Genomic DNA, 72,089 nt, shown 5'->3' with positions numbered 1-72,089 from the left:
GGAGATTAAGGAAAGAACTAAGAAACTGGGGGACAAGGACCTTTTCCCTTTTCTTTCACGTAACTCCTTAAAGAGAAAAGAGTTTAGCCTCGGCTTTTTCCCTGGGATTTAATGCAACTATTAAAGATTACTGGAAGCGGTTTAAGCTCTAGTCGGCTAAGTTGAGGTTCCCGGGTAATTAGATAGTTAGAAAAACCCCTCATTTTTCTCTTCCAAGCCTGTCAGTTTCAAGATCCCGGAAGATAGACAAGAATTCTTCAGGTAAGAATGCTTAGTTTCAAGCTATTGATGCTAAAATCTTTATAGTCGAGTTTAGTTAGCTCTGGAAACCAGTCTATCGTCTTTAGAAGATCCTTAGAAAGATCCGGGGAATCTATCCCAATAGCCTTTATCCCCATACAACAGAAGATACAGAGGAAATCTGATAAGCGCCAACAATGCTGGAATTTGCAAAGCTAGAGGTCCTTCTAGAATCCTTGCAAAACGCTCACAGAGAAAGCTAACTTAACGGATTGATTCCAACCAAGAGCTGGTTAGAAGATGAATGACTCTTAGATCGAACTTGGAATCTATGATGGTCACTCTTAGATACCAAGACAATTCACTCCAGAATTAGCTTGATCAAAACTAATTCAATGAATCAGTTTAAACATCAAACCTAAAGCAAGATTTGAAAAAGAATAACACCAAAAGGGTATTAAGAAAACACAAAGGTTTTTTTCTGTATTCAACCAAAATCCCTCAAACATGAATATTACATGCCTTTAAATAGGCCAGAAGATAACCCTAACAAAATAAAGTTCAGCCACCAACCACTAATAAATGCTAATAAATGCTATTAAATACAAATTGAAGAATATAAGGCAATTCATATAAACTATTAATAAATGCTATTAAATATAAAATGAAGCAAATAAGGCATTAATAATTTTCTTAATTGGTAATTCAACTACCAAAGGCAAGTCTTCTAATTACTTTCCAATATCAGCCACTCCATTATCTTCTTGATTTGATATGCTAATGCTATAAAGATTTTTGGGCTCAAAAGTCTTTGTTTCAACCGGTACACTAGCTAGCTTTTGAAGATGCAATGTATAGGCCTCTTGAATCTTCTTAACCTTGCTTCTTGTAATCGGTCCTTCGGGTACATGCACGTGATCAGTTGTTGGATTCATATCATCCCCCCTTTCTTTAAAAGGATTTGTCCTCAAATCAAATTCTTCGTTCTTTCCGGACAAGAACTGAATATTGTTTTTTTTTCCCACTTTTTTTTTTCTCACCTTTACCTTAGTTTCTTCTCTCCACTGTTGTTCTTCAGATTCTTTTCTTTTTTTCTCTAATTTCAATTAGTCACAATGTACTTCATATGGAGACAATGGAAGTAAAGTAAATTTCTTCCCACACAAAGTAAAAGTATACTTGTTCATCAAACCATCAAATGTTACCTTTCTATCATATTGCCAAGGTCGGCCGAATAAGATGTGCCCCGCATGCATTGGTACGACATCACAAAGAACTTCATCTTTATATCTTCCAGGAGTAAAAGAAATAAGAGCTTGGGAGTTCACCTTAATTTCTTCTTTGTTTGTTAACCAATGAAGTTTGTATGGTTTTGGATGGGGATGGACAGAAAGTTGAAGTCTTTTTACAAGGAAGCTGCTTACCACATTTGTGTAACTTCCACTATCAATCACCAAGCTGCATGGGTTTCCTTTGACCAAACATCTTGTGTGGAACAAGTTTTCCCTTTGATCTTCAAATTTCTCTTCCTTGATTTGAACATTGAGTACCCTTCTTGTGATCAAAGATATGGAATTACCTTCTTCAACATACTCATCATCATATGCTGCGATTTCTTCACAAGCTGTGAGTCATAATCCTCACATTCATCATCTGAATCAAGTATACAATTCCTTATCACCATAACTTTTTTATTAACACACTCTTTGCTCATGTGTCCAAACCCTTTGCACTTCCAACATTGAATAGAACTAGACTTCTCCTTTACCATCTTTGAAGCTTCATTCTTTTTACCAATGGAACTCTCAGCCTCCACTCTTTTAGCAGCCACAAACTTTTCTTTTGATGACATTGATTCATTTCTATTCACAAAACTATCCTTGTTCCAAGTTTTAGAATTTGAAAAGGTGTTAGTTCGTGCTGTGTACCTTTTTTAATGCTCTTTTTCTTCCTTCAATTGGTCTTCAATTTTGAGAGCATAATGATACATGTCTTCCAGATATGGTGGTGGATTTCTGTCAACAAGATGAGCAATTTCTCGATTCAAACCTCCAAGGAATCTAGACATGGTATCTTCTTCTTCTTCTCTAACATTTGCTCTTTCCATCATAGTCTCCATCTCTTGATAATATTCCGCCACACTTTTTGTTCCTTGCCTCAAACCTTACAATTTAGTTTTCAAATTTCTTTCATAATGTTTTGGAACATACCTTTTTCTCATGGCTTCTTTAAGTTCTTCCCATGTCTCTATTGGATCCTCCTCTTTTCTTCTTCTCTTGGATTTGAGATGTTGGTACCAATCACTAGCATGATTGGTAAATTCGGCAATAGCAAGTCTCATCTTCTTATTTTCACTATAGGTGTTGCAATCAAACACATGCTCTATCTTTCTTTCCCACTGCAAATATGCCTCAGAATCTGCCGTTCCACAAAATGGTGGGATTTTGAGTTTAACTCCCCCATCTCTATCTTCATGTACTCTTTCCATTCTTCTAGGTTGCATAATAGTTGCATGGTTATTTCTTCCTCTCCATCTTCCATCAACTTGTCTTTCTTGTACTACTATACCTTCATCTTCTTGTAATGTTCGTTCTTGTCTTTGTTGTTGCGCTCTTCTTTCTTGTCTACCTACCATCATCATTTCCATCATACCTTGAATTGCTTGAAGAATGGTTGTATTAAGATCTCGTACTGGTGGTACTGCTTCTCCATTATGTGACATTTTGTTATCAAGGGACCTCACCACACTTCTCACAAAAATTTCACTCAGGGACACTCGTGTTTAACACTCAAAGGTAGGCTTTTGGTACTAGGTCAAGAATGTAAAGGCTGGCTTTTTTTTTTTTTTTTTTTTTTTGGTGCAATCTTGATTTAAGCTTGATTATAACCAATTAACGATCAATTCTAACAAGCTAAGACTAGTATCTCAAGGATCAAGAGCTTGAAAATAAATGATAAGAACTGAATATATTTTTTTTTTCTCTCAGAACTGATTTTTTTTTTCTACTGATTTTTTTTTCTTTTTTTTTTTTTCGATAATCTGAGAGAGAAAAAAAATTGATACAAAAAAAAAATAACAATAAAAATATTTCACCTCTAGAGCGGCCAAAGAACGTCGACCAAATGCTCTGATACCAAATGATAAGAACTGAATATATATATATTTTTTTTTCTTTTTTTCGAGAATCTGAGAGAGAGAAAAAATTGATACAAAAAAAATAACAATAAAAATATTTCACCTCTAGAGCGGCCAAAGAACGTCGACCAAATGCTCTGATACCAAATGATAAGCGCCAACAATGCTGGAATTTGCAAAGCTAGAGGTCCTTCTAGAATCCTTGCAAAACGCTCACAGAGAAAGCTAACTTAACGGATTGATTCCAACCAAGAGCTGGTTAGAAGATGAATGACTCTTAGATCGAACTTGGAATCTATGATGGTCACTCTTAGATACCAAGACAATTCACTCCAGAATTAGCTTGATCAAAACTAATTCAATGAATCGGTTTAAACATCAAACCTAAAGCAAGATTTGAAAAAGAATAACACCAAAAGGGTATTAAGAAAACAAAAAGGTTTTTTCTGTATTCAACCAAAATCCCTCAAACATGAATATTACATGCCTTTAAATAGGCCAGAAGATAACCCTAACAAAATAAAGTTCAGCCACCAACCACTAATAAATGCTAATAAATGCTATTAAATACAAATTGAAGAATATAAGACAATTCATATAAACTATTAATAAATGCTATTAAATATAAAATGAAGCAAATAAGGCATTAATAATTTTCTTAATTGGTAATTCAACTACCAAAGGCAAGTCTTCTAATTACTTTCCAATATCAGCCACTCCATTATCTTCTTGATTTGATATGCTAATGCTATAAAGATTTTTGGGCTCAAAAGTCTTTGTTTCAACCGGTACACTAGCTAGCTTTTGAAGATGCAATGTATAGGCCTCTTGAATCTTCTTAACCTTGCTTCTTGTAATCGGTCCTTCGGGTACATGCACGTGATCAGTTGTTGGATTCATATCAAAATCAAGTGAGGAAGTAGCGGTTGAATGCCCCTTGGCAAGCAGTTATCTAATTCCCGTAGGAAGAAGAAAGTCAGACTGTAGAATTGCATGTGTAATTCATGTTCATGTTACGGGCGTGCACGAGAAAAGCATGGGTAAGCGAACAAAAGCGAAACCATTACAGGACCTGAAAAGGTTTTTGTTTACTTCTTTTTTCTTTTCTATCCGGACGAAATCGATCGTTAAATGGTACCGACCGTATGCCAGCCTCAATCCATCAATGGTAGTTCGCCAGGCCCGATCTAACTATTTAAAGAAAGGGGAGTTAGCATCAGAAATCCATATTTCCATGGTCGTTTACGCTGCTTTAAAGCTCTGCTACTCTATAGTCAATAGAAGAGGCACTACCTTCCAATGCCGCAGCGGCGTTCTTCCTTACCTGACACCAGGCCAGTCAATCTTCTTTCTTTCTCTGAGATAGTGATTCAAATTTCTTCCTTATTGAACCTACTTGTAGGTGGGTGGGCTATCGCTTAGCAAACGAAATAGGAATTACCACAGCCACAAGCCCTCATAAGCACCCAATACACTAGTAATAAGGCATAGAGGTCTAGACTAGCAAATTCGCTGCGCTCCTAACGTTGCACTCCTAACCCGCAGGCTAGCTGCTAAACAAAAACTTGCAATAGCAAGAGCAAGTCTTCACTCTCTCTTCTTCCTCTCTTCGGCTCACTTCACCCACATCCTCGTCTCTATCCAAGCAAGAGCTACAGAGCAACTCTTCACTATTTCACTCTATTTATTACTTCTCCGGAAAATTAGGAAGATAGACAAAATGAGCTCAAACCACCTTCACTAGGCCTTGGGTGACATGCAGGCGATATTGGTCTATTTAATATAGGGAACAAGATCATTCATATCGTAGGGAATCAAACTATTAACCTTACCGGGATGGGTTCTCGCTTTCGGGCAAGAAAGTCTTACCGGGTCCAACCCTTATCCCCAGGAATAAGAAAGATCGCGTATTCCACTTCTCGTCCCCTAGCAAACAACAAACAAAAGGCTTCTTCAGGGGACTTCCTGACCAGCGTGTTATTGACCGAGGGACCTCTCCTACTGGTAAGAGTGCGACGAGGCCGTCCTTTAAGTTCAGTTTAAGAATGAACGCACGCGTATATGGCTGATTGAGCTGGAAGCACTAGAAGAGCAAGGCTTTTTTTCCACGCTCGCCCATGATCTTTCTCCCTTATCAAAAGAGGGTCGACTGGATATACATGTTTTGTTTTTGTCAAAGACATAGAAGATTGCCCAGAGAAATCCGTTACTATATAGAAATAATAGAAATAGAAGAGACGAGAGCCTTAACCACCAACGGTAGTGAAAAAGAGGTGCTCGGTGGTAGATTGAAAAAAGAAAAAGAACGGGTGCAAGCGGGGCAGGTGAACTGCCAGTGATCCTGGTGAACCCATTCGAGGATGTCCTTCTCTACATTGACCGGTTTGATATAAAAGAATTGCGATCAAAGCAAGTGCGGGGCATTGTCCCGTCATAGACCCAAAAGTGACGAAGTTTAGTTTAAAGGCATTAAAGCAGATTCTGCAGAGATACTTCCTCAAAGAGCGGAAAGAGTTGGATAATCAACGAAATACCAGAAATGCTACTGCTCAAAGAGATCCGCCAAGTTGAGTTCGTACTTTATAAGCATATGGTTGGCAGCCTACCCCAGAATAAGGAGATCCTAGCCCATGATTTAGAGAAGGGTTCGCAGCAACTACAAAACTTCTGACAGACGACCCTGTTTTATATAGAAGAAGAATAGCGATCAAAGCGGGACATGCGGGAGAGGAAGGAAGGAGTGGTCTTGAACCATACGCGTTTACTTACTGCTTGATGATTTTCCCTCTCGGGAGGAATGAGTGAATGGCTGGACAGAGATCAAGGAAGTGAAAAAACAACCTCATCTGGCTACGACTATTTTGATTTGGACGAGACGCCTACTTCACACGCTTTCCTGTTCTCCACGGGAATGCCAGAACCAGAGCTTGACTTATCATGCGTATGCGCGCCGGGGGAAGAAACTTTCCTAGATCGTAGTTGCAGACTCATGGCCAAAAGCCTGACCGCTATGCCGAACTCGAAGACGGAATAAAGCCCTTTTTCCCACAGAAATAGAGAATTGCGCAGGAGAGCCGAACTGGTTTCCGCAGACATAGTGGAAGGCCGTTCCTATTACAGCGCCGTCCAGCCTAATGCCAAAAGCTTCCTTTGGTTCTGAAGGACCAACGAATGGTGCAAAAGAGCTATCGAAGACTCTCTCCTCTACTTAATTTCAGGCTATAAGTCTACTGACTAATACCAGTGGTTAACCAACGATGAGCAGGCAAAAGGGGAGTAGGTTTCTGAGTTCAAGGTATTCTGAGGTTTAACCAATCAATAGAGAGATAGAATAAGACTTGGAAATGCTCTTGACAAGGGTAGGAAGCGACCTGGAAAGGTTAAGGGTAGTACGGCCGGCGGGTGCGATACGTTGGGTTTGTTTGTGTACGAATCAAGAAGTGTGATATATAATGATCTTGTCCTGAGATGAATGCTCTTGATCTTGATAGGCTTTGTGACTAGCACCACTGGAGTATTAGGCGGGTTGGAAGTGGAGTACGGCAGCTTGGCCCAATACTTGACTCAATGGGGGTATCAGGCTCGAGAAAAGTAGGTAATGCTATATTATGCTTGATACCTGGGATCTTCGGGAATGACTAAAGCCCGAACCAAGAATGCCCTCTTATGAAAGAAAGACCAGCACCAGCACGACCCAAGGCCCTAAGCTTTTGCAGGGGTAAACGGGGGTTTGGAAGATGGTGTTTGGAAGCAATGGTTCGAAAGGTCCGGAAGCGGGCAAGATCGAGCTATTTCGTTGGATCGAACCTCGGTATAAGCAATGGAAAAAAGAAAGGCTGACGATATCCCCTTCTATGGACTAGAATAATGTCTATTTATATGGACCGACTAACGACCACTTAAAGGCTAACTCTTTTGCTGATAATCTTTCTAATGGGCTCCTTACATGTACATGTGAGGAGTGCAACGCTTCATGTTCGAACACTGGCAAAAGGTAGGTCTGATTCTCTATGCTCTTTCTCTCTATCTCGGGCACACAAACTAAAGTCAAGTAGAGTAGGGCGGAAGGTATTTTGATAATTTTGACAACCTTTTCTTCACATCTTCATTGAAGTATATTGTATGATTGATGTCTCTCAGTTCATATCAGGGATGCAGATCGTAGATGTGCTGATGAACCCATTGATACATACAAAGATACCAAACGGGAATTGCTAGAGAAAGAGGAATAGGGATTGAACCGGGAATGACTTGAGATACCGAACCCAATGCTTTCAGCGTTAGCGTGCGTAGGGGCTCTGTAATGGATAGCGCGTATGCCGGCATGTGCTCCACCAGCGGGCGGATATTCACTGGTTCACTGGGAAAGGTGTAAACAAAAGATGCAGAACCAGATCGTCACTGGGGAGAGAGAAGAGACTGGCTAGGCTTGACTAGAATAGTTTGACACATACATAGGATACTTTTTTCCATACCATAGGTGGGTGCCCCGGTCATACATAAAGCGGAGGTAGTTGGCAAGCAGAGGTGTTGGGTATAACTAGCCCAAGGAAGGGGGGCTTTACAAAAGAAGTGATGCGATACAGGTAGCGAAATGGATTACATCTCCAACCCTAGGAAGTAGGGAAGCTCCTACAAAGTAGAATGCCTTAGACGAAGACGACTTACGCTTTTGGATTACGCTTGAGTCGGATGAAGAGAGAGGGGGGGAGCCCGGAGCAGCCTATGACCCCCCTTTTGGGGCAGTCCAGTCATGTACATTCTTTCCAGAAGTGAATTCGATAAAGTCCTGTCTTACTTCTTGTTTCGGGAGATCCTCTGTCCAGTATTGTTCCATAGGGAGAGGGAACAGATCAACCTGTTTTATTAAAGAATTGATCCTCAATCCTAGTGAGCAGTTGACAAAAGAACTAAAGCCATCCATCCCAAAGCTATCCTACTATTGAGTCTACCACGCGAGAGCGCGAAAGGGTGCCACAAAAGCTATCTATTGCAGCCTCTGAGAAAGGGGTCACGCCCGACCTAGACACACAAGTCTGACGAATCAAAATACTACTAATACTAACCAACGGGAGATCCCGACTAAGTCTTAGTCGAAAAACTGAACAAATCTGCCTTTTGCTATCCTTTTTTACCCTAGTAAGGTCTTATTATCGCTTAGCGCTTGTGCGTCGGTAGAGCCTAACGAAGAGTCGTTTAAAGACCTTTTCAAAAACTACTTTCTATTTGTAGAGGGCGGGTATCATGCTCAATAGAACCATACTCAATAGGAGAAGAAAGAGGAACTATAGATCGAGAAAGTCACATTAGCTACACTAGACCGGACACACCTTTTTTTGTTAACCTATTTTGACCAGATCGGTCACCTCTTCGCCCTACGGGTCTCAGGGCTTCGCCCCTCTCCCTCTCGGTCTCACGGCTTCGCCCCTTTACAGTTCAATCCGGTTAGTTAGGTAATATTGTCAAAGAAGAAGAATCAGATATTCTATTCCTTTACAGGAGAGAGAGTAAATCAAAGAAAGAAGGGAGACGAAAGCAAGACAACAAGACAAGATTCATTCTCCGGATCCTGTAAAGACCATTTCTGATTTTTTCTATCCTCCCCCATATTTTTGGGGATAAAAGAGAGTCAAGGTAATTCAGAAGTCAAGACTATCGAAGAAGAAATGAGAGTTCACTGTCATAAATCCTCAAGATTCCTTCAAACACTCTTTCACTCGGTCTCGCTCTTTCACCCCTCAGCCCCCTATCACAACAAGGCAGAGCTAACCCAACTACTGTTCTCTAAAAGGCCTGCCTATTCTATTTCTATTATAGTAAAGCTTGGAGAACAAACATAGTACTAGGGCTTACTAGATGAACATGATTGGTGAAGGGGTGCCTAAGCGCCTTAGGTAGCTGCTATCTATCGTATCTTTTCTAATAAGTTAAGTTAGGTAGGTGGTTGAGTCGAAGCGTAGAAGGAGACTAAGTCATCGGTCGTGCCGGGATTGATTTCCTACTTCCAGCTGAATGAGGCTTTTTTACGTCAACCCTGCCTGCTGGAAGTGCCTCGGAGATTGCCTGGTCTTTCGTTCGCTATTCGAATTCTGGACCAGTAGAAATGTACGAAAGGTGGTCTTTCTTTTTCTTGTCCTTTTCTTTCTAGTAGCTAGTAGCTTCGTCGTTGGTCTCTCCTCTTCCCGGTTCCCGGCCGGCTGTGACTCGTATGTCCAGACAACAACTATCTATTCCTAACGAACCCATAGATTCTTCTACCAGATCCTCTAGATTGTATTCCAATTTTCTGGCCTCGAGCAACTTGACTAATAAGGGAAAAGCCCAATTTCTGTATCCAAAACGCATGACCCCGATCGATCCGACCTCTTATTTCAAAAGCCAAGGATCACGGTGTGAACAAGAGGAAGACAGGTCATTGGAAGAGAGCAGAGGTACGAGAGGAAAGGAAGACTCTTACCATCGATTCCATTGTTCTTTGTCACGGAGGTCCAAACAGGCTAGAAAGAAAATCAGATGACGATGATGGTCTGCCTAACTTTCATTCAGGGATTCCAATAAACGTGTTACCAGACCTTCCTTATCGGCGGAGATTGGGTCCGGCCAGTCCCTAGGTCTCCTTGCCTCGTTTGGAACTGTCGAGGGCTTGGGAACCAAAGTTCGAGCTCTCCGTGAGCTCATTCGTAAAGAAGATCCATCCCTCCCTAGTGAAACTCAATGTCAAAACTGGGAATATCTAAAAGTGAAAAGAATCACTCAGGTTGTTTGGAAGTTAGGGCTAAGTCAGGAGGGCTGGCACTCTTGTGGGAGAAGGAGGTGTTTTCGGATGGGATGGCAAGAAACTAGCTTACCGTCGGGAAGGGAAGGAGCAGAAGAATAAAAGTCGATCGACCACTGACTTGAATCCATCTCCAAAGCGGAAAAGGAATTGGATGTATAGACAGGTGATGAATCAGCCACCTGAACTTTGCCTTTGGAAGTCTCCTTTTCACGGCTTATCACGAGAACGACCACGTTATCATCCATGCGCGAGCGACTGCGCTCTCGAGAACCACCTCGCCTGTTGCCGTCCACAGCCTCCCTCGGTCTTTCTTTCCAGCGGCCGACGACAATGCAATGAGTCGACTTCTTATCTGGCTAATCCCAGGAAAATGCCCCCCACACATCTTGTTACTCTGCCACCCACAGCGGAATCCAGTTTTTTATCCGCCTTCCATTATCCCGCCTTTCCCCGCTTGAGACTTTCTTTTTAGCCCAGTCATGAACCACCCCGGTTGGAGCCATGATCTATCCAGCAGTGCTACATATCCTCCTTGTTCTTTTTCTAAGATTGGCCTAAAGAAAAGAACCGCACTTTCTTTTCCGGCTAAGATAAGAAGCCTGACGGTTGTACGCCAGCCATACGTAGCTTGAACTGTGATGGCCACAATGCTTAGATAGAAAAAGGCCGATTCCTAACTAAGACGCCCTTGTTTGAATATTGAAACCATATCCACCGTAGATTATGCATTTACTACATTCACTCCCTTCCTTAAATTGAAAGAGGAATTGCAACCTCCCGAATAATCAGAGTTCAAGAACCCGATCGGGAATTCTTAATAGTATGAAAGGGGCGAAGCGGCTGAAGATAAGGAATATAATGAAATGCAGACCAGAATAGAGGTTGCTTAGGCCCCGGCCCGGCAGAGGCCGCTCAAGAGCTAACTCTGATAAGCTACCTTAATTAAGAATTAAGAAACTGACTTTCAGTGACTATGGGAAGGAGAAGCATTCCTAAGAGATTTATAGAGAATTGAGAATAGTTACCGTTGGGTCTACTACTAATACTAAGAATGGATCCTTCTTCAGCCATACCCATACCAATACAATAATACAATAGGTCATACTATCTAGCATAGGCAGACCAAAGATTAGACATCGCAGTCTAAGCGTGCTTGCTTTGCGCACCGGCACAGCAGAATAGGAATCCGCTGGCTCAGATGAGTGGCTCAAGGATCACTTCCTTGAGAAGGTATTCTTTATTGTAACTAAGAAATGAGAATTGTTGACCGATCTCTCAGCTTCAAAAAGAGGAGGAAACTGACAATTTCACACTTAGAGATTGAGCTCGTCAGTGATCTTTTCCATGGTGTCTAGAGAAAGCTATCACATTCGTACCCAAGGCAACGAAGTTGGCAGGCATTACTGTGATCTTGAATCACTTGCTAGGAGTTAGTCGGTACGACTCACTACTATTAGTGGGGTGGAGTCGAAGCTATGGCACCAGAAAGTGAAAAATCTGCCTTCCCGAACCACTCGTGTAGTCTTCTTCCTGCCTCCCAGTTAAGGACCTATCTCGCTTTCGCTTTCCAAGTCTCATTTGGATGAGGCGCCGTCGCGCAACTCTCATTTAACATTCTTTCTTCTCTATCTGCCTAGATAACCTCTTTTTCCCTACAAGGCACTCCCCAGCGAGCTCGAACGTCAATAGCGAGACTGATTACCAATACCGAGGAACAGCTACCCCAGCAGAACCTGCGGTTTCTCTACGGAAGCTTCGACTATTTACATATTCTAGTATGATCAAATATATCAAAGATACGATTGGAAGTGAATTGATAGGACAAATTTGATTGTGTCAACAGGTTTCTAACCCTATTCCTCCGAGGAAAATGGGGCCCTTTTCTTTTTGTTTAGCCGACCTACCCGCCTTGGAAGCTTTCGATTCTTTCCGGCTAGTCGGTCTATCAGTTAGTGGTAGTGGGGGAAGTCGTAGCAGTGGCCATTTCCCTTAGTCTGTCAAGCCAGTCCTATATCTGCAAACAAAAGAGTTACGTAAGCATAACGTGACGTGGTCGATTCGTTCTAAGTCTTCGATTTGGCCCGAAGTGATTCATCCATCCTCCTTGACGGTAGTACCGTAGGCTTTCCCACCTCTATCTTATTAAACTAGCTATCGTTCTACCATTGTTCGAGAGTATGGTAATCCTTTGACTAACTCTAACTCCAGCTCTTACTTAACTCCTACGTTCGTTGTATACTTGATAAAGATAAAGATCAGTATAAAGTATGGAATGTTCTCTTCCTTGGTCCCCTTATCTATCCCTCCCTGTAAACTTATCTAAAACGCTTTTCTTTCGGTCCATCTCACCTGCCCTTGACTCTCCTTTACCGGTAAGGTTAGGTCAGCTTTGGCTGGCTATCTCGTCAAACTAGCTGTTCGCCCTGTCAATCCTCCTGGCCCCAAATCACTCAATTTTCTCCCATGAACTAGTTGTGTCAATGGATGAGTTCGATCTCAAACTTGAGATACCTGTGGTGTAATCCGAAAACTGATTCAACCGTGGCGTGGTTTTTAATGGAGTGGAAGTTACCAAATTCTGAGGGAGGAGTCGGTATCAATTTATGTCTAATCCACATATAGTTCCTCTAACCATCCATATTTTCTAAACGAACGTCAACCAATCCGAATTGATCTTGTAAGAGACCGGCGACAGAGCGAATCCCTTTCTTTTTCAAATGATTCATACCATACCGGCAAGTGTACCCATTCCCAATTTCAGTCCAATCAAATGATCTGCAGCTGCCAATACAATATATCCGGCGGTAAGAAAAATGTATTGTTTTATATAAGGTATATCAAGATTTAGTCTCTGGTTCTGATTTCGTCGACCAATCCTTGTTGAAAGAATTTCTTTTGTAATTCCTTACTTAAGGATGAAGAAAATACCGGATCTCCGCTGATCCCATTCCATTTGTTTGTTCTCCTTATTCGAGTGAGTCAGGAAAGACCAAACAATTTCCGGGTAGCAAACATTCTCGAGAATTTCTCTTAGATTCGAACCCATAGCTGATGATAGAACTAGAATAGATATTTTCTGTTTCCTACTCCCCCGAGCCGAGCCCATATCCTTGCTTTTGATCACTCTCTCATTCTATCCTCCCCAATCAGATATTATGGTGTGGTGGGTATAGACTGAAATTCCGTTATGGTCCAATTCTGCCCGGCAATAGATACCGGCGTGGCTTTGCAATATGTGACTGATCCCGATTCTGTATAGTCTGACTATAGAAGTTCCCAGGGAATGAATGAATTAGAGGGTAACATGTGTACTTATGGGTGCGAAGCGTGTCGTTCGTAATGCAAAGAAAGAGACCACTACTTCGCTTCTTTCTTGGACTGCCGGCGCGAACACAGTGGTCTCTGACCAGGACCAGGAACCCATTCGAATTTGGATCTTGATATGTCGGTGCTTTTTAACCGTAGGCATCTTGCCAGGAAGTTGGTGGGCTCATCATGAATTAGGTCGGGGTGGCTGGTGGTTTCGGGATCCCGTTGAAAATGCTTCTTTTATGCCTCGGGTATTAGCCACAACTCGTATTCATTCAGTCATTTTACCCATTCTTCATTCTTGGACCTCGTTTCTGAATATTGTGACTTTTCCATGCTGTGTCTCAGGAACCTTTTCAATACGGTCCGGATTGCTAGCTCCCGTTCATAGTTTTGCTACAGATGATACACGAGGAAGATTTTTATGGTGGTTCTTCCTTCTAATGACCGGCATATCAATGATTCTTTTCTACCAGATGAAGCAGCAGGCATCGGTACGTAGAACCTATAAAAAAGAGATGGTTGTGGCCCGAAGTACTCTTGTGCACCTACGGCACTCGGCTCGCGCGCAACCCCGCCCCCTTATGTTATGGAAGAATTGAACGGATTGCAGGGAAGGTTATTTAGAGCCAGCAATTGGCTGCCGGATTTCGTCCCGCAACTAGAAGAAGATCGCTTCGGGGGTCAGAGTGGCGTGGCTGAATGTAGATCAGTCCGTCCGCGTTTGATCAGTCTGTCTATTCTTTTTTTCTTCGGAAGATGGTCAAGGTAGCTAAGCCACTGCACTAGATGCGCATGTAGTCGTAGTAGTCGGCTCAGAATGCCTCTGTACTAAAAGACTACTTCGGAGGGGTCTTTGCTCTGCCAGACGAGTATACCATTGATTCTTTTGTTTTCTCGGTTTCGAATAGTATATGAGCGGAGCGAGAGCGACTAGAGTTTACTTCAGGAATAGAGGTTTTTGATGTAGTTGCGCACGTTTTTGCTTTTTTCATCGAGATTGGGTCGGTATTCAGCCTCAGTACAAGATCGAAAAGAATGAATAGCATTACAAGTGAGATGTCCAAGATAAAAGGAAGGGAAGAATCGACGAGCTTTTTAAGCCCCAACAGAATCCATGGAATGAATCTATCTAAATCCATGAAAAGATCTATTCTATCTGTATAGATAGGGGACAGAGAGCTTGACTTTAAGATAGCTCGGCAACTCCTCTTTCCGAAGAAGAGTGAGACCCCTTTCCCTTACTTATTCAGGCCTTTAGGTGAGCTTGCGAATAAGTAAGTAAGCACAACTCAACTCTTCTCCGGGTGACGGGATCGCCCAGGCGGGGTTGCTCTGACTCGGCCCTGAGCAGCGCAACACTCCAGTAACTGAGACTTTTGTAGGTTCATGAGCAAAGAAAGCGTACCTTGTTTGATAAGCTCCCTTGGCGTTTCACTTCTGATGTTCTGCCTTGATGAGTGGGAGAGGTAGCCGAATTAGGATCTAATGGCACGGACACAACGCAGGAAATTTACGAAAGAAAGAAGGAGGAAAACAAACTCTTTCAGTTGCTCTCTACACGATGACTGGCCTTTTGGGTGTTACCTTATCATATATATTTGCCGTAGAGGTTCATTTTCCTCACTCAGAGTAAACGAGAAAGAGAGGAGGGCACATAATTTCCGATTACAAGCCAAGCGAGAAAGAACATCGTCATCTAATCTAATTGCTCCTGAACTCGTCCTTGAGCCTGAGGCCCCCCTTGTGATAGATGGGAAAAAAGAAAGAAGGTTTACGTTTCATTCAACCAACTATCTTTTTGAAATAGTGAACAGTGCTCATTCTATAGATACTGGAAAAGCCAAAGAGAATGAAATTGAATCTTAGTCAATTGAAATTGAAGAACCACATCCCGACCCAGCCACAAATCTCGAACTTTTTGGCTTCGACCTGCCCGCATCGTATTCCGCAGAGACTTTGCGCTTAAAGGCTAATATCATTCTGGAGTCGTATTTGGATTCCCTTACTCGTGAGCGATACACCTGGTTAGACGTAACACAAAGTCTTGCTCGGTCAGCTCCGGGGATATAGAGTAACTCGAGATGAAAGCAGTATGCTGCTCGACCAGTTGCCATAATTCGGGCAGTGAAAACGGTATTCAAGCCTTGGAGCTCTTAATGTCATCAGTGGCAGGATAGGAGAGGGGTGAATTGCTTCGAGAAAGAGAAAGATAGGAAAGATGCCAAGTCAAGCCATGTACTACTATCGGCCATACAATGACGGCATTGTGGATCTCATTCGTATTCCAGTTTTTTGGACTTAGATGTGTTTCATTCCTTAGGGAGTGAGAGGGCTAAGGCGAAAGGGTTGGTTGCCCCTTACGCGCTTTTGTTAGGAGGAGTTCAGTGTAGTCGGATGGAAGGGAAGCGCATATCGGAAAGGAATCGGGCATCTATGGAAAGAATCAACCTTCTGCCTTGTCTAGTAAGCTGCCATTATATTGAATGAAGAAGAAAATCGACAAATAGGGAATCAATCACTTGGGGTATGAATAAGATCAGCAGGAAAAACAATGCATAGGGCTTCGGCAGTCTTGCAGAAAAAAGAACTTTTGTCTTCTTCAGTTAGTACAAATTAGGTCGATATCGACAATCTAGTTTCCCAGGAAGGAGGCCTAGAAAAGGTCAGCGGAGAAATCACAAAATACCTGCTTTTGACGCTACGGCCGACCCGAGATGCTACTCACGAGCTGGTCAGGGACAGGTTCCGGTCACTCTTCCGATGCCATGCCATTGTGGTGGCACGGGAACCACTGAATGGGGGCGGTTTGAATCTCATCGCTGGCGTGTGGAATACAAGTGTATCCAAGCACAGTGCAACCAAGAGGGTCCAAGATTGCTTCGTCGAATGGGCTGGCCTTTTATTAGCAGTAGAATGTTGGGTTAGCTCTGCCTTGTTGTGATAGGGGGGTGAGAGGAATTGATGAAGAAATGTCTTAGTTGGGGATCCGGTCAGTCAAAAAAGAGGATAACAAAAAAAGGTGTATCTGGTCTGGTGTAGCTAATGTGACTTTCTTGATCTATAGTTACTCGTCTTTCTCTCTCTTGAGCAATGCTCCGGCTTCCCTCACTCAAAAGATCCGCCATTGTGACACAGGTGTATCGAGGAGGTAGGCTGTAGATTGAATATAGAAGGAAGGGCTCGTATTTGACAGATTTCGAGCAACCCCCAACCTTTGAGAAGGCCACTCCTCTCTCTTCCGGCTTGTTGTGACCTGACCACTTTCATGCTTCGAATGAGAAGTAGAAGTTGCGCTTTCGATCTTGTTCTCAGCTCCGGGTCTGGTTAGGCGAGGCTCTTGACTTTACAGGGTGGTTCCCGGTTCAGGAATTTGTGGTTGGCTGACTTTTCTTTCTTTGGTTACAGTTCATGCCCACTCGTAATGAACCCCCGCCTGCCCCGACGTGGAGTCGCAACCCCTCCTGTAGAAACCTCCTTCAACTGATTCAAGTGATTCAGTCAGTAGGAAAGATGCCTCTCCTACAGGCCGAAACATTGATTTTGTCTCGATGCGGTTCTCCCCAAAAGAGTGAGCGCTCACCCTTATTATGGGACGCACCCCCCTTTTTCTTATTAGTCAGATAGGTCAATCTCACATTTTGGAAATCTCTCATAAGGGGAAGTGGTAGTATAGGTTTTTTTGAAGATCTCTCCCTTCTCCATTATTCTAATCATTGAATTAGGTAGGACCTGTGAATTTCCCCTCGGTTGTTGATGTAGTTGGATCTTCTATTTTGCCGGAATTCGTTGATGAGTAGCGTTCTTCTTTCTTACTTCCGTCTGTGATTTCGTGGAGAGAAGGAAAAAGAGCAATGGATGGGATTGGATTCAATCCACCTGGCCATTTCTGCCCATTCAATTCTAGGCAAAGATGTCTCAAATAAATAAGGGCGAAACCTGTCAGCCCGCTCAGAGTTTGCAGGCAGAACCATTATTGCCTGATGAAGCTAGTTGGTTTTTAGTGTTCGGTGGCGTTCGGCACAGGGGAGAACATTCGAGCTGTGGAATGAACACGAAAGGGAACGAGGACTAAAGTGCTCTCTGAACGTGAAAGTGGTTTTCCTGCTGGGAAAGTCTTCCTCTGGAGCAGCCGCGACACGAAGTTCCCTTACCCTTCCACTTTACCTTTCTTCCCCTGTTTCTGCAAGCGGACACTTTTCTGCTGTCCTTAATAGAACCGATCTGATTCTCTGAACAATCGAAGCGACAAAGGAGAGGCCCAGAATCGAATCTGAAACTTCCAGCAGAGGGAGAAATTGTCGCCGGTCGAGAGAGAAGTCTCGTCAGCCGCTATGGTCTGGGCTCTCACTCAGCAAGTAAGCAGCAAGATTCTCTCTTGGCAAAAGAAAGCGAAAGACCTCCTCACTCAGTTCATATCTTTAAGCAAAGAAGAAAGATTGGGGGAAAAAGATTCACAGAATTAGGGTAGGGTTCCTAATCCAATCCTAAATTGCATCAAAGTGAAAAAGTCTTTGCCGCATCAATGAGAGAGAGACAAATTTCCCAATAACCGCGTTTGCCGTTAAAAGTCAAGAACCGGTGTGAAGAAAAAGATTACCGGAGCTTGTAGTTGGTTGCTCTTAGCTGGTCGGGTTGCCGGCCCCACCAAGAGGATCCGCCCAGACGTAGAGTCCCCGCTCCTGATCACAAAGGGAATTTGGACAGGAATTTGAGAGAAGAAAGAGCTCTTGCCTCGGAATATTCGTAAAGAGGCCAGGCGGGGCACCGAAATGGGGGCGTAGAGTCGATTCCCCCGTGAAAGTGGAACATCCGGAATTGCCAAATCTCTCTTGCTTGATCGACCCCTTTCCTTTCAAGAGGATTCATCCAAGACTAAGGATCTCGTCGAACCGGCTTCTATTTCGCCAAATAATGAAAAATTACTTTTCAAATGACTGAGTTTTTGACAAGGGAATGGCTGTCCCCTTGGTCCTTCCCGAACTGTCCTAGCTATTTTTCTTCTTAGGGCTCCTTCGATCAAAAGTCTCTCGTCTTTTTCATTCCCATTTACATTAAGAATTCATACTATGATTCGCATTTCGAACAGGCATGAATATAGCGTCTATAGCGTCTATAGGATAACTTGCGTCTTGCAAATTCTTTGGCGTTTGTATACGCGCGATTCCTCTCGATCTTTCATTCAATACACAAATGAATTGGCTGCGTTAGGTTAGCTATATGTTGTGTATGTATTATCAACCGATTTCCACAGAAGGTGGTAAGATGATGTCTGGAGCAGTTACGCATCTATCCAGCCAGAGCCAGGACCCTTGACACAAATAGCCGCATCACGAGTTCCATACGGATAGATTACTTCTCAATCAATACAATTTCTTGTAAATTCATTCGTCTTTCATGTACGGATTCTTGAATACCAACTATGGTAGAGTCTGAATGTGGGATTTTTTCTGATTTGGATACCCTACCCTCTATTTCTCCAAGCAAAGCTTTTCGCATCGCAATGCCCATAGTATCCGCTTGCCCCTTCCTTAATAAGTGGAGACAGAATAAAGCCTCCATAATCAAGACGCTTACTGTCTGCTCTTGATTCAACACACTTCCACTTTAGTGTCCGAGTCGATACTCCTCTGATTTTCTCTCGAACCATAGTAATCCTTTTTGATCAAATCATTGAATTATTTCTTTTTCTTTCAACTTCTCTTCAATGAGGGAGGGGTTACGTTACATCCCGTATGAAACTAAAGAGTATACCGCTTTTCTACGAATAGCTCTTAACGCTGCATCTCTTCCGAGACCAGGGCCTTTTATCATGACTTTTGCTTGTTGCATACCTTGATCTGCTCCTGCCCGACTAGCATTTCGAGCTGTGGTTTGAGCAGCAAATGGTGTCCCTCTTCTTGTCTTGGCCCTTTGAATCCACAAGTACCAGCGTAGGACCAAGGAATTCCCCGCCCCCGTACATCTGTAACAGTCACAATTGTATTGTTTAAACTTGCTTTCATATGAATAAGGCCCTTTCCCTTTGTTATTTTACGCATACTTTGTCCGTGAGCTAATACGTCCGTTTCTCCGTGAACCGATTCTTGCTATGGGTTTTGCCTTTCTCATCTCATAAATTGATTGAAGTGAGAGATATATGGATATACCCATTTCATGTTAAACCGGATCCTTTCATTTCTTTTTATGTGTATATCGTGGGTGGGCTTTACTTTAGGGGTCCTTTTTTGATCAAGATTCTCCTTGTCTTTGTTTATGTCTCGGATTGGAACAAATTAGCCGAATGGAGGCCCTTACATATTTGTCATTCCTTATTCCGAATCCCCTTAAGAAAATACTTGCTTGAGTATCCCCGCAAAAAAGAATATTGCAAGTCAAATACTTACTTCACCTAATCATTCGAATCTTTGTTTCGTAGTCTATAAATTATACGCCCTCTGGTTCTGGTTGAATCCTAACACCTTACTTACTTACTCCAACTTTGACTCTATATGACCTTGTATATGTATCAAACTATGTCGAATCCTTCCTAAAACGTAACCTAGAATGGGTTCCTCACTCATTATCTAAACAAACCCCAAAGATACCATTGGTAAGTTATTCAGTAATGAAATCCGCATAAATCCTTTTATGTTCTTTCATTCCAGATGAAACCCGGTTCAAAGTCTCAATTAATGATAAGGGGAGTGCTATTACAAATACACCTCTTTTTGTTAGTTAATTATAATATAATGGAACACAAAATGTCTCCGCCGATTCCCTGTAGTCGAGCTTCTCGGTCTGTCTGTCATTATACCCCGAGAAGGGGAAAGAATTACAATGCCCATTCCGCCTAAAAGTCTAGGAATTTGTTGATAGTTAGAATAGATTCGGAGACCAGGTCTACTGATCCGCTTTCAATTTCTAATCGTTTTCTATGGTCCTTCTCTTCTATGTCGTAGGGTTCAAACCCCAAAATCCTTGTTGCTTTCCCTATGTTTCCTTATGTTTTCAATAAAACCTTCTCGTAAAAGTCTTTTCATAGTGTTTTCGGTGAGTAGATGGTATTCGAACCATTTCTTTTCTATTCATATCAGCATTGCAGAGGGAGAGGGGTGAAAGAGCGAGACCGAGTTCAAGAGTGAAAGAAGGAATCTTTCGGATTTACTTACAGTTAAGTCGAATTGATTCTTCGATAGGATTGACTTATGAATTACCTTGACTCTCTTTTATCCCTAAAAATAAGGGAAGGGTAGACTTTGATCCAAAAAAATAGACAGAGGATAGGATCATTCTTGTTTTTTGAGTGTTTACAGGAGAGTTTTCTCATTAGCTGCCTTTCCCTTGTTCAATCATAGTTCAACCCTCCCTCGTTCAGTAGTTCTGTCTCATGACTCTTTCGTTTCGTCTTCGTTTACAGTGAATAAATAGGAAAAAGAAGAAGAGGAACCGTTACATTCGGCACAGTGACTACTACTACTAGGAACAGTTACACCAGAAAGAGCGAGGTAAACACCTCATATACGCACCACCGACTTCCGGGCACGAGTAAACAAAAAACGGAAAGATTAGGTATAGGAAGCCCACCTCACAAAGAAAGAAGGGGCAGCCCCTAATCCGAAGTATCCCATGTGTCCTCCTTCCCGCAGTTTGCCAGTTTGATTCGGTACAGAATGCCTTCCTCTGGCGTTGGGTTATCCGCTATTTGTTTGCCGCAACACTTCGGCCAAAGGCAAGAGACGGGAATTATGCACAAAAGACTCCTTTTGCAAAATCAGAGGCCATGTTCTCTCTTCCGCCCGAGCTCCCATAACGAAACTATATGAGGAATTCCCACTAAACCCTTCCTCCCCACTTGGTGGAGCTACAAGTTGCAGTGGCCATACTGCGTAGTCCTCCCCTTCCTCAATTCTGTAGATTAAGTAACCCAGCCGGCCGGTCCTCTTTCTTGAACAGGCGCTTGTGAGGAATCGACCGAACCTCACCACCTCTAATTACCATTAGTACACTTCCATTCTTGGCTTCTCCTATTCTCTTGAAAGGATCTCCAAATGGGAACTCAGAAGGGGGCACCACAGACTCGCAACTCTCTTTTTTCTTCAATGTGGGAGCAAAGTCGATTAAGGAAAACACTCCTCCTCCTTCTGCCTTACGAAAGCCGGTCTCGAAAAGGTGGCACAAGAGGACCTCACAACCTCTTCTTTCAGGTTGATCTTCCTCCGAGCCTCAGCCCCTCCCTTGTGAAAAAGTACCCAGCCTCCAGCGAACACGGCCAAGACTCCCTTCTTTCCAGGTGACGCCTTAGCCTTTGCAATTCCTCCCGTCTTTCTCTTACCTGCGGTTCCTCTGTTATGAGCAAGGCCTCACAGTCATTATACAAGAGGGTCCGGCTCCTCCCTTTATTACGATCTGAGGGCCCAGGGGACCCAAGGGACTCACTCCCCTTTACCAGAACAACCCGATGATTCGCTGCAAGAGCCCTTCCTTCGCCTCAGGACCTATACCCGGGGCTCCTATCTCTGACATCGTGGGCTCAGTGGGAGTGGGGACCTTCCTTCTTCTTTGGATACAACCCCAGAGAGTATAGATGACGCGCGATTCTTCCAACCCCTTAATATTAGAGGAAAACCGGAGCCTAAGGAACCTTGTCCGGAGGGGGCCCTCCTCTTTCATACTGGCTGGAAGTTTGTTCGCGATCATCACCATCGACACATTCTTACGTTTCTGAAAGACTCCACCATAACCATACTTAGAGTCCAATCGGCACTCTTGCCCATCCAATACCTGAAGAATCGTGTTCGAATAAACCGTACCTTCTTCCGTTGCCCCAAACATGCCCGACGACTCACTCGGCTGATGAAATTCGTCAAAGACCCAAAGGTCATAATAGTCATGAGCTCCGGTAAAGTCATTACGACGCGAGCTTACGAAGTCAATATTTAGCACCTTCTGTCAGATTTGAAAAACTAGCGTTTTCTGCGTACTAGGGGACCCATAGACAAACATCTGCTTTGTCTTCAGCGGCCTACGAAAACATAATTGACATGCCACCCAGTCCAGCAGAAGAGACTTTTCCTCAATTTCTTCAATTGAGTATTCCGCGGGGTAACCCGCCCCTTTTAGGTACCCTTCTATCCTTTCTTCCTTCAAAAGAAGTTTTCATCATTCGCAACACCTGTAAGTCCTCATGAGCTTCTTTGATTCTCGGTAGTGAGGAGAATCGCTTCCCCGTAAACTGCGAATCTTCATCTAGTTCCAAAACATGTAGCATCTCAGTTAATCTCTCAATCCTCCTTCCCGACACCGATTCCTTCATTTTTCTATGCCGAGATCTACAATGAACCAGTTCCATCTAATCTCCTTCTGTAAATTCTCCCCAAACGTACGGCGAGCGATCTTCTTTCAACACATATTGCACAACCGTGGACCAAGCTTCTTTATGGAATTTCACATCAATCGAACTACCCTCCCATTCCTTAAATGCATTTCGAACAAACTTCACGGCAGTCCAACGCGAAGCTTCCGTAAGCACTCCAACATGGTAGTGCAGGCCCTCTTCCTCATGCGATTCTGTCGTCGCAACAATAATTGATCTGCAGACAAAAACACCTTTCATTCTTGCACTCACCATTCCTTTTCTAATTCCGGACCTTTTATCCGCACGCGTTAACGTAATTAATCAAAATCTTCTAAGAGACAAAGAAGAAACTTCCCGCATTCCCGAGGGGACCATCGTTCCGCGGTTGATTGGCATAGTGTTATTGTTCTTTAGTTGGGGAAGATACATTAAGTTCTTCCGGGAGAACAGAACCGGCCGGGCCCAACTGCACGTGAAAGAACCCGGGCCCGCACAGCCCACAGGCGATTCTTCCGTGAAAGTGGAACTACAGCCCGAACAGGGGAGGGGAGGCGAGAACATGGCCGTCGGAATCAAATAACAGTTACATCCATGACTCATTAGGAGGACCTCAAAGAGCCCGTGACTGCCCAAATAAGAAAAGACCCCGGACTCGAATCTGATCTTCTCTGATTTAAGGCCGAAACAGAAATATCATATATAATCATAGCAGCTCATCTTGACAGCTTCCATTTGATATTGAGAAAGCGGCGGGCCTCAATGAACTCTCCAATAGTGCCCTGCGGGGCCGGACAGTCGAGTAACCTCAGATCGTCTAAGATAGAATGGAACTGTCTTTGATTGAGACTGCAGATAGAAAGTGTTCCGCTCATTAAGGAAGGAAAGCTTTTTGATGGTGAGATATCTATACTAAGCAGTGTTCAGTTCTTTCATTAAGGAAGTCAAGACTATCGAAGAATCAATGAGAGTGAACTCTCAGGCAATCCTCAAGATTCCTTCTTTCTCTTGATCTTCTCCTTCTTTCACTCTTTCACCTACTTATTAATGATCCTGAACAGTAAGGAAAGACTCTACTCTCGATTCGCCAGACGGAACAGGAAGACTCAACCGACACTCCGTAACCTATTCATTCTTTCACTAGGGTTTCACTTCACTATTCAAAGACTCGGTAAAGCAGCGTCTTCATTTACTGGACTGTAAGAAGGATTGATTGATGATTTCTCTGACACTCCTTGTGCAGTTCTTGTTTGTTCGTTATTCTTTTACTCACTGTAAACAAAGCCGAAAGAGTTTACGACCTGAACTCATGAACCTGAACACCGATATGACCTGACCTTATTTCCAGAGGTAACCAAAGCCGAAACCTTCAACCTTTTCCTGACCCGTAACCTTTACAGGAGAGGAAAGACTAAACTCTCGATTAATGAAACTTGTAAGTGAAAGACTAAAGGGAGAATCCAACTTAACTGCTCCTACACCCTCATCTCTATGACCTGACCTTATTGAACTCGGTAAATAGGCTGATCTCCTGTCCCTGATTTCACTCGGTAGGTAAATAGGCTGGCTTCTCTGCTTCAATCCTTCTTGAACGAACTGTAAAGCCGAAAGCAAGATTCATTCTCCCTCCCTCCTTCACTCCGTAACCCATCCTACTAATAAATAGCCTTTACAGAAAAAGAAGAAAGCCGAAAGCAAGACAAGATGAGAACAGGAACTCAAGACTCAAACTCAAACCTTTTCCTGATTGACCTCGGCAGCTTAGCTTCTCTCCTTCAATCCTTCTGTGGAACTCCTACACCTATATGACCTGACCGACCTTCTTTCGCAGTAAACGAGGTAACTGGATGAGAAAGTGTTGAAAGACTCCTTATGAGTTATCCTTCCCCTATGTATTCTTATTATTCTTTATACTGATCTTGCTTGATCCTTTCATTGTAAACCCTGAGGACCTGATTGAACTCATTTTGATTTTGACAGTTCTAGAATCAATTCATTAGCTGACAGGAGAGGAAAGACTATCGATGAATGAGAGTGCATTCCTTCTCCTACTGATTGACCTTATGAGACTTCCCTTCGATACTGAACCTTTACAGTCGGTAAAAGACAAAGATCAAGCCGAAACCTTAAACCTTTGACTAATGGAACTCGGTAAACTGTAGGATAATTCTTTCTTTCACGGGGGTTGAGCTAGGATAATTCCTTGTTTGGGTTTGAAGGAATAAATAGGTAAATAAAGGAGAGAGAGGAACGAAGTGCGAGACCGTAAGGGAGAGGAGCTAATCATCCAGCCCCATTTACCAAGTCTTTGAAAGGATCAAGATCAGATCAAGAATAAAACACACACCTATTTAACGAGTGAAAGAAGCTCGGCTCGAGAGAAATACATTCTGACTGACTGACTCTCATCTTCTTCTCATCCAGCCTATGTTCTAGAGTTCAATGACCCTCAAAATAGGAACAGGAGTAAGGTGAACGATTATGACTAGGTTCCGGTTCCGGATTTCATGAATAGACTCTCCAGTATCAGTAGCTCATAGGAACAGAATAAGGAGTTCCAGAATAAATAGGTCTTTGTTTGGTAATATCTATCGGTGAAGGAAGAAGCTGAGCGACAAGCAAGATAAATTCCCGCAGCTACCATCCCATCGTAGCAGCATGTATAAGAAATCGGGGTAGGACCCTCCCTCCATAGCATCAGGTAACCCTACATGAAGAGGAAATTGAGGAGATTTAGCAACTGCACCCGCAAGCAAATAATGGGACGGCGCACAAAGTAACAAATAAGAAATTCCCCTCCTTATTATAAAGCAAGTTATTGAATATTTGAAATCAATCCCGACCCGAAATTCTAAACTCCCTCTCTTTGTTGTCCAATAAAGACCTCAAATCCCTAATAATCAACCAAAATCCTCCACGCGATTAGTTACAAATGCCTTTTTCCAAGCAAGCATTTGCCGCGGTAGGTCGAGTGAACCAAAACCCTATTAATAGATAAGAACACATTCCAAACCTCTTCCCCTTCCCTTCCCCAAAAAGAGAGAAAGACGAATCGATCAAATTCTCACTAGTAACTAATCCCTTTACGTATTGAACAAACTCATATACGCGGGCAATCTCAAATATCCTTGTGAGACATAGAATTGTCACTATAAATAAGAACCATAATCCCAACCAACAGTCGTGATTCATATTGAGATAATACAAGTAAGTGGATCGATCAAGTAGCCAGCCCGCCCAACTCTAAAGAAAAAGCATGATAGTCCAAGACCATACATATTGATGGATATAACTACTACTATTTATTTGATCACTAGCTAGATAGAGAAACTGCTAAAATCCTAACTATACTAGACAATAAAATACTCGTAAAAGACCACATATGCCGAGCGAGGTTTTTGGGTTGCGGTCGTCAAAAGTAGAATAGAAGTCCCACCCCTCCCTATTAAGATAGTAATTGGAAGTGAGATGAAAGGTATGATCTATGAATATGGGTGACGTATATTCCCTAAAAAGAGTATTATTGAATAATTATACTCAACCTCAACTATTTCATTTTGGTATGAATCATAAAAGCCAGTCTACAAGGGTGATATGAACTGAGAGACATCAATCATACAATATACTTCAATGAAGATGTGAAGAAAAGGTTTTCAAAATTATCAAAATATGTTTCAATTCATGCTACATTGAAGAAGAATAAAGTTTGATTGTTGTAAATTTTGGGTGGGTTATAATTTAGAGTAATTTAGAGTTATTGTATTTTAAGACTTTTTATTTAATTTCGGTTACATTTACATAATGGCTAATTATGGCCATAAAGTGTGAATGTTACAACTTTTGGAATGCCTTTAATAGTTTCATTTTGAGGCTATATAAAGCCATGTTTGTTGTATTTGTAAGGTAGACTTGGAAAATATATTAAAAGAAGCATTTGTGCTTTCTTTAGCCAATGGCTAAGTTTCTTTGCAATTCTATGTAGTTTAGATTGCATGTAGAATCATTCAAGCTCGACATGATCAATCTTGCTTGTGGAATGATTCGAATCTCAAACAAGTGTTTGAGATATTTGATCAACAAGAGTCATTCAAGCTAGACATGATCGATCTTGCTTGTGGAGTGATTCGAATCTCAATCAAGTGTTCTTGCCTTGAGATATTCGATCAACAAGGTAATCCGAATCTTATTCCCCTTGTATTGATTCCTTATCTTATCAAAGGGGATCCAGTAAAATCAGACTGATTTGTATTCAATTCGTTACGATTACGTCCGAATCATGAACCAATTCATTTGATAACCTTATTAGTCGATGAAAGCGTAGGACTCTATGCTTCGTCAGAAAAGGGGGTGGCATGATAGCTACTTTTTTCTATCTAACAGGATTATTAGTTACTCGTTGGTTGGGTTGGATTTATTTGAGGCATTTACCATTAAGTGATTTATTAGAATCATTACTATTTCTTTCATGGGGTTTCTCCATTATTCAGCTATTTCGGGTATTTATGAAGAGAAAAACCATTTTAAGTGTAAGCGCAATAACTGCACCAAGTACTAGTTTTACCCAAGGGTTTGCTACTTCAGCTTCAGGGCCCACTATGAGTTCCCGCTCCCCAATCTCATTGGTTAATGATGCAAGTAAGTATGATGGTATTGGGTTATGCATTTTATGTGGATCATTATTTGAAGGAAGGAGCTCTTATAGTGATTACATTTCCAAACTCTATAAGAATTGGGTGGGGGTAAAAACAATCATTTATTCAATGCCTTATTTTCCTTTGATGAGATCCAATACATGAAGGAAGAGAACATTTAAAAACCACTTCCTTTTTTCTTATACTTCTTTCTAATAATTATGATAAGTCTCAACTGATTCAACAATTAGATCATTGGGGTTATCCATTCATTAGTTGCGGGGTTCTCTCCCTTTTTAAGCATAGGCATTCTTTCCGGGGCCGTATGGGCTAATGAGACATGGATGGGGATCGTATTGGAATTGGGATCCAAAAGAACCTTGGGCATTTATTACTTGGACCATATTCGCCATTTATTTACATACGCGATCAAAGGGAAGGTGTAAATTCCGCAATTGTGGCCTCTATGGGGTTTCCATTTGGATATGCTATGCTATTGGGGGGTAATCAATCCGGGATAGGGCTACATAGTTATGGTTCATTTACATTAACATCTAATCTAATTGAATGAAAGAAAGGGCCTGACGAAGACAAGGGAGAGTGCAGATAAGAAAACTGTGTGTAAGACATCGGGAACCCCTAGATAAAAGAGCTTCGACCTTGTCAACTGACTGACTGATAGTGAGAAAACCAAATCCGGCTAAATACCAATACCTATGACAGGTAGGTAGGTATAAGGATAGAGATCGCAACAAACAACTCTACTCTAGGAGACAGACTATGAATTCTGCAACAAAACCGCTGATACCCGGCAATGCAAGGGAAGCCATCGATAAGATACTAACTCAAAGTCGTTCATCTTTTTGGAATAGCCATTCTGCCCATTTCATCGAGATAACCAAGACGTATTCGATCATACATAACTTGTTCCCGCCAGCCAGCCAAGAAAAAAAGCGCAGCGCCAATAAATCCATGAGAGATTCCTTGTAAAATAGCTCCATTGAGTCCCGCTTATAGAACAAATTAATCTCATTAAACCATATGAGTGAGAGATGGAGGGAAGGAATAAGCATTCTTTAAGATGTTGAAGCTGCATAGATTATTTGACTTATGCCTACTATGATCAACCAGGGGGAAAAAGGAGAATGGGCGTGGGGGAATCCATATTGATCCGAACCAATCCATATGCTCCCATCCATTTTGAATAAGATTCCGGCTAGAAGCATACAAGTACTGTAATGTGCCTCTCCGTGGGTATAGGGTATAATCGGGGCGGGGATTTGACAGCAAAAGCAATAAGAAATCCGATATAGAATATGATTTCCAGTGCTATAGGATAGGATTGATTCGCCGATGTTTCCAAATTGAAAGTTGGTTGGTCATTAGAACCATAGAACCCGATACCCTACCATTAACAAAAGTAACCTCCCTCCTTCCTGCAGTGTACAAAAGCCACTTTGTAGCTGAATACAACACACCCCTTTCTTTCTTCCCCACATCTCTAGAAGTAGATAAACGGGAATTCATTCTATTCTAACTCCCACACGAGAAGAGTCAAAGGTCTCGAGCAGAAAATGATCCTATGTTGACCGTTAGACATTGCTAACATTAGAAAATGGAATAATCGGGCGGGAATCTCGAGTAACTGGCCAAGCCGCTAAAGTCGTTAAAGTGGTGTGATAACCCCCGTCAGTCAAATGTGTCCTATGGAAAGGAAAGTCCATTCCCAATCTCCAGTCAAAATACAAAAAAGGGATCCATTGATAATCCTCTGTCAGTTGGATTAATGGATCGGCTAATTCGAAATGATAACAAATAGGTTCTTATCTTAGAAGGAGCTCAAGTACACAGATACATATCGTATACTAAAGCTGCATTACTTTCTTTCCTCTATGAGGGAGGGAAACCGAAAAGGAATAACCCCGCAACTATTGGCAAAACTACAACTCTTGTTAACCAAGGAAAGAGTAGTAAAAACAAGATAGACTTGGGCTAAAAAACCCCATGTTAGAAACGGATAGATATGTATATTGTCGAGCACGAGTTTTTGTCGGTAAAAAAGAGGATGGATTCAAGGGGGCTTTTCGAGAACGTATCAATAAGCTAGGCTAGCCCCCTGCTTCGAGTTCTTTCATGTCATAAGTAAAGGCGAACACTCACTCAAGAAATCGGACAGGCGGATTCACATCTCTTCCAACCAAGACAGTCTTCTTGATATGAACCAAGAGACATCAATCATACAATATACTTCAATGAAGATGTGAAGAAAAGGTTGTCAAAATTATCAAAAGATGTTTCAATTCATGCTACATTGAAGAAGAATGAAGTTTGATTGTTGTAAATTTTGGGTGGGTTACAATTTAGAGTTATTGTATTTTAAGACATTTGATTTACTTTAGGTTACATTTACATAATGGCTCATTATGGCCGTTAAGTATGAATGTTACAACTTTTGGAATGCCTTTAATAGTTTCATTTTGAGGCTATATAAAGCCATGTATGTTGTATTTGTAAGGTAGACTTGGAAAATATAGAAAGAAGCATTTGTGCTTTTCTTTAGCCAATGGCTAAGTTTCTTTGCAATTCTATGTAGTTTAGATTGCATGTAGAATCATTCAAGCTCGACATGATCAATCTTGCTTGTGGAGTGATTCGAATCTCAAACAAGTGTTTGAGATATTTGATCAACAAGAGTCATTCAAGCTAGACATGATCGATCTTGCTTGTGGAGTGATTCGAATCTCAATCAAGTGTTCTTGCCTTGAGATATTCGATCAACAAGGTAATCCGAATCTTATTCCCCTTGTATTGATTCCTTATCTTATCATTTGGTATCAGAGCTTCAGGCTCAAGATCGGATATATGTTTCCTTTGCGTTTGTTTTTTATCTTTTTAGTTTTTAATTTATCCAGAATAAAAAAAAAAAAAATCCAATCTGGGCTCTACTAAAAAATTTGAGAGGTGAGAATGAGAGCTTCATTTGTGTAAATGAGTGCAAACAGAGTGGCCTAAAATTCCTTGAGCATATACTCTTGAGAGAGTGTTGTGAGGTCCGTCGTATTTCCACAACTTATTTTTTGCAGCAAAGTTACACAAATAGATTCGAGGACGAATCCTCTTGAAGAAGTGGAGAATGATATGAACCAAGAGACATCAATCATACAATATACTTCAATGAAGATGTGAAGAAAAGGTTGTCAAAATTATCAAAAGATGTTTCAATTCATGCTACATTGAAGAAGAATGAAGTTTGATTGTTGTAAATTTTGGGTGGGTTACAATTTAGAGTTATTGTATTTTAAGACATTTGATTTACTTTAGGTTACATTTACATAATGGCTAATTATGGCCATTAAGTATGAATGTTACAACTTTTGGAATGCCTTTAATAGTTTCATTTTGAGGCTATATAAAGCCATGTATGTTGTATTTGTAAGGTAGACTTGGAAAATATAGAAAGAAGCATTTGTGCTTTTCTTTAGCCAATGGCTAAGTTTCTTTGCAATTCTATGTAGTTTAGATTGCATGTAGAATCATTCAAGCTCGACATGATCAATCTTGCTTGTGGAGTGATTCGAATCTCAAACAAGTGTTTGAGATATTTGATCAACAAGAGTCATTCAAGCTAGACATGATCGATCTTGCTTGTGGAGTGATTCGAATCTCAATCAAGTGTTCTTGCCTTGAGATATTCGATCAACAAGGTAATCCGAATCTTATTCCCCTTGTATTGATTCCTTATCTTATCACTTCTCTTCTTGGAGCCGAAGCTATTTGCTTAGTTAGCTTTACATCCGCCCCAAGGTCTCATTTCTAATACATCCGTGGGGCAAGCTCGGACACATTGAGTACACCCTCCCTATACATCTTATCATAATCTTTACTGACTCTGTGACAACAGATAAATTGATACGACTTTCTTTTCTGTTACGAGAAGAGAAATTGACGAAACAATAGCTGGGCCAATAGCTGCTTCAGTGCAATAGCTATAACCAAAATTGAGAAAAGATTCCGGCGACTAGCAAATCAGAGAATGTTACGAAATGAGCGTATTAATTGCATGAAGTATAAGCTCAAGACACATAAGGGGCCTAACCATATTTAGGCTCGTGATCAATCCTTAGATACCGATAGAAAGGAAATAGATAGACACTTAGAATAAGTACATGTTCGAGCATGATTGACCAACTCCTTATCAATTCCGATTCATTTCCATATGAAGATGAACAAAAATGTAATAGATTCCTTCCATTCAATTGGAAAAGTAGAGAACGAACAAGGGAATATATTGGTAATCGATCGAATCAAAGAATTTAGCTTTTAGACAGACAGAAAGAATCCTCAAATATAATTGAAGGGGAGGGAATGATCACGAGCCTAAATATGGTTAGGACATAAAGAAGGAAGAACCAGTCCCAACGAGAAAGCAAGTCCTCACGATTGGACTAAGTCAGTCCATAAAGAAGTTCCTCGACTCGATGGTCATACAAATAGAATAGTTAGAACGCCGGCCTGGAGTAAAGAAGAAGAAGAATGAATAGGTTCAGGATCAGGCAAATTCATGAAAGAAAAGTCAAACGTGTCGTATGACCGACAATCTAAACTCTGAAGATCAAGGATATCACAAATACTGATGATGAAGACCACGAATCAGACGAAATCGTTTTGCTACGGTAGGTATTCCCGATTTTCGTCGAGACGTAATGAAAGGCTCTATGCGTTGTCAAAGACGTAAAACAGGAATTTACCAAACTTAAGCAAATGTACGTACCTTCTTATCTTTTTTTTGACAGACAAGCCAAATATCTTTTGTCTTCGGATATGGAAAAACACAGAATTGACTATTTCGAATAATAAATACACAGGAAAAGAGTGAAATGAAAGAAAAGCGGTTAAGAAGAACCAACCAAGGAGGAAGGAAGAGAAAGAAAGATGTGTATAGAAAGAGCAGAAACCCGGGATAAGGCACTACTTAGTCAAGTAATAAGAGGTTGTTTGTTAGTAACTCACTTATTGATTAGAAAATAGATTGTGATACCCTCATTGATAATAGCTCAAAATCGGATCTGTATACTATTATTTGAAGGTACTGACTGGTAAAGGATTGGCTAAATTGCAAGAAGGAAATGCATGGAAAATGCACCTATCCTATAATGGTGGGTGTGGTCAATTATCACAGCAGAATTTCCACTAAATTGGTTAAGGGGGTAGGTATGCAAATAAAGATCTGATTTCCTTGTTCGTGTGAAAGCGTGCGACATATATATTTAGGTTACCTAATCAAAAAGAAAGAAAATGACTCAATCCATACGGAAAACAAATGAATCCTCAAATGCAATGATGAATGGAAAAACGGGTTACGGGGGGCATTCTCACTATTATTTATATCCAATTAGATGGGCAAAATGATTCCCAAATAACTATATCCTCTATGGAAAGAGAGAGAAAGGAGATTGAAATCCGGAGATGCTGGCTGGCTGATAGTTCCCAAGCAGTTCCAGTTTCATAAAGAATGATGAACAAGGGGGAATATGGATTCTCGAACCTCTTCTTCGTCTGGCTGTAGAAAATGATAGACAATTTCTTATGTCTCAACCCATAGGTATTTCATTAGTTCATAAGAATCAGTACCAAAGGAATGAATCAAAGATAGAAAGAAAAAGGCTATCCATCCTCCTTACAAGAAAAAGGCTATCCTACAGAAGAGTCCCATTGCAATACATCAAAAAACGAATGAAAATAGAACACCAGCCCAACAATCATTATGATTTGCTTGTTCTGGAAAATCTCTTATCCCCTAGAGCTAGAGGTCGGTCGTAGAGAGTTCATCATTCTCATTTCTTTCCATTCTTTCCGGCTTGGAATAGAAATGATATCCATAGAGGATTTGACAATGCAAATCAGGGAAAAACTCATGATCGATCCTGTTTTAGATAAAAGAAAGGAAAAAGAAATTCAAGTTCTTTACTCTGGCCCCATTATCGATTCGAAGATTGAGCTTGTATGAATCCTTATGGGTTGGTTACCATAGCAGTCGTTTTAGTTAGTATGCTATCCATATCTATCCACAATGGATAATTCGGTAATGCTACATTTTTCCTATATTGGCTGCTGCCCGTACCTTATATGGGAGATTCTGACAAAGAAATACACATATGGCACTGTCTTAGATTCTGATAGATGATATGAATTAGATTCAATGGCGGCTCTATTCGAAATGAATCCATCAAATGCTAATTAGTAACATTAATCATTTAGTAGTAGTAGAAAACAATCAAAAAAGGAGGCTAAGCGGATTTCAGTTTATGGTCAAAAATGCATTCCGCTCCGGTATCTCGCAAGAAAGAAGAAAAAAAGAGGATCCCTTGGCAAGTAGTCAGTTTCACCAATAAGATAAGATAGGAAGACTGACTTCCCATTTGGAATTACACACAAAATCCTACCTAGTTTTTTAGAACGAGTTGAGGGGGAGTAGCCATTCTTTCTGCAGAAGAGGTAATCCAGGTTCTCAGGACCAATGCTGCGAGCTACCGGAATACCATGGGATCCTCGTCCAGTTGATCATCTTGAGTCTTATGACTCATTTGATTGGGAAGTTACAGGTCAGGGAGAGGCAATGAAGACGCTCGTTATTTAGTCAGACTTGGTGAGATGAATCCATCAATAAAATGATTCAACAAGCTTTGGAAGGAATTACAGGGGGACCTTATGAAAAGAAATACGATCGATCGAGGACAGTCTCCGGAATGGAATGGAATGACTTTCTGATATGAACCAAGAGACATCAATCATACAATATACTTCAATGAAGATGTGAAGAAAAGGTTGTCAAAATTATCAAAAGATGTTTCAATTCATGCTACATTGAAGAAGAATGAAGTTTGATTGTTGTAAATTTTGGGTGGGTTACAATTTAGAGTTATTGTATTTTAAGACTTTTTATTTCATTTCGGTTACATTTACATAATGGTTAATTATGGCCATAAAGTGTGAATGTTACAACTTTTGGAATGCCTTTAATAGTTTCATTTTGAGGCTATATAAAGCCATGTATGTTGTATTTGTAAGGTAGACTTGGAAAATGTAGTAAAAGAAGCATTTGTGCTTTTCTTTAGCCAATGGCTAAGTTTCTTTGCAATTCTATGTAGTGTAGGTTGCATGTAGAATCATTCAAGCTCGACATGATCAATCTTGCTTGTGGAGTGATTCGAATCTCAAACAATTGTTTGAGATATTTGATCAACAAGAATCATTCAAGCTAGACATGATCGATCTTGCTTGTGGAGTGATTCGAATCTCAAACAATGTTCTTGCCTTGAGATATTCGATCAGCAAGGTAATCCGAATCTTACTCTCCTTGTAGTTGATTTCCTTATCTTATCACTTTCACTATCGATTCATTAGTAGTCAAAACCCTTTGCCAACTTTGGAATTGGCGAAACAAGAACTTTATGTTAGAGTCGAAGCCCCAAAAGGAGAATTAGGTATTTTTTGATAGGGGATCAGGGGGGGTTTCCTTGGAGATAGAAAATTAGCCGGGGTTGATCCATTTGCTAATTCTTCCTCATCCTCAGTTAGTGAAAAGAATGAAATTGGCTGATATTATGAGAATACTAACTAAGTAGCATAGATATCATTATGGGAGAAGTTGATCGTGAAAATGATAATTGATACATCACCAAGTCCAAGATATCCATTCTTTTTCCAGATTGGAATTATGAAAATCAGTCTGATGGTGTCCCTACCCTATTTTGACTACTGTACTGTATTGGGAATCACAATCGATCGGCTAGTATAATCAACTTTCACTTTCTCACTGCCAAGACTCGGATTTGCCTTTTGGGGGGTAGTAATGCCCTTAACTAATTACGGGGAACCTTTATGACCGCGAGGCGAGCCCAAAGCAAAGAAGAAAAAGAACGGACTAAAGCGAGGAGTTAATTGGCTGGACATACATAGTGAAGGGGAATGAATAGTGAAGAGAAGATCAAGAAAGAGAAGAGAAAGAAGAAAAGACCTATTTACGAGTTCCAGAAGGAAAAGGGGCGAAGGAAGCTATGAAACCGACACCCCTTTTCCTTCAAACACAGTAACCAAGGGAAATAGGCTTGATGATCAGCTCCCTTTCCTCTACCTTGAACGAACTGTAAACACTCAAGCTTATTCATAATGAGAGTTTACTCCTCTCCCTATTTCTTCATCATTCTCCGGAACCTGAACTGATATTTATTACCTTCCGCTCACAATTCCATTTCACTCGGTAAAGCTATTTGAATGAGACTTCACAGTAAGTCAAGACGAAAGACTGAACTCAAGCTCCTTCGCCCGCCCTCCGGGTCTCACAGCTTCGCTCCTTCGCCCTCCGGGTCTCACAGCCTTCGCTCCTCTCCCTATCGGTCTCACTGCCGAAGCTCGTTCGCCTCGTAATCTCGGTCTCACAGCTTTCGCTCCTTCCCCACTCCTTAAGGTAAAGCTGCTTCGCTCCTGTCACCCAGCGCAGTAATAGTACGGACTTTCTTCCAGGCTTTCTCTTGCTTCATTGTAATTTAGACAATACCTGAATTGACTGACTTGGTATTGGTAGCCTACCCCGCTTTTGACCGACCAGCCCTCCTTCCTTGTTTGAGGGAAGATTCCAATTCATGTAACAAAAAGCAATCCCGAGATCTTCCCATTTGGAATAGTAAACAGGTGTTTTTATCCCATCTTGATAGCCGGGGCTAACCCTCTCGAAGCATGTCTCAGCAATAATTCTAGAAAGAGGGGGATATTGGCGCATCTTCACTAGTTGCCTTTCAAAAGTTCCTTCAGGTCTTAGTAAGAGCATTAATTCCTCGGATTCAGATGTATTTTGTAACACCCTATACAAGGAAAGCTAGAGCTGGATATCATGTCCCGTAGAGATAGGACTCGAAAGATTGTCCCATGTGAATATGAATCAAAATGAACTTGAAAGATTCCTCCTTCCTTTTCTAACTGTTCTGGCAGGGATCAGTGAGGGAACTAAACTAGCTTATTTGCTGTCTAGCCTTAGAACCTGCTATTGATCTATATGAACGGCAAGAAACTAGCCGCTTGAAAAGGGACATGGACTACTACTGAATAACAGAGACTTTCTTTTTTATCCTTTATCCCTTGTCGTCAAAGGGTACTGGCTCGAAGACAGAAGCACTCGAACGTGATTCACTTCTAACCTAACATTTTCCCCTTACCTGTAAGTAAGCACAATAAAGGGGTTACCCCGAAAGGAGACGGAGTGACTCGCTAGAAAGGAACTGTCCTTTCCTTACTCTGTCCATGGTATACCTGAGATGGCAGTCTTTCTCCTTGGCTTGTACTCGAGATCCAATGTTTGAAAGACAACCCAATCCTTTCTTTTACAGTAACCATTCTGAGTGGGAGTTCGGATCTATGTTCAAAGGAGGGAGTCTATTAGTAGAGCGTCGATAATCGGGTTCTTGCCTTTCGTTTTGACTGGAGCATTTTCATCCCTTGCATTGGTTTGAATTTCGCACTATCTGATCACTGGTTTGAAGTGAGTGCTCCGTGAGTGTATGGAGAACCTAATCTTCTTATTTACTTGTTGGACAGGTTTATGCCATTTATCAATCACAGTAAAGCCCGGTTGGTTTCATGCTCGCAAAGAGACCCGACATTTATCCCTGAATTTCTCTAGGATTATATCTTCTTCCTTAGTGGGTAGTGCCTTAACAACCTAAGTAGAGTAGCAGTACTTGCCTTTTTCTTAGAGAGTGGATTTTGGAAGTCTATAGAATAGGGACTCCCCGGCCAATAAAGAGTTTGCTAACCACTGAGAGCTCTTTTGCAGTTAAGGATATCTATCAGCTAGTTGGTTGGTTGGCTCTTCGATTAGGACTTGAAGTAGCTTTTTTGGACCGGTTGACTCCTAGCTCTTTTCTTTGCTAGTGAATGGAGGAATGCTAGTTTGGTTGGTGGAGATGGATCCTGGAAAACTAAACTAATGAACATGAATCCCATCCATAGAAGTCAATCTGAGTGGTTCCCTCCCGTACGAAAAGTAGCATCCGCGGATGAAAGAGTGGACGAGCTTTCAATTACATCGTGTTGGCCGATAACTCTGTGGTATCCGCTCATGGATGGTAGTTGACTGATTGGAGTTTGTGGAACAATCCATCCCATCCTTTCTAGTACTTGTGTAGAATCCACACCAGTAAGAAATAGCTTTAGTTGTTTTTGTTGATGGAAGTGGTGACCTATTAACTTTGTGGAAACCATAGTGACACCTAGCAACACAACTGAGGTCCTTCGTGTCTGTAATATTATTATGACACAGGCAGAAGACTGAGCGCTATGTCCCGGGCATTCGCCAGACAGATACCCCTTAACCTGGGTCTGGTGTTTGCTCCTAGATGGAAATCTGTACCTAGTGCGTCCAACTATCGCAAGAGGTTGGTAGAACGACGTCAAGCAATAGGATGTTCTAACAACAGGTCTTTCTTCTTCTTCTTCTTCTTTCCCAAATCGATTGTTTGCTGGGGCGGGTCGCAAGATGTGGCTTTTTCCTTCTGTCTGTTCGGGGTTGTCTCTTCTTCCTCTTCCTTCCTTTTGTTAAGGAGGTCCCGCTCCGTCCAAAGCTTCTGATAAAGAATAGCATTCAAGGTCCAATGGCAAAGATCGAATGAGGGAAGGATTGATTCACAGGTCTAGCTGCCCGGTATCGATTCATCTTTAGTAGCAAAAGCTCTTCCTTCTTCTTTCTTTTCTTATCTTTCTTCTTCCATGTCTTCCTTCTTTCTCTGACATTCCAGCTTTTTCTATTTTCTTTGTTTACAAACGCTTTTATACGCTCTTATTAATATTAAGCCAAGTCAGTCCTTTTGCAGCCTAGTAAGAAGTAGTGACAGGTTCATTCTAAGTGGTAGTAGCATATGAGATAGTGGAACTAGCAGTCTCAGTCTTTGTTCAAGTTCAAATAGGCCCAGTCTTTGCTCGAGTCCAATCCTTGTTGTCATAGATCGGAGGAATGCCCTTCTTTCCTTTAGTTTGCCCTTTCAGTGGAGTAAGCCAAAGCGAGTCTTGCTGGTCTGTCAAGTGCCATCTGCAGAACTTCTCGAACGAGGAAAAAGATCAATGACTTCGAAAGAATTGAACGAGGAGCCATATGAGGTGAAAATCTCATGTACGGTTCTGTCGAGTGGCAGGCAGTAAGGGTGACTTATCTGTCAGCTTTTCCAATATCACACCGTCAACCAAACTCTGCCTTACGTAAAGTTGCCAGAGTACGATTAACATCTGGATTTGAAATCACTGCTTATATACCTGGTATTGCCCATAATGAACAAGAACATTCTGTAGTCTTAGTAAGAGGGCGAAGGGTTAAGGAGGATTTACCCTGAGATATCACATTGTTGGACCCTAGATGCTGTCGGAGTAAAGGATTGTCAACAAGGGCGTTGACGTGCGTTGTAGATTCTTATCCAAGACTTGTATCATTTGATGATGCCATGTGAATCGCTAGAAAGATTGAAAGAAGTATATATATAGCTAACCCAATAAGGAAAGTTGACTAAGGGGACGACTGGAGCAGGCTACCGTGAGACAAAAGATCTTCTTTCTAAAGGGATTCGATTCGGAACTAACTATTATATAAGGTCCAATATTGGAAGAATTTCAGAGGTTTTCCTTTACTTTGTCCGGGTCAACAAAGAATGAGAAATGCCTCGACTTAGAACAGGTCCGAGTCCACTAGCAATGATTCGAAGCACCTCTTTTGACACTATTTCGGAAACCCAAGGACTCGTATGGATATGTAAAATAAAGAAAGGATTTCCAATCCTAGCAGTAAAGGGAGGGAAACAGATACTCAATTTCAAGTGAGTAAACAGAATTACATACTCTCTATCATAGATACATATAGAATGATGTGGAAAGTAGTATGTACGGCTTGGAGGGAGGTCTTTCATATCTTTCGAGATCTGGAAAAGCCAAAATCAATGATTTTCTTAGCCCTTATAAAAGGAAAACTACTGATTCTTGAGAACCCCTTGCACGTTCATCTCACGTCGAGGTACTGCAGAAAAGAAAAAACAGCTAAATCAGAGCCAATTTCTCCTAATCGATTAGTTAACATCTTGGTTAACCTTATTCAGACGGAAACAAATCATTGGCTTATCTCTCTATCGAGCCATGAAAAAGATTCAACAAAAGACAGAAAGAAATCCACTCACTATTTTACGTCAAGCAATACGCGGAGTCACTCCCGGCAGTAAAAGCAAGACGTGTAGGAGGATAGACTGATCAAGTTCCCGTTGAAATAGGATCTACACAAGGAAAAGCACTTGCCATTCGTTGGTTATTAGGGCCGAAAACGTCCGGGTCGAAATATGGCTTTCAAATTCAGTTCCGAATTAGTGGATGCTGCCAAAGGGAGTGGCGATGCCATACGTAAAAAGGAAGAGACTCATAGAATGGCAGAGGCAAATAGAGCTTTTGCACATTTTCGTTAATCCCCATGAACAGGATCTATATAGACACATAGGCCCATGGATCCATACATCTCGATCGGAAAAGAAGAAATAGAAAAGGAATCGAAATTGATCGATATATTTCTCGAAACAAACGAAAAGGAAAGGAAAGACGAAACATAAATCATGGATCAACTAAGCCAAGCCCTCTCCTCTTCTCGTCGAGTTGCTTTGCCCCTCTCCTCTTCTCGTCGAGCTCTTTCACCTCTTCGCCCTACGGGTCTCAGGGCTTCGCCCCTCTCCTCTTCTCGTCGAGCTCTTTCACCCCTCTCCTCTCGGGGACTTGCTTAAGAATAAGAAGAAAGAGGAATCTCATGTAAATACCATGGAATAAGGTTTGATCCTATTCATGGGGATTCCGTAAATATTCTATTCAAAAAAGAGAAAGTTCGAAACAATTGGGATTTGGAGATTGTATGCAGTTACTAATTCATGATCTGGCATGTACAAAATGAAAACCTCATTCTCGATTCTACGAGTTGATGAAAGCCTTTCATTTGCTTCTCTTCGATGGAAGTTTGATTTTCCCAGAATGTATCCTTTTGGCCTCAGTCTTCTTCTGATGATCGATTCAACCTCTGATCAGAGATACCTTGGTTATATTTCATCTCTTCAACAAGTTTAGTAATGAGCATAACGATAACGGCCCTATTCTTCGGAGAGAAGAACCTATGATTAGCTTTTCAGGAAATTTCCATATGTTCCACTCTATGTATTCCTCTATCCGTAGAGTACATTGAATGTACAGAAATGGCTAGAACAGACTTTCTTTTATTCGTATTAACTGCTACTCTAGGAGGAATCTTTTTATGGGTGCTAATGATTGATTTAATAACTATCTTTGTAGCTCCAGAATCTTTCATCAGTTTATGCTCCTACCTATTATCTGGATATACCAAGAAAGATGTACAGTCTAATGAGTCTACTACGAAAGATTTACTCATGATGGGTGGGGCAAGCAAGTTCTTCTATTCTGGTTCATGCTTTCTCTTGGCTATATGGTTCATCCGTGGGAGAGATCGAGCTTCAAGAACTAGTAAATGGTCTTCTCAATACACAAATGTATAAGAACCCAGGAATTTCAAGCTTATATTCATCACTATAGGAATTGGGTTCAAGCTTTCCCCAGCCCCTTCTCATCAATGGACTCCTGACGTATATGAAGGAGTGCGGTTCGTTCGAGAAATTCCTACCTCTCTATCGTGAGATGTTTGGATTTTGCAAAACTTCATGGACATGCGCAGAAGAGAAAGACTATCCCCACTCGGACCAAGACATCACTTTGACTTGTTCAAATAACAATTAAGGTGAAGCAGGGTCAGGAACAACGAATCCCTTTATGAGAAAGAGATTCATTTTGCAAGTTCGTTATTACGGGTAGTTCCTACAAAGGATCGGACTCATGACACAATACTTTCATTCTCGATGTAGATGCTAGTTGGTTCTCATCCTTCAGAGACTACGAGTGTAATAGTAGCATCCACAAAAGGATCACCCTCAGATGAGCATCACATGGCTTGAGAGAAGGAATCAAATCAGATGGTTCTATTTCTCAATCTTTCTGCTCCTACGGAACTAAGGTCGAAAAGATTGATCAAAATCAGTCATTCACAACCACTGATGAAGGATTCCTCGAAAAGTTCAGGATTAGTCATTTTAGAAAGAGAATGGATTCGTTCTTATACATAAGCGAGGAAGGTAATAGATAAAGGCAAGAAGATGAGTTGTTCTTCTTTCTTTACTTAGCTTAGGAGTCGTGGCGAGATGAAAGTCTCATGGACGGGGTTTTGAATGAGAGAAAGAAGTGAGGAATCCTCTTTTAGACTCTGACTCTCCTACTCCAGTCGTTGCTTTTCTTTCTGTTACTTCGAAAGTAGCTGCTTCAGCTTCAGCCACTCGAATTTTCGATATTTCTTTTTCTTTCTCATCAACCGAATGGCATCTTCTTCTGGAAATCCTAGCTATTCTTAGCATGCATGATATTGGGGAATCTCATTGCTATTACTCAAACAAGCATGAAAGGTATGCTTGCGTATTCGTCCGTCAAATCAGATATGTCATTATTGGAATAATTGATTGTTGGAGACTCTAATGGTGGACAAGCATGATAACTTATATGCTGTTCTATATCGCCATGAATGACGTAACTTTTGCTCGCATTGTATCATTTGGTCTACGTACCGGAACTGATAACATGAGAGATTATGCAGGATTCTACACAATCCTCTTTTGGCTCTCTCTTTAGCCCTATGTCTCTTATCCGACAGAGGTTTTCCTCCACTAGTAGCAGGTTCTTTCGTAAAACTTCATTTATCCTGGATGGCAGCCTATATTTCTTGGTTTCAATAGGACTCCTTACGAGCGTTGTTTCTATCTACTATTAGATCAAAATAATCAAGTGATGAATGACTAAAAGAATAACCCCTCACGTGCGAAATGATAGAAGATCTCCTTTAAGATCAAAGAATTCCAATTGCGTATAATTGTATGTGTGATATGATAGCATCTACTATACCAGGAATATCAATGAACCCTATTATGGAAATAGCTCAGGATACCCCCTTTTTTTGTTTAGCTTCTAGAATCTATTTCTTAGTTCAAGATCCCTTTTACTAACTGGAATCAAAGAATTAGTAGATCTAGTAGATCTGTTCCGCCCAAAATGGGAATAGGCTAGGGTAGGGTTATTTAGAATCTATAATCTGATGATCGAGTGTCGATTCCATGATTCTAAGTTCATTCCATACCGGGCCAGAGGAATAGGTAGGGCTAGGTTATATACATTCGAATTATGAGAAGGGGTCATCCGAGCGTATTGAAATAGATACTATGTTTACATATGGATCCCTATGTCCTTCCATTCCATTTAGGATTAGTTAGGAATAGGCGTACGGACCTTTTACATATCTCTCGTTATTTGGGACCCTATTCTTTGGGCTTCTATTGAATCGAGAATAGGTTTTATTGTCCATTTGATATAATAGATAGTAAGGCATCCTCCAGATAATTCAAATCGAAGCAATTGGATGTCCGCCTCGGACCTATATGACATGACCGAGCAATAGAAAGACTCTAACACTCTACCTCATATATTCCATACATCACACTAGATAGATATCATATTCATGGAATATGCTTGAAAGATGCCTTGGTGGTGAAATGGTAGACACGCGAGACTCAAAATCTCGTGCTAAAGAGCGTGGAGGTTCGAGTCCTCTTCAAGGCATAATGTTGAGAATGCCCGTTGAATTGGAAGGAATAAGTTCGGCAGTGGATCACGAAATCTTGGCGATCTTCTCTTGAATGGGAGTCCGCTTTGAAATCGTTCGCCCTGCACCCCCGAGTATATGCTTCAACAGGCAAGAATGAAACAAGGGTAGATTGATACAATAGAAACCTCTGGGAAAATGCCCACCCGTAACCCAGCGGAGAAAGTACATTACATAGTCCGTCCGTTTTAGGGATTGGCTACTTACCCATTCAGTTACTTTGGCACTGGACATTCCAAAAATGGGGTACTATCGGGGTTCATTCAATAATAGACGCGGCATTCCAGCCTTCCTTCTTCAGGGCCTACCCGAAAGAGAATCCAGTGGTTCTTGGTCGTGAATATCGGAATAGGACGAAGAAGTGATCCCATTTGTTTCATCGGGTCTGCGGATAGAGGCCAGAGGTCTTGAACGACCCATCCGGCAGAACAACTCAAAAGAGAAAGAAGTCTCGTTAATTTATTCATGCTCGTTCCAAGTGAGAAGTACCATTTGTACAAATAAGAACCCCCTTTGTTACATGATTTCTTCTTCATATAGATAGATATAGGATCCATGGAGCAATTACTTATACTTTGAAGTACATTTTGTGCAACAGCCCTTCCTTCCTATCTGATTGAAAAGGATCCCATGATCCTGAACCGATCTTACCTGGCACCAAGTTTGTCTATGAAGAGCAGATCTAATTATATTAGTGTCTATAATAGATTTCTTCTGCATAATACTAATCGATAGGGCCTCAGTGGTAAGTGCTACAAGATCTCGTACATTGGAACCCATGGTTATGGAACCGAATCCATTAGTATGGAAGGAACAGTTGCTTTTACAAGTTCAATCCCCTAGTAGTATATGAAAGAGTGCAAAAGTGCTTTTGTTGTTGTGGAATAAGAAGCCTTCGTATTTTAATGCATCTATTTCATTTATTCGGAGCTATTAGAGCGGGATGGGATCCCCTTTTGACTTTTTGGGGAATATGGGTTGAAGCAATAACAAGAATATTTCGACTGGAACATCATTTACAAGGTAAAGCATATTCAATCGTTCAAACACGAGGTAAATAGGGAGAGAAGTTTACAGTGAATAAATAGGAAAAGGAAAGGAAGAAGACAATGAGATTAGAAGAACCTATACAGGAGAAGAAAATAAAACATGAATGAGACTGAACAGGAAAGGAAGGAAAGAAGAAACATTAATTAGAGTTTACAGTGAAAGAGACATTGATTGAAGGGAGAAGAAACAAAGATGAATGAGCTACTGAACCTAAACCTGCCTTCCCCTGAACCTGTGTTGAAAAGAAAGACGAAAGAAGAATCAATGATCGTGAACTGGAAGGAAAGACTATCGAGAAACCCTCTCCTCCCTTTTCTCGGTTTCATGTCTTCGACCCTTGTTCCTATCCCCTTTCCTGTCGAGTAAATAAAAGGAAAGCCGAAAGAAGAAGAAATTAAGGAGTTAGCTGCTGCTTTGAAAGCCGAAACATTAATTGGAACTCAATCACTTGTCCCCGGTTCCTTGTCTCACAGCTTGGTTCTTTCTCCGGAACCCCTATTCCCTGCCTGACCGTAAGGAGGTAAAGGAGTTAAGGAGAATGAGAATGAATGCGACTGAACTCCGGAAGGAAAGACGAAAGCGAAAACAAGATGAATTCGACTCAACAGTCAGTCAAGACGAAACGAAAGAAGAATTTAATTAGACTTTACAGTTCAAGAAAGAAGGGAAAGAGAAGGGAGACGACACTATCGATGAATGAGAGTGAACTGGAAGGAAAGACGAAACAGTCAGTCAAGACGAAAGACTCAAGATTCGTCATCGTTCACTGTCAGGAAAAACGATCGAAGAATCAATTTGAGTGAACTATCAGGAAAGACTCAAGATTCCTTCTTTCTCTTTCTCTGATCCTCAAGATTCATTCTCGTTCACTGTCAGTCAAGACTATCGATTCATTCTATCTTTACCCTATTTTTGGGGATCAAATCCCTATTTTTTAGGTAATGTTAAAGGAAGTCAAGAGACCTCAAACCTGAACCTATTCATTCACTCTCTTCTCCTTTCTTGCTTTCACTCTTTTACTCCCCCTCCTTCCTTCCTTCTTATTCATTCTCCTGAACCTATTTCTTCAGTCTCCTTCACTATTATTCTTTCCCTCTATAAATAGGTGTTTCTTTCTTTCTTTCTTTCAGTCTCCTTCACCTCTCTCTTGCTTTCCCGAACAGTAAACAAAGGATTAATGAGAGTTTACGGTTTACGAACTTGACTCCTTCACCTTCTTTCACTGGGGCCGCAATAGCTCCTACTTTCTTTATAAGAGTTTGTTTTTCAAAGGTCAAATTCTTTCTATTCTTCTAGCCTGGCTACCTCTTAACCCACATTACATGCTTTCTAATGTGGCCATGATTCAGTCAGATCCTTTATCTCCTCCTTTTATCCATCCGGCCGTTCTGTAAGCCACTATCCAATGTATACCTTAGGCAGGACCAGCCCTCGCCCATTTCGTAACAAGGCCAAAGACGCCCGAAGAGAATGATGTTTGGAATAATTATTCTCAGCTGCATCTTTCTCTTTCGTCGTTATTCTTTTCATTTGAAAGAGAAGTAAGGCCTTCAACGTGTACTTCTGATGTATATCTTGTTGTGATTTAGCATTTCTTTATTCGTTTCTTGGATTCGCATCTAGGTGTATTCTCTCTCTCGTAGGTATGATGGTTTTGCCCCCCTCCCCTTATTCCCGCTAGTCTTGAGTGTGGGGACGGGGCCGGGGCTTCCTCTGCCATCACCATCCGACCTATCCAGTGAGTTCTCGTGGAGTGGGTCGTGGATTAATAATTATTATGGCAACCCAGATATATGGAGGCATCATCTTCCCTACCTAACCTGGCTGCACCACATGCAGCTCAGCAAAATGTAGAGGGTGAGGGGAGTTCCGCCCCGGGGCTGACCCTTCGAGCAGTACAGGAAGCATCGAATGCTCTTGTTACAGAATAGGCAGGAGGGTAGTAGGTTTGGATTGGACAATAAGGGCTTTGCTAGACGGTCTTGTCTTTCTCTTTGTGCAAATCCAGTGCTGGTGTCGAAGGTTTAGCCCAGTGAATCAAGCAATTGAATCAGGAAGCGCTGCTCCTCTACTCGGGATAAGGGCTGAAGATGGAGTTTCTGTTTGCAAGAGGGAAGCGAGCAATGCCTCTCTTGTGGCTTGTTGCTCTGCGCTGCGATTATGAAAGGGATGGGCCAAGCAGCAAATTAGCCATTCATTTTCTAATATGGTGTAACGTTCATGGATTCTGCGTCCGCGTATAAAAGACCAGCAGCAAGCAGCTCCATCATCCACATCTCATATGCCAGGGGGTCCCATTCGTCATGTGCCGGATCCCATTCCCAGTAAGTAGAGCAGCCTTGAACCCATACCCTTGATTCTCGCCTTGAGCCTCAGCCCGAAGGCCCAAAGGTTGCTGTTTGGTCTGGATAAGCAGGCATGGACAGGCTCCTCGAGCGGATACCATTCCAATGGGGAAGTCTTCCCATTACCGGCGGAGAACTCAAAGGCTCCAAACTCCTTAGGTCTTGTTTTGTAAGCTTGAAGCTTTTCAACCTGTCGAGATTAACTTACAACTCCACTAACCTAAGCTTACCAGATCAAGTAGATCACTCCCACTACCAAAACCCATACCGGACACGCTTCTTTCTCGGCTTCGCCTCTTTCTGCCAACGCCGACCCTTCCCGTACGCTTTGAGGGACTGAGCCTTCCCCACCTTATTGGTCTTCTTTCCGCTGTCGCTGATAAATGTTTAACGTATAGCGCTCTTCCGCTGGTAAATGCCCTCCTTTTGTCTTCGCCTTGTGGTCCCGAGACATATGGTTTTGGTACAGAAAAGAAATGTCACCAAGGGGCCGCCTTATCAGTAGATCTCCCTCCTCTCGTACCTCTAGTAAACAAACTTTGAGCTGCTGAACCGGGCATAGAACAAGGGTATATTGTTTTTCTGCTTGTTTTGAAAGCTTGAAACGACAGACAAGTGGTGACTATGAGACGGCTTGCTACTGAGCTTCTTGTGTTCGTTCCATCTTTCTTGATTATGGGGTCCGCGCAACAAGAGCGCTTCCTCTTTTTCTTTGCCACCATGAGACCTTGCCTTATTTGGTTGGTAGTGTAGGGGTGGAATCAACGCAATTCGTACTGGTAGTAGTGAGACGTCGCCTTCACTGGGTTGGAATAGTAGGTCTGTCTCTCGAGCCTTGTTCTCCGCGGTCATTCTCGCAGCCCTTGCCTTTCTCACTATCAAATCTACACCTGACTTGTTGAACCAAGCTAAGGTCACTAATGAATCTACATATCCTAGGGACGAGAAATTCTTCGTTGGTGGTAAGTTAACCGTGAATGGACTCTAACTCTAATGGCTGAGCTAGGTATGTATGCTTACCAATCTTGTCCCGAGCGCGCGGGAGACTGCCTCCTGTACCGATGTTAATTGAATGAATGGACACCAGAACAAGTTCGTGCTCCGAATCTATAAAGAGCTGCGTGCCTAAGTCCTTCCCCAAAAAGGATTGTTCCTTGTTGGTACGAGCTTTTCTTGTTCTCTTCTACCCTGGGATTGAATTGTTTTCCTAATGTTGTAAGGGACTCCCAAGCACATTCATTCTCTACCCTGTCTACTAAGAAAGAGAAGTTAGTGAGAAGATTCGCTTAATTGAATTGATCGTAGATGTATTGGGAATCTTCCTTGAATTGAGAGGAAGTAGGAGCATCGTGTTAAGACAAGGGCGGTGGGTAGGTAAAGACAGGGTGGGTTTACAATCAAAGCTCCAACTGTCTGTCATGCCGGGTAAACCACTAGGGTATGAATTTGGATCTAGGACCAGTAGCGGGCGAAATTACGTGCGTGAGAGAAAGTCTTGGTGGAGCCGAGGACGGAATAGCACAACTTAGTGACTAGGAGCGTAGGGAGAGCCCGTTGCGCCTTGTTTTTGTTTGACCGGCCTATCCTCTTTCGAGAAGCAAGCTCCCTCCGGTTGTCCAGTCCCTGGGCAACTCTCGGTTTTTGTGTTGGGAGATTAGGCGGCAGTTTCAAGACTCGAAAGCTTGACGAAGAAGCAAATCAAGCCCTAACTACTCTTTCTTTGAGTAAAGGGCTTTTACTAGTCAAGTGGTAAGGTAGGGCGTATTCTTTGAAGAAAACAGACTTTAGGAAAGGGGTTTAGGTAGCTCAGCTGGTTAGAGCAAAGGACTGAAAATCCTTGTGTCAGTGGTTCGAATCCACTTCTAAGCAAAGGGTCCAAAGGACACGTAGCCGGGACCTGATTTGGAAATGAAAATGAAAGAGGAAGCACAAAACAAGTAGATTTGATAAACAAAGCTGTAGATTACTCGGATTGGTTCTCGCGTCCCTGTGCCAAAATGGGCGAGTTTGGTTTGAGTGTTCATCGATTGGGTAGATCCATATGCTCCGGGGGGGTGAGACGAGGTGTAGCGCAGTCTGGTCAGCGCATCTGTTTTGGGTACAGAGGGCCATAGGTTCGAATCCTGTCAAATTGATAAAGAGGATGATCTCCTTTTCTATCACACGTAGAATTGTCTGTCATTCTTTTATCTTTCCCCTGACCTTATCAGTCATCAGGCAGGGTTTTGGTATCATATATCGAGATAATTATTATGAAAAAGCTATTCCACTGGTGTGACTTAGATACCCTTTCTTTCTTTGTGGTATCAGTCATGCTATTTGAATAGCCTGAAATCATCATAGCCTCTCCACCGGTTCCGAAGACTCCTTCGGCATCAATGTGCTCCAATGAAAGAGATCAAACCCTTTCCTTCACCAGAACCGGAGCAAGCTCTTTTCGCACGCAATCTCGAAGCCCAATTAGCTCACGGACTGTCTCCTCAACCCTGGCGAGTACGAGAGCTTGGTAAGAGAGAATGTCGAATGAGAAAGACATTCGATTACGGCAACTAACTAGATAGCGAACTTTTTGGTAGAAACTGAATGATCCCTTGGCTCGGGCAAGAAAAGGAAAAGGTAAGAGTACTTACTCTTATTCCGACGATAGGAAAGTTTGAGCTGAAAGATTGAATCACACCGGGTAAGAAAGGCGGGCTTAGCAGGGTTCTCCAAACGTATACTTATTAGGTTTCTCCAAACGTATAAACAAAAAGAGGAAGCAACCGGTCCTGAAGAGGATACCGATACGCAGACATTCTCGCATGGAAGAACCTAGCTGAACCGGATCAAGGGTCCTAACCGAGTCCGACTGACCTTCTTTGGCTGGCCCCCGCCCCTTGTAACGAGGTCAACCCGTACGTGCTCCTTTCGTTTAGCGAGATAGCTTACCAGCTCTTTCGGCTCCAGCAGTATGAAAAGCGAAATCCTCATCCTGAGTCCGCATTGCCATACGAATCGACATCGGACAAACCAAGAGCTCCTATTTTTTCTTTAACGAAAGCAGATATAACAGTTTCGAGAAAACAAACCAACCTCTTTTAAAGAAGGAGTCGCTCCGCCTTGTCCTGTACTTGCCTGCTTAGCTTTCTTAGCCAACATCTCCGGTTTCCCCCGAACCAAGAGGTCCTGCTTATCCAGACCCAACAGTCACACTTGAAGCCGAAAGACTGATTTTTGCATAAAGTAGGTTCATAGATCAAGAAAGAATGAAGCTGCTTACAGGGACAGTTATGCGATACGTCTTTTCATACTGTCCTTTTCTTTAACCTTGCTATCAACCTAGCCATTCTCGCTTGTTGCTTTAAGGGGTCTCCCCACTTTATGTGGGTATATATAGGCTTCGTCGAGAATACCAAGTAGATTGGCAACTACAGGGTTCCCTCGTCCTGTGAGGTAAGAAGGAAGAAAGAGACCTTAACGGTTTGCCCTAGGAAAGGAAAGCTCTTCACTACCATTGCTATCCATCTGTCTACAATTATCAATGTATCTGGTATAAAGAAATCTTCATTACATTATAGAAAGAGGTGAAAAGTAATCAAAGCAGTATCCAAAACCCACCACCCAACACCTTACGCGCCCAACTCAACGCTTCCTTGCTCACAACCAATCCCTCAAAGCAATGAATGCGGCTAAAAAAAAAGCACGCCATAGAACAAGAAAAAGTTTCTGCGCGGCGTAATATGGCATTGAACGGTGGTACGTACGGCTTAGAGCCAAGGCATTCATAGGTCTCCTATCGGACGGAAGTGATAGCGGAAAAGGCAAGTCTTCCTTCCTGGGTCTAGAACAGCAAATGGGACGGCTCTTTCTCCTCACACTAATATGTATATCCTTCCCAAATCCTAGTGTTGGCTACCATCTTCAAAGCTATTGCTGCTACACTCTAATTCTAATTCATTTGATTTTCTACAACCCTAGGCGACGCAACTTTTCAATGTTAACCTGCTTTGCTTCAGGGAAGAGTGGATGATCCGCCAGCTCTTGCAGAAATTTGTCAAAGTTGTTGCGAACCCCCAATTCTGCAGTGGCATGAGAGACACCCTAAGGTCAACCCGGATTTCATCTAAACTCTGTGCACATTAGCTTCATTCATTCCACTTCAAAAGAGCCTTAGACAGAAAAGCAAAACGAGGAAGAGGTTTCCATTCCAGGGTTTGAGTAAAGGATCTCCGGGAACGCCTTCTCATGCCCGTTTACCAACATCCAGCTCGCCTTCTGCTATCTTCCACTCCGAAGTTTAGGATTGAGTTTCCGATTTGGTTGGTGATTCTGACTTGCCTTATTTGATTTGAATCACTTGGTTGGAAGGGGGCGGGATGCCTTGGAGGCACCATAGATTGCACCCTTCGTTGGCAACGGCGCTTTTGAGTGCGCCTAACTGGGGCCATAGATCGAGTTCTGGGCTAAGGTTACCGCCCAACCTCCCTTCTGGAAAAGGTGAAGTAGATCGACCAGGTTACCGAAACTAAAGAAGAACAACAAAAGCCAAAAACAGATAAAGCATCAAATGTTCATCCTTGCCCGACTAAAAGAAAGGGTTAGTGCTGCCCGCTCTAAAGGCTTTCCAAGAACTTCCTTGGGTGGGAAAGTCTAGACTAGAGCCGACGACTCGTGAAGAGATAAACCGCCAGAAGCAGGCAAGAAAAAGTCCCTCCCCTTTTTGTTTGCAAGTAGAGCACTAAAAGTACCAAAGCTAGCCTATCTAGTAAGCGTGCAAGTGGAGAGAATTCCATACTTGAGAGAAACTATACTACAAAATTGGCAATGAGATTCCTTGACGGCTGACTTTCGTCTGAGCAACTACTGAACTCAACTGAGCTATAAGTTGGAGACCAGATATGGGTATAGCACAGGCTGCTATGAGAGGAAATTCAGGCTCACCATTCGTCCGCATAGCGCCCAACCTGGGAGACAGACAAGGAGAGATCCTTAACTCAGTCTCAAACACGTCCGTCCCGTAAAGACATCTACTGTGCTGGCCTTATCTTTTGTCGCTAGCTTCCGCCGCATGAACAAAGGAAGATGGTTCCACGGAGCGCAAGGCATCTCTTCCTGCCTGCGCTAAGGCATTACATGCCAACGAACTTGGCCGGCACTCTTGTCATGCCCAAGTCTGACTTCGCCCTCATACCAAAAAAGCAACCAACTCGATAAACCAAAACATATCCGACGCCTGCTCTGCTTAACGCTCTCTTGCATGGCTCATTTCCCGTGCTTAGACCCACCCAAGTTTAGCAGCCCGAAAATAGATAGGGGAGAACCCACCGCGCCTACTGGGGCTCTCGCGAAAGAAAGCCTAAGCCAGTAATTGGCTAAGATCCGTTCCTGCGCGCGAAGTGCAGCAAGCAATTAGGCCTTGCTTTCATTTGATTGCTTTAGTGAGATCGTATTCTTCCTCAAGCTTGGAGTTGCTCTTAGCTGGTCGGGTTGCCGGCCCGCGGACCCGTTTCGTTGCCATAGTTCCGGGCGCATTAGGCCCTCTTTTTGATCCCAATACCCTGTGAATGGAAACAAGACCACTAGAAATAGCTAAGGAATTGAGAAGAGTATATATAACCTTTTTTGTGGAGTCTATTCTTTCTTTATGCACGGCGCGGTATAGTATAAGGGTGGTGGGTTTTAGTGGGCATAGGTTGTAGTTCCTTTTCCAGAAGAGAATGAATCATCCGATGAAAGATCCAGACCTGTGCGCTTGAGCAGCACTCCCAGTGTAAGGGGATAACTCGAACTACACAATTCAGGTGGCATAGCAAAAGCCTCATCTTCTTTTCTTTGAATTCAGGGGAGGGGCGAAGACCTGAGACCCTCCGGGCGAAGAGGCTAAGAAGCGAGACTGGAAAGGAGAGGGGCGAATGAATCATTTTTTCACTTCTGATATGGATGTGGAATCCTATGCGCTATGCTTGCTTCTGGTTGGTAAGAATCAGTCCCCTTTCTTTTTGCTTTTCCAGGGAAGAAATTAGCCTATGGTTGATTTTCTATCAGAGAGAAAGCCAGCATTAATACCATACCTTCCTTCAGCTTTCATAGGGGGATCTGAATAGGCCCTAAGTTGCCCGAAGCAAGGATCTGCTTACCGATAAAAGAATAATGCCTTTTAGGGTGGGTCTTTATACCTTCGGATCTTTTTGAGTTCATCCAAATTTCACTTCTGCAGAGATAGCATAACATAGATTGACAACCAATCCCCACAACATATGAGAGGTTAGGATAGGACGAGTGAGAGTAATCCTGATTCAACTCCCAACTCATCTTCTGCCCCTCTGTGATGAAAGGAGGATCATCAAGGAGATCCCAACTAAAGAGAACTTGTGATTTTCCCCCCTTTTTCTAGTTGTAAGGTCTTGTCTTAGCGTTACAATGAAAAAAGAACTTGATCATCATTGCATCCTTTTTCTATAGGCTATCTTTCTTCAAGTGAGAGATCGGATCGTGAAACCTCCTTATCCTAAGGGCTATAGAACTTCCTCTGGCAAGCATTAAGCCAACTGCCGCCTGACGTTGCTTCTACGTGCTATATTCTCTTCGCCTAACACATTCAACTACCTTTTCTTGCAAGGAGTGAGACTGCAGCTCAAATTTAGTTTCGAATCTCTTTTGATGTGGCTCCCCCTCAGGTTCGGTTTTTCTTAGTTGTAACCTCTTTTTCTTTAGAGCCCGAGCTAGATGACAAAGCTGAGCTCGAAGGTCCCTTTTTGATGCGGTAGAAGTACCTCGCAATCTTTTCTTCTGTTGCTGGGAAAGTCTTCCTCGGAATGTCAGTCAAAGCCTTGAAGGAGTTGTCTCCCCAATCTGACTCTGGAATCAAAACCCTTGATTATTCCATGCATCTCGATATTTGATGAAGAGTGAGTGCAGACCTTTTCATATTGAATCACAGCCATTTCCCTCTTTCTTGGGGATCAAACTCCAGGGAACAAGCTTAAAGACTGATGCAAGCTGTCAATCATTAGATTGTTCTTTTGGTTTGATAAAGGTCGGAGCCCTTGATAAGCAAGAAGCCAATCTTGTCATTCTTGAGGATGATTCTTTGAAGCAATCATTCCATAAGCAAGTACATGACACTGACTTTCAAGCTCCGAAGAAGACTGAAACTGACCCCACCCACTTTCATTGACTAGTAAGTGATAGCTGTCAGGTTCGCAGAATGACCGAGGAAACCAAATCCACTCTCGTGACATGAGAGAAGTTCGATCCACCACTTTGAGGAAAGAGATGAGACGCTCTACCCCTCTTTACACATAAATCACTCAGGACAAGAGGTGTCGACAACGTGAGCTTGACTGCCTGGCTTTCGGCCTTCTTTCTTGATCCAACTTCATTACTCTGATCGACCTACTTACTGCTTGTGCTTGGCTCAGGATATCCTCCTTTCTTCAAAGCTTTCTACTCAAGTGAGGAAAGAAACCTTCACTGCCTTTTTGTTTGCCCAAATGAATGAGAGGTATGCGGAGAGAGTCCTGACTTTTCTTTCTCTTGCCTTTTCCGACAGAATTCGGGGCTATCGGTTCCGTTCTGTTCTCTCTCTCTACCTCTTTTGACCTAACTTCACCTTTATGCCCGGCCATACCAACATGGGAAACCTAGCTTCCCTCCCTTTGAAGTGCATTTCTCAGATCAGCTCCCCGAGTCACTAGAAAGAGAGTGAAAGGCCCACTACTTCTTCATTCATGGCCTATTTGGGTATGGATCTCCCTTTCATCATATTCATTCGACCTGAGTGAGGCAAAAGAGAAGAGTCATACAAAGAAAGGTTCTTTCATGCAATGCATAACGGGGGCGGGCCTCCTATGGATTCCTCCAACTCAATGAAAGGAGTATGAGTCAGGCAGGCTTTCTATATGAAGATGAAAAGAAAAAGGGTCAAACAATACCATATCTTACTGAATAATCTGACTGAATGAGGAAGAGCTCTTTATGTGGTCTCACTTGACTTTACCACCATCTGAAATGCGCGAAACTTCGATTGGTGGAAGCCAGTCTATGAAGATTCTCCCTTTTCTGACGTGCAATTCCCCTCTTTCTGTAAGCATCAAGTATCTCAGCAAATGAACATTTCTCTAAGCTTATCCTGTAGCTTATACGTCGTTTGAAAGCTGCTTCAAGGATCCAACGAATAGCTAAGGTTTGTTGACGATCCCTGGCTACAATCCCAGGGACATCATAAAGAGTACCTGCTACTCCTACTTTTTCGACTTCGCATATGGGCTTTATATTGTCTACGGCGTCAACCATCAGTTTGATTACATCGCGTTCAGTTTGAGCTGGGCGATGAAAAGTTTGATAAACAATAGCACGAACTCTCGTTCTTTTACCTTCTTTCATGCGAAAGTTGACCAACTTCTTGATCAATTGTTTTTGCTCACCATCCAAGCCGCCCATATAGCTGAGAATTTCCGAGCAATTGGAAGCCGCTTTCGATGACGAGGCCGAGAAATTGATATTACGCAATCGTAACTGTCCATCTTTATCAGCCAACTCCCCTCTTTCCATCTTTCTTTTCAGAGTTGACCACTCAGAATAGCTTCTTTCACTTTAGGGTCTCTCTCCCGGAGTTCCAGAGTATACACTCTCCTGTCATACGGCTCCGTCCCGGCATCAGGACCTACCCTTTGACCAACGGGTCCTCGAACCAAGCGGTCTGGCCTACACCTACATTCACCCTCTGTCGGGGGGAAATAGTTGTTGGAACTGGGTTTCCAATTCCATCCAGAACCGGGAGTTCTCATTTTCAATGGAGGCCTGTTTACGAGCGAGGAATTTCAGATCCCCACCCGTTCCACCAAAACAAAGTATATCTATTGCGCGGCTCACGTCCTCTGGCTCGTGCACCAGAATCCTTCTAGTCCTCACGAGTTGGTCTCTCTTTTCTCATTTTTACCTTGTGGTTGAACTCCCGCTCTGTGGCGTGAAACTGTCTCGAGGTCATGTTCTCTCGCTCCTCTCCCTCTCGGTCGAGCTCGTTGCTTCGCTCATTCACCTGTTTCACAATTCCATTTCCTGAACCGGAACACCTTTATGACCTCTCTCTATTTACCTTATTCATTCAATGAAGAAGAAGAAGAAGATATTCCCTGAACTTTCCCGTCGAGTAAAGAAAAGGAGAAAGGAAAGATTGAGTAAGATGCACAGAAGAAGATATTATATTCCTTCGGAACCTTCTTGAACTTCGTAACCTAACCTCTCCCTTCCTTCTTTCACTGGCTGGGGTTGAATCACTATGTCTTTCTCTGATCCTTGATTTCACTCTGTTACTCCCCCGTAAGCAAGATTCATTCTCTTTTTTAACTCCTTGTGTTGTGCAGTTCAGTTCTTGTAAGTTATTCTCAGGAAAGGAAGTTCTTGTTCTGTTCCATTGCCTGCCTATATATACCTATTTCTTCTTTTACTCGTTGTTAAAGCTAAAGCAGCTGGATGAGAAGCTCCTGAAATCCTTCTTTCACTCCTCTCCCTATCGGTCGAGCCGCTTTGCCCCTTTTCCTATTTCTTCTTTTATTGTAAACTAACTAAGACGAAACGAAAGCAAGATTCATTCTCTTTTTCCTATTTCTTCTTTCCCGGTAGTAAACTAAGACTGAACTCAAGCATCATTCTCCTTAACCCCTTGTTCCGTGATTGTGAGTTATTCAAACACTCTTTTACTCGACTGCCTGTAAGAAGGATGAATGAATTCTCCTGGACTCCGTACCCTATTTATTCATTCACAGTAAACAAGGGGGGAAAGCGAAGCCGCTCCTTCTTCCCTCTCCTCTTCTCCTCGTCTTGCTGCTTGGCCGGGCCCCTTTCCTCTTAATTATCCTGACCCTATTTTATTTATTCATTCGAGTTGGTTGACGTTGACTCCTCTCCCTATTTATTCGTTCATTTGAGAGGTAATTGCTGAATGAGGAAAGAGACTCAACTACTGAACTTGTCCCTGATTTCACTCTTTGACTCTCCCGGATTGAACGGTAAAAGAGAACTACTCCTTATTAATTAGCCTCAACCTTTAATGATCCTGAACAGGAAAACTCAACTCACTCTTTACCCTTTCCCTGAACCTCTACAACTATCAGTCTGTTTGCTCCTGAACCGATTTATTTATTCTTTAACTGTAAAGTGGCTGGCTTTGCTCCTCTCCTTTGTTACGTGGGTGGTTGTGAGTGATTCTTGAAGAACAGACTAAACACTCCTTATTCATTCTCGTTCACTCCTTTCCTTGTTCCGTTATGGTTCGTTATTCAAACAGAGTAAACAAGGGAAACTCCTGAACTCTTTTTCTTATTCTAGTACTCTCTTATAAAAGAAGAAGAAAGATGAATGAAGTAGCTCTTTGATTGAATTGGATTCTGCTTGAAAGACGAAACAAACAAATGAAAGAAAGATCAGCTCATGAGACTGCCCAGGAACCAGTATTACCATTACCTGAAGTTCTTCTTCTTTCCTATTCTTTCGCTGTAAAAGTTGCTAATTCATTTACTTACTTTCCTCTCTCTCACTGATTGATTGAACTGTCAAAGATCAATACTCCTTCCTTATTCATTCTTGAACTCACTCGGTAAATAGGTTGGAGGATTCTTCTTTCAGGAGGTAAAGCAGCTAATGTACTCTGCCTGAACTGTCAAAGTGAAATACTCCTTTTATGAGTTATCCTGAACAGGAAGGAAAGACGAAACGAAACTCAACATGAGAGTTAACTGTCAGTCAATCCTCAAGATTAACGATCGTGAACTACTGAACCTGAAAGTGTTGAAAGTCAAGCCGCTGAAAGAAAATCTTTTGTATCCTATATAGGGGTCGAAGTTCGTAAGAGGTTTTTCACTAATAGCTGGAGCAAAAAGAAAAGAAATTCTATCTTTCCCGTATTTTTGGGGTATTTCTCTTTTTCCCTTAATAGCGGGAGCTGAAAGAAATTCTTTTCTATCTTTCCCGTATTTTAGGGGTATTTCTCTTTTTCCCTTAATAGCTTCGGCTGAAAGTTAAGAAATTCTATCTTTCCCGTATTTTTGGGGATCAAATCGTCCATTTTCCCCTATTTCCCTCGGTAACTCAACTGTAAACACTCAAAAAACTAGAAATCATTCTATCTTTCCCGTATTTTGAGGGATAAAAGTGTATCTTTACCCTATTTTTGGGGATCAAATCTAGGTATTTAGGGCAGAGGTAATGTTGAAGTAGAAGTCAATCCTATCGAAGAATCAATTCGACTTAACTGTAAGGAAAGATGAAAGATTCCTTCAAACACTCTTGAACTCGGTCTCGCTCTTTCACCCCTCGTAAACTCGGTTTCATGTCTTCGACCCTTTGCCTTCAAAGACTCCTTCCCTTCTATTCCCTTCATTCAGTGATTGTGAGTTATTCACCAAAAACTATTCAATTCAAACACTCTGTCTTCGCTCCTGAACCTATGGATTCTTTAACTGCTCTTGATCCTCTCCCTTCAAACACTCTTGAACGAGGTCAAGCTAGAAGAAGAAACTTTACAGTTGGTAAACTCAATCACTACTTGACTCCTCTTCTCGTCTCGCTACTTACTCCTTCTTCGAGTAAGGCAGCATTGGACTGATTGAACTCTGACGTACCATTTCTTTTATAATTCTATCTTCTCTCTATTTTTTGGGATAAAATGTTATCCTCTCCCTACCAGCCGAGTGTCTTTCTTCGCCCCTGATCCTCTCAAGTTCCTACTTCTTTCACTCATTCTCGTTCACTGTCAGACTCAACCAACTAGAAGGGAGACAAGCCAAAGACTATCGATGAATGAGAGACGGAATAGTCAGTAAAGGCTCAAGCTTAATGAGAGTTTACAGTTCAAGAATCAATGAGCGAGCAGCTTTGAAAGACTCAACGAAAGATGAAGACGACTGAACTACTGAACTTGTCCGTCCCTTCTTTCTTGAACTGTAAACTGGGCTTAACTCATGAACCTTTTCCTTCTTTCCCTCGGTAAATAGAATAGGTGTTGAACTGGGTGTCGGTGTCTTCTCTGTTCTTTCCTTCACCTTCTTGCTTTCACTGCTACTGCTCTTGATCCTTTCTTTAACTGATCTTTCTCCTGTAATCTTCAAATAAAAAGCTATTTTCCTCTAAACCTATTCTATTTCTTCTTTCTCATTCCCTTCTTTCACTCGGTAAACTCCTTTTCCTTCTTTCACTCTGTCTTCGTCTTCTCTCCTTGTTTGAATTCTTGATGCGTAAAACCCTAAATCGATATGAATGGAAGATGCCTCTTTCACTTCTTTTTCTCGATCGAGCTCTATCAGACCCCATCTATGAAATCATGGTTGGCTACTCGAGGTATCTTCCCTGTAGAACATAGGCTGATATGAGCAGCAGAAAGAAAGGCACGTAACCGATCGGTGGTTCAAGTTGCCGAAGGAGTCAACAAGCTTTTTGACAGAATCATGGAATTCAATGAAAGCATTGAAGCCGGGCAAAATGGGATGGTCTAAGAAGGCCGAAGAAGAATAGCTTGTAGGTTAGAAAGAATTCTGGTTAACCATGAGATTGTAACTCTCTTCTTTCTCCGAAGCTAGAGTTCTGACTGGGACTCGAGTATTACTACCTAAAGGACGATAGGCAGATAGGATTGATGTAAGCATTAACGTCCGGGTGAAAAGGTATGACTCAAATCTGACTTACTTGGCCCTAGCTTACTACTCCTACTGGGATAGTCGCAAAGGATGGCTAAGATAGCTAATAGCTGCTCAGCTCATATTGGTCTGGCCTTATTCAACTACCAGCACAGGAAAATATAAGCACTAGGATAAAGACGAACAACAGACGATAAGAACCGTATCGGACCTTACATCTATCTATAGTCCTCCGAGCGAGAGTTTGTTTGAGAAGCTAAAAGAGCAAAGAACGAAGTAGCTCTATCAAGCCCCGTTTCCAGAATAGGAAAAGCCAGGGGAGAGGATAATAGCAGATGTAACAGTAGTGGTGGCATTCTCACCAGCCTTCGTAGCTCTATTGTCCAAGTCTCACTAGGAGCCTATTCGCATTCTAGGAAGAGTTGAAAGAAGTCCGAGGAAGGGTATCAATAGTAAGTAGAGGTCATACTATGTGATCTTTGCCTTTCTTTGTTTTCAGATATTTCCTATTTTTCAAGCGAGCTAGTGAAGTACCTCTTAGCTTAGGAAAGCGGGTTCTAGCAAGCTAGTTTAAAAAGCAGGGGCTCTAGGACAGTTTGAAAGTTTCCCAAGGAATATTGATATTGAAAAGAGCAGGTCCAGCAAGTTTGTTTGAAAGCCTTTAAGCATTCCCCGGTGCTTATGCACTAAAAGTCTCTGTCCCTGTATCGTCAAACTATTAATTAAGGTTACTTCTTTAATAAGTTGCTTATTTGCTTTCAATTGTATAATAGCTAACCCTTTCAAGTACTTTTGATCTTCACCCCACCGCGTAATATCTCATGTTCTTAGATCAATGGGAATGGTAGAGAATTAACTCCCCAATGGGATGAATAATCAGGCTTATAGCTTGACTAGTCTTCCACTAAGTTTACACCGTTCAACACCTCTGTACTGTAATTTTGACTTCCACGTAGCTACAGCTGCGGAGCTAAAAGCTACAACCGCTTCTTAATTATACGAGAACCTACTAGGTTTTGTTTTGCTTGATTTATACTACTTACAGAGAACGTAAGAACCTTAGCCTCTTTGTTTCCCCTGCTTTAGTCGATTAAATGGAATCAATTTCCACTCCCTTTGTCATCTCGAACTATTGAACGATATCAAATCTTTCTATGTGAAGCTTCTATTCGAGGGCACTGACTCTCAGTCCATGTGCTGTAGTATCAACTGGCATAGGACCTTAACTAGACTCATATTCCAGTATCCTCTGATAGTCTAGCTTCGGCCTTCCCTGTCCAGCTCAATCTGATTAGCTGCCTTCTTCATTCAGCTCTTGTTTAGATATTGGATTTCATTTCTTTCTTTCAGTCTATGGTTCATATTTGAGTGAAAATTGAGCAGCTTCTTTCTCGGATTCTCATTTCAAGGAGTGCAGCACCTATCTTTCTTTCTTTCTTATCCCTTTTCTTTGCGTAAGCTTAGATTGACCTTACATAATTCGGTCCTTTCTTTGCAACCAAGTCAACATATAGAAGGTTTAACCGCTAGCCGGAAAGTGACGGTTATAAAGATCTCGACTGAAAGGGGAGGAAGCAACTGAGCACTTGAACGATCTAAATGAAGCTAGTTCGGAGTTTCGTTTCCGGTTGTCCTTGAATTGAATAGTCATTTAGAAAGTTAGTCTACTTTCTCTAAGGTTAGCTTGAAAGCAGTATGGAAGGAATTTATATGTAATAATATCGATTCATACAAAAGTCTCTTCATAAAAGATGTCCAAGTCTATTCACCAAATTGAGATCTTCGGAATCAAAAGCAATAAATGAGTTGGCCCCTTCCTTGTCTCCCCACTCTCTGGTTCAACTTTAGACGGGTCTATTTGAACACCCTAATATCTTCTAAGACACGATCACCGCTGCCTGCCGATCATTAATATCGTTGAACTTTAATCGGTTGATTTACCGACGTGGTACTTCTACTCCGCCCGTAACTGGCTGGCCCCTTCTTCTCTGCTTTTCCTAAGTCCGAATTGAAATAGAAATCAGATCAGAAAACATCTCACAAACTACCGAAATTTAGAACATAGTTAAGTCTATAAAGTAGGGGCTTCGTACACTGTGCTGTATCAAGTCAAAGTGGAGATTTGGAAGAACTCCTATATCCAATGAACCCCGGTGTATGTGTGCCGCAACCTGCTATATAGTCAACCCAGCGGGGAATAGATAATCTTGCCCGATAGATAGGCATATTCAAATCAAGATTCAACAAACCCATTAGGAGTTCGCCAATTTGCTCCCGGACAGAGTCGAGCGCCAAGTCTCCCAAGCGCTCTTCCCTTCCTTCCATCTTATGGGGAGTCAATCCGGGCAAACGTCCAGCCCTCACACGAGAATGTCCAAGGGAAAGGACAAGCTCAGATTCAATATAAATTGTTGAGTCAGAAAAATATGCAAAATGGAATAATCTCAAATAGAGCAAGAACAAATTCTTTATCAAAGTATGGAATAGATAACTTATTATTAGAGGCACCAATCCCAATCCAAATGGGAGTGGTTGGCAGAAGGAAGGGATGTCCTCCGGTAAGCCTGGCGGTAGCTCAGCTCCCTCCCCAAAAGATTTGAAATGTTCATATATAGAAAGAAAGGAGGCACCTCTAAATTCAAGATAGCCATTAGAATTTGGCAAGTGAAGATAGACAAGAGTTTCTTCCTATACGAAAAGGGTCGTGCTACCCAGGTCAGGGGTACTATACCTGAGACTTTGTCGGCTCCAGAAGCATTTCCCCCGCCCTTGTTGGTCAAAGCCTTGCTTTTACGCCGCGATCGGTAACGTCTTCTGGCAAGTTCCAAAACTTGCGCCAAGCTATATTCGCCCCAGATCACCGGGGATTTATCCTCCTTTGTCACGTAAGCGGGGACCCCAACCCTGATTAGCTTGCACATGCAGGCTTTCCAACTCGGGAAAAGCAGCCCGCACCAAACTACTCACATAGTCCTTTGGTGAAAGGTGTTTTTCACTCCTACGTGATTGATATTGAAAACCACCAGAATGATGCGGCTCTCGACTTATCAAAATCGAAGTACAGTGATCTGCTTTAACCGCTGAATGACTTCCAAGACACATTGCTTCTTCACAATGGCTGAGTGTAAAAAGTCAATAACGACGAAGCTTTTTTGTGCCAGTTTTCTCAATTGAATGAATTGTGTGATATCTAAAATGCTGCTAAAGAACACATGACCAAGATACTATATGTGTTATTTTGTTTGGGGAAGATCAGCCTGAGGTAATTTCCTTAGTAGCTTTGATCCGTTGAGCGGCGGCCCTTCTACTCGGCACCGTCGGATCACTAAGGCCGGCTGTTCGTACCTTTCGATCTGACTTACTAATTAGCTTTTGGCATATTCCTTCCACTAGAGGAATTTTCCTTACCTATCCCAACAAGTCCTACCAGCAGCCTATCCTATTCTCTACTCCCGAAGAGCCTAGACTAGACCGGTCGGCCGTTGAATGAACGAAGACTTCCCTTATCCAATGCTGTCTTTCAATATGGAAACTCTTTTCTTTCCTATTCTTCCGGCTCGATGCTAACTAAAGTCCGAAGGACGCCCAAGGGGTTCCAATCTTCCAAATTCGAGGACATATCCTATTAACTAAGGAATCCCTTTTCTCATGGAGGAGCCCGTCGCACTTTCACTTTTTTCGCTAGCATGATAGATAAAGAGCTGTGAGAAGACGATCAGGGTTGTAGCATATTCTATTAACGACACACGGAGAAGGTTTGGCGAAGGTGTCCTTCTAAGAGGAATCGTACCGTTCTCCATATGTGCCATGGCCGGAATGAAAACAGAGGGAGTCGTCAAAGAAAGATAACTACAAAGAAGGGTGTCCCTATAACTGATATGGAAATTCTTTTTACCCAGCCAGAGAGAATGAACGCCCAATCCCCTTTGGCATAGATCAACTTCGCCTTTCAATAGATGAATATTTTGTAATATCTTTGTTGCTCAACCGATCATTTCTACCACCTACTTATGCTCTACCACTTTTCTTGGCTAATTTTGGGGAGTCAAAGTTCTTTGGTTTCAACGGATAAATAAGAAGGAAAGATGGAGCCGGGGCTACATTCTTCCTCGATCCATGAAAGTACATATTGTAGTTTCTTGTTATGGAAATCAATCTTGTTTAGATCTAAACCCAATATGATTTCTTAACTTTACTAGAAGGTTCGCAGCAGCCTGCGCTTAGTCCCTGTATTTCCAGAAAGCCAATCCTGAAGAGGCGCTTTGTTTCCATACGCATGTCAAAATTCGCAACAGGGGTTAGAGTACGTGCCGGTGCCAGCTCTGGTTCCGCCATTCAAGGTTGATTCACCTCCGGAGCAGGGGAAGGCGACTCCCTTGGAGGCAGATTTAGATCGATCTCATTCTTTGGTAAAACAAAGGAAGGATTCCCATCACATCATACAGTAAACCAAAAGTGAAAGCGACGATTAGCAAGCAGATCGGGTAAAACGGAATAAACCTAATTTGGAAGATCCACTTGACTTGTCCAAAAAGAACCAAAAATAATGACATGGATAAATGAGCGCGAAGTCATAAGTTCTCTCTTGCGTTCTCGATCGGAAAAGAATACGAACAAAGAAGAAGAAGAAGAAAAAGCCCATTACGAAAAGGAGGATCCGCACAAAATCGATAAACAAAGAAAAAAGCTTGAGATCAATTCCAGTTGATTCTCAATCCCCATGGAAAGCTCTTCATGTCCTACGAAAACAAAAAGAAGAATGAGGAAGAACAAGAGAAAAGAAAGATGAGACGATTCGAGATCAGCGAGTGCAATTCTCACGAGAAGGAGAAGCTCCTCCCTTAGCTAAGACTCGTTAGGCTAAACGACAGACAGACACATTCGAAAACTAAAGCGCAGCACCCAGAAGAGTTGGGGTGGGAATGGCAGACAGAGAAGAGATTAGAAATTAGAGAGAGCACAAAGAAGTGGTTTGACTCAAAAGCGCAAGAAAGAGAGGAACTCATTCAAGCAAGCTAATTCGACCTTTGTAAAAAGACAGAGATTAATGTAGACAGATTCCAGTGGCATTTCGTTCCACTAGAGAGAGAGAGAAGGTTCGCTTTTTAGGCTTGTGAAAGAAAGAAGAAAGAAATTTGCCTGAACCTTACAAGTAGTGGGCAATGAAAAATGCAAGCATGGTTTGGGGAGGGATTTGTTTTTACAGAGAGCCGTTCAACAACTCTCATCTTTGGATGATATCAAGAGAAAGAAGAGAGTGACTTTACCGCTTTCCTTTCCCGTCTTGGATCGCCTACTAAATCTCTTTACGTTCTCCATTTCTGGTCAAGAGAAAGAAAGTAGGAGTAGCGGGTACTATTGGCGACCTCTTCTTGCCCTCTTCCTATATGACGGGGGTTGAGGCGAGAAATGGCTTGAACGGGGGGAGTCGTGCCCATTCTCTCTCCGGGCCAACCTTACACAGCGAAGGATGAATTCTTATCGGAGCGTATACGAGCGAGCGGAGCCCAGGGAACAGGGAAGCCCTAGAAAAGAAAGATCGTCGCTGCAAAATGGATTTGAGTTTCGGGCTCGGGCAAGACGATCAAGTAGATATTCCACATTTACCGTGACAGGTGGTTGTCGTAGATAGGAGCGACTTTCTTGTGGTAGTCATTTCGAATGATCACATATAATGCAGATTCTTTACGCCCCAATAAGCCAGTCACAGACAATAACTCAACCGGACATGAGAGTTTCTTCTCATCCAGCTCAGGAAACCTTTGCCGAACCGAAATCAGATCTCAGATTGACTGAAGTCGCAAAAAAGCCTATTTGGGGGAAGAGGCCCATTCCCATTTTGTCTAACTTTGCTAATGAACAGATGTGGAAAGTTGCCTATCAACCAATGATCATTCTTTTGGCAAGTATTTGACGATTAAGATTTGCTATCAAGCTTTTTGGGAGATTTTGGGCCGAAGATCAGCACAGATTTTGTCTTCTTTGGTTGGGTGGCGGGTGGAGAATTAGAAAAAGCATTCTTCGCAGATTTGTTGCACTTTCTTAGTCTTTCTTCAAGGCCTGGTAATCTACCAAGAAATATTGAATGGTGATGTTCCCCATTTACTCGATCTTTTTTTCTTCCAATTTCGGCGTCACCCAGCTCCACGGGAAAAGGAAAAAGATAAATAAGAAGAAAAGGCGAAACGTTCGTACAAAGTCAACCTCTTCCGACAATTCTAATAGTCTCACTCAAGAAGCTCCCTCTCATTGGAATTGGCTCTACTCCTTCCGAATGAGACAAAGCAAAGGGAATTACCTCTCCAAAAGAAAAAGCCTTCCATATGATGGGCGGTCGACCCCCAAGAGTTCCAACGAACCAGGACCCTTTACCCCAGAACAGAATAGAATCTAAAACTTCCAGTGACTTAGTCAGTTAGTCATGCAGTGGAGGATTTTGAGAAATGCGCCCGAATGTCCCCCCTACCCCCATAAGACTCTCGAAAAAGAGAAAGAGGATCATCAAGTCTTTCTTCTCTTCTTTCATGTGGAAGAGGGTCATCCATACAGAGAATTCGACAGACAAGACTACGGCTACCACAGATTCTTTTCTTCTTTTTGTTTTGATGTCTTTTTTCTTTCAACCCTTTAACCACACTGACTTTGGAATGAAGGAGATCTCGACTTTGCTCAAAGAAAATTGGCCACGGAACTATTGATCAGACAGACGAACCGAGTCGATCGGAAGACTGACTTCTTTCCCCCCTTGGCCCTTGCCGCCTGCAAGAGACTTGGTGGCAACAAACCCCACGTGCCCCTGAGATTACCCAAAGAACAATTGGAGGGAGGATTGATTCTCCTTTTTTAATTAGAATTTGCCTTCCTCTTTTCTTTTACCCCAGCAGCTACAACAAGACAGACAGATAGGGGACTTTTTTCCTCTTTCGACAAATCAGCAATTTCCCCATTTGACCCACCACACTTTTCACCGGTGAAAACTCCAGGCTTTTTCCGTCACAAGAGTAACTAACTAGCTTGCTTCTATTCTCTCTCCGCAAAGGCTTGACTTGCTCCCCCGCCGTGGTCGTCCTCCTCGGGGTTAATCCGACCCTCGCGATCGATTGTCCTTATTTATCCGGATTTTCTTTGATCGAGGAAGAAAAGAAAGATCGACCCCCGAACCTCTTCGAGTTGAGTTGCTTTGCCCCTCTCCTCTCCTTTCCAGTCTTCTGCCGCTTCGCGCGTTCGCCTCTACAACTCGGGCTCACCGCTTCGCGCCTCTTCTCGTCGAGCTTTTTCTCCCCTCTCCTCTTCTCGTCGAGTTGCTTTGCCCCTCTCCTCTTCTCGTCGAGTTGCTTTGCCCCTCTCCCTATCTATCGATCGAGCTGCTTTACCGAGGTTCAAGAATAAAGAAAGAGGAGAAAGAACCAAGAGACACAATAACGGAGTTTACAGTTCAAGAATAAATAGGTGAAAGAAAGAAGGAAGAAGACGAGCGGAGAAGCCTATGTTACCTCGTGAAAGAAGAAAAGAGAAATGAAAGCGAAAACTAGTACTCCTCATGAACCTCGTAAACTCTTATGATCTTACCTCCTTCACTTATGGGTGTTGTCTTATTTATTAACCTGACCTTACTTCGTTACTGTTACTCTAAGCTTTCTTTCTCCTGAACCTGAAGTCAAGACGAACCTCAAGCTATTTGAAGAGAACCTTTACTTCTTTGTTGTCGAGTAAATTCATTCATTCAATCCGTCACCTCTACTTCTTTCTTCTGCTTGAAAGACTCAACCTTCACCCTTATACTCATGTGGTACTCTCCTGTAAAGACTATTTATGACTGAGAGTGAACTCAATCACCTGTCCTTTACTTACGGTCTCTTCTCTTTGATTGAACTCATGTACTTCCTGTAAAGCCGAAAGATGAATTGGAACCCCTGGCCCTGTACTATGACTGATGAACCTTAAAGACTCAGTAAGCGTAAATGGAAACTCCTTCCCCCTCTTGAACAAGGTAAGTAAAGACTATTGATGAATGAGACTTCACAGTTCTATAAAATGAATAAATAGGAATAGGAAAAGTAGCTGCATGAGAAGACCCTTTACTTACAGTCGGTAAAAGCCAAAGAGAAATGAAAGCGAAAACAAAGAAGTTCCCGGTCAAAGCTGATTCATGGCCTGAACCCCTCTTTCCTCGAATTAATGTTGAGTCTTGAATTAAGGAAGGAAAGATTGAGTAAGATGCAGAAGAAGAAACCGAAACCCTGAGCTACTGAGTTTACAGTGAAAGAAAGAAGGGAAAGAGTAGGCTCCTTCACCTGCTGATATGGAAATCAACCCAAGGGAAAGTATGGAACGGATTACCTTGATGATCAAGATCAAGAGTAAAGAAAACTCGTTTCTAAACTTGTGATTCGAATCACTCCACAAGAGGTTTGATCAATACCACTTGAATGACTCTACATGCAAGTTCTAAACACAAGAATTTGCAAAGAAAGTTTAGCTCTCAACAAAGCTAAAATAGAAATTCTATTCTCAATTCCAAAATCTGATGTCTAATCAAAGAAAAGAAGGCTTTATATAGCCTTTACAAACCTTAACCTATGTGATACATAACTCCAAAATTAAATGGGCTAGTAAATGAGAAATACCCTAGTTAATGGTGGAATATAGTAACCTATGTGGGTTACAATATAACCTTAACTCCTATATTTAAAACTAGCTTAAATATGAAAACAAATAGTTAAACTATAATTAAATAATGCAAATAATAAAATGTGCTTATTAGTCATCCTTGGACTATTTGATATTCAGCGGAGTTCATTAAATGCAACTTAAAGTGCATTTAATTCATCTCTGTCTTGAAGCTCAACTTTGCATAACATATAAGGGAGGTCACCAACGTCTTCTAGAATTTCCTTTGATGAGCTCACCATAGCTTGAATATAACTGTATAAGGTTTGTTGTAGCTTATTGGCTCTCGTCCTTGTAATTGGACCTTGAGGTATGGAAATTCCTTGGTCGTTGTTCATATCACCTGCAAAGACCATTAAGAAATTTCTTCTATCCCCAACTGTAAAACCTTGTAATAGCTTTTTCCCTAATAGCAGCAGCAAAAAGAAAAGAAATTCTATCCCCCCCCCCCCCCCCCCCCCCCGTATTTTTGGGGATCAAAGTCTATCTTTACCCTGATTTCCCTCGGTAACTCGACTGTAAACACTCAAAAAACTAGAAAAAAGCTATCCTCCCCCGTATTTTTAGGGATCAAAGTCTATCTTTACCCTATTTTGAGGGAGAAAATCGAGGTCTTTTGGGCCGAGGTAATGTTGAAGTCAATCCTGAAGATTCATGAGAGTTAACTGTCAGTCAATCCTCAACTCTCTCTTCATTCTCTCTTTCTCTTCTCCTGCACTGTCAGTCAATCCTCTCCCTTAAACCTTTTCTTTCACTCTTTGAACTCGGGAAACACTATTCATTCTTGATCTGATCCTGTAAAGACCAGAAAGAAATTCATTGTATCTCTCCCTTATTTTTTTTATTAAAATGGATGCTTTACCCTATTTTGAGGTCCATTTTAGAAGTAGTAATAAGGAAGTCAATCACGTGTCCCTATTTATTCCTTATTGAACAAGGGAAAGCAGCTAATTGATTTACTCTGTCCCTGAACTGTAAACAAATTCAAGGATGTTCGCTTCGCTCCCGAACTATTCTTGTGTGTGAATTATTCTTGAACAGTAAACAAGGGAACCTTCTTTCACTGCTCTTTCTTCTGAACCTCGGCTTCATTCTCCTCTCCCGTCACCTATTCGTCTTTCATTGCCTCTCCTCTCTTGTCCCCGGCCGGTTGGTTGGTTCCTTGTCTCACTGCTTGGCTCCTCTCTGTCCCTCTAGGCTATTCCATGTGCTATTGAATCGCTTCTCTCAAGTCCCGCCTAGACACACAAGTCTGACGAATCAAAATACTACTAATACTAACCAACGGGAGATCCCGACTAAGTCTTAGTCGAAAAACTGAACAAATCTGCCTTTTGCTATCATTTTTACCCTAGTAAGGTCTTATTATCGCTTAGCGCTTGTGCGTCGGTAGAGCCTAACGAAGAGTCGTTTAAAGACCTTTTCAAAAACTACTTTCTATTTGTAGAGGGCGGGTATCACGCTCAATAGAACCATACTCAATAGGAGAAGAAAGAGGAACTATAGATCGAGAAAGTCACATTAGCTACACTAGACCGGACACACCTTTTTTTGTTAACCTATTTTGACCAGATCGGTCACCTCTTCGCCCTACGGGTCTCAGGGCTTCGCCCCTCTCCCTCTCGGTCTCACGGCTTCGCCCCTTTACAGTTCAATCCGGTTAGTTAGGTAATATTGTCAAAGAAGAAGAATCAGATATTCTATTCCTTTACACGAGAGAGAGTAAATCAAAGAAAGAAGGGAGACGAAAGCAAGACAACAAGACAAGATTCATTCTCCGGATCCTATAAAGACCATTTCTGATTTTTTCTATCCTCCCCCATATTTTTGGGGATAAAAGAGAGTCAAGGTAATTCAGAAGTCAAGACTATCGAAGAAGAAATGAGAGTTCACTGTCAGTAAATCCTCAAGATTCCTTCAAACACTCTTTCACTCGGTCTCGCTCTTTCACCCCTCAGCCCCCTATCACAACAAGGCAGAGCTAACCCAACTACTGTTCTCTAAAAGGCCTGCCTATTCTATTTCTATTATAGTAAAGCTTGGAGAACAAACATAGTACTAGGGCTTACTAGATGAACATGATTGGTGAAGGGGGCCTAAGCGCCTTAGGTAGCTGCTATCTATCGTATCTTTTCTAATAAGTTAAGTTAGGTAGGTGGTTGAGTCGAAGCGTAGAAGGAGACTAAGTCATCGGTCGTGCCGGGATTGATTTCCTACTTCCAGCTGAATGAGGCTTTTTTACGTCAACCCTGCCTACTGGAAGTGCCTCGGAGATTGCCTGGTCTTTCGTTCGCTATTCGAATTCTGGACCAGTAGAAATGTACGAAAGGTGGTCTTTCTTTTTCTTGTCCTTTTCTTTCTAGTAGCTAGTAGCTTCGTCGTTGGTCTCTCCTCTTCCCGGTTCCCGGCCGGCTGTGACTCGTATGTCCAGACAACAACTATCTATTCCTAACGAACCCATAGATTCTTCTACCAGATCCTCTAGATTGTATTCCAATTTTCTGGCCTCGAGCAACTTGACTAATAAGGGAAAAGCCCAATTTATGTATCCAAAACGCATGACCCCGATCGATCCGACCTCTTATTTCAAAAGCCAAGGATCACGGTATGAAAAAGAGGAAGACAGGTCATTGGAAGAGAGCAGAGGTACGAGAGGAAAGGAAGACTCTTACCATCGATTCCATTGTTCTTTGTCACGGAGGTCCAAACAGGCCAGAAAGAAAATCAGATGACGATGATGGTCTGCCTAACTTTCATTCAGGGATTCCAATAAACGTGTTACCAGACCTTCCTTATCGGCGGAGATTGGGTCCGGCCAGTCCCTAGGTCTCCTTGCCTCGTTTGGAACTGTCGAGGGCTTGGGAACCAAAGTTCGAGCTCTCCGTGAGCTCATTCGTAAAGAAGATCCATCCCTCCCTAGTGAAACTCAATGTCAAAACTGGGAATATCTAAAAGTGAAAAGAATCACTCAGGTTGTTTTTAATTGCATTGCGGGGGAAGTTAGGGCTAAGTCAGGAGGGATGGCACTCTTGTGGGAGAAGGAGGTGTTTTCGGATGGGATGGCAAGAAACTAGCTTACCGTCGGGAAGGGAAGGAGCAGAAGAATAAAAGTCGATCGACCACTGACTTGAATCCATCTCCAAAGCGGAAAAGGAATTGGATGTATAGACAGGTGATGAATCAGCCACCTGAACTTTGCCTTTGGAAGTCTCCTTTTCACGGCTTATCACGAGAACGACCACGTTATCATCCATGCGCGAGCGACTGCGCTCTCGAGAACCACCTCGCCTGTTGCCGTCCACAGCCTCCCTCGGTCTTTCTTTCCAACGGCCGACGACAATGCAATGAGTCGACTTCTTATCTGGCTAATCCCAGGAAAATGCCCCCCCACACATCTTGTTACTCTGCCACCCACAGCGGAATCCAGTTTTTTATCCGCCTTCCATTATCCCGCCTTTCCCCGCTTGAGACTTTCTTTTTAGCCCAGTCATGAACCACCCCGGTTGGAGCCATGATCTATCCAGCAGTGCTACATATCCTCCTTGTTCTTTTTCTAAGATTGGCCTAAAGAAAAGAACCGCACTTTCTTTTCCGGCTAAGATAAGAAGCCTGACGGTTGTACGCTAGCCATATGTAGCTTGAACTGTGATGGCCACAATGCTTAGATAGAAAAAGGCCGATTCCTAACTAAGACGCCCTTGTTTGAATATTGAAACCATATCCACCGTAGATTATGCATTTACTACATTCACTCCCTTCCTTAAATTGAAAGAGGAATTGCAACCTCCCGAATAATCAGAGTTCAAGAACCCGATCGGGAATTCTTAATAGTATGAAAGGGGCGAAGCGGCTGAAGATAAGGAATATAACGAAATGCAGACCAGAATAGAGGTTGCTTAGGCCCCGACCCGGCAGAGGCCGCTCAAGAGCTAACTCTGATAAGCTACCTTAATTAAGAATTAAGAAACTGTCTTTCAGTGACTATGGGAAGGAGAAGCATTCCTAAGAGATTTATAGAGAATTGAGAATAGTTACCGTTGGGTCTACTACTAATACTAAGAATGGATCCTTCTTCAGCCATACCCATACCAATACAATAATACAATAGGTCATACTATCTAGCATAGGCAGACCAAAGATTAGACATCGCAGTCTAAGCGTGCTTGCTTTGCGCACCGGCACAGCAGAATAGGAATCCGCTGGCTCAGAT

At 42.2% G+C, this 72,089-nt stretch overlaps 2 non-coding genes across 2 annotated transcripts; both read left to right on the top strand.

The window, feature by feature from the left end:
• Positions 1-43,079: 43,079 nt before the first annotated feature.
• TRNAL-CAA (transfer RNA leucine (anticodon CAA)) lies at positions 43,080-43,160 on the top strand. The gene has a single exon. It is a non-coding gene; the product is annotated as a tRNA-Leu (tRNA).
• A 5,233-nt stretch (positions 43,161-48,393) lies between these two features.
• On the top strand, positions 48,394-48,467 carry TRNAF-GAA (transfer RNA phenylalanine (anticodon GAA)). Its single transcript has one exon. It is a non-coding gene; the product is annotated as a tRNA-Phe (tRNA).
• The last annotated feature ends 23,622 nt before the right edge of the window (positions 48,468-72,089 follow it).

The sequence above is a fragment of the Cucurbita pepo genome, chromosome 12, assembly GCF_057944985.1.
Source record: "Cucurbita pepo subsp. pepo isolate OVF chromosome 12, ASM5794498v1, whole genome shotgun sequence".
Classification (NCBI taxonomy): Eukaryota; Viridiplantae; Streptophyta; class Magnoliopsida; order Cucurbitales; family Cucurbitaceae; genus Cucurbita; species Cucurbita pepo.
Note: the sequence above shows the minus strand (reverse complement) of the source record. Positions and strands in the feature narration are given on the sequence as shown.